Source organism: Ptychodera flava, chromosome 1 (assembly GCF_041260155.1).
Source record: "Ptychodera flava strain L36383 chromosome 1, AS_Pfla_20210202, whole genome shotgun sequence".
Classification (NCBI taxonomy): domain Eukaryota; kingdom Metazoa; phylum Hemichordata; class Enteropneusta; family Ptychoderidae; genus Ptychodera; species Ptychodera flava.
Window position 1 is genome coordinate 23,267,466 of NC_091928.1, and position 72,089 is coordinate 23,339,554.

At 38.0% G+C, this 72,089-nt stretch overlaps 1 protein-coding gene across 1 annotated transcript; it reads left to right on the forward strand.

Moving 5' to 3' along the window:
* The first annotated feature begins 41,654 nt into the window (after positions 1–41,654).
* On the forward strand, positions 41,655–42,743 carry LOC139143527 (uncharacterized). The gene has a single exon (XM_070713947.1). The coding sequence runs from the start codon at positions 41,655–41,657 to the stop codon at positions 42,741–42,743; it is 1,089 nt and encodes a 362-aa protein (XP_070570048.1).
* The last annotated feature ends 29,346 nt before the right edge of the window (positions 42,744–72,089 follow it).

Here is a 72,089-nt window from a genome sequence, read left to right on the forward strand (position 1 = left end):
TGTTGTAACTTCTGCTATAGGTAATGTTTATTTATTGATTACTGCAATCTTTAGCTTTGACGGGAGAATGCATTGTTCTATAGATAAATCTGGTACAACAGTACCACAATATCATCTGGCAACGTTCCAAAAATGCATTTTCAGTTATTTCAGATGTCACAATGCCATTTTCTGAAACATTCTCGAATGTCACAACAAACATATGTAATATTGTGTGTTAGAGTGATATATATATATATATAGAGAGAGAGAGAGAGAGAGAGAGAGAGAGAGAGAGAGAGAGAGAGAGAGAGAGAGAGAGAGAGAGAGAGAGAGAGAGAGAGAGAGAGAGAGAGAGAGAGAGAGAGAGAGAGAGGAGAGAGAGAGAGAGAGAGAGAGAGATTTGTTTTTATTTTCACTCGAGTCTCAAAACATCCCACGACCGCAACGAAAGGAGCATGAATCTTACGACTTCCCGGACACCAGTGAATTACACAAAGGACTCTACATTCGAGTTATCAAAGAACAGTAAACAAGCACTAACAGAACAAACGCCATTGCACAAATGCATTTCCATTAGTTCATGTTTGCTTTTTTTTGCATGAATTCTCCCTTGTCACTCTCCTCACAAACTGGAATGTAATGTCATAATGTCAATAGTTTGTGGACGATCATGACAAAAAAATTAATGAGGTCCAGGTATTCGTAAGATTCGGGAAGTTTCGAAACTCTGGTGATAAATAAAAACAAATCAGATACCTCTCTCTCTCTCTCTCTCTCTCTCTCTCTCTCTCTCTCTCTCTCTCTCTCTCTCTTTCTCTCTCTCTCTCTCTCTCTCTCTCTCTCTCTCTCTCTCTCTCTCTCTCTCTCCGTATTACATACGTCTCTTGCGACTTTCGAGTTTATTTCTGAAAATGGCTGTCGGACACACCTGAAATACCTAAATTACATTTTTTGAAAGATTGCCAAATGATATTGTGCTATTGTTATTACCAACTGCATAAATGGAACAATGCATCCTTCAGTCGCAGCTAAAGATTGCACAAATCAAAAATTAAACATTAACTATAGCAGAATTTAAAAGCTACAGTCAATCACTTAACTTGACAGAACACAGCAAAGTTCTGAATAGTTCCAAAGACAACCCTGATATCATTGTTATACCATCCAAAAACACACACCATCAATTGTCAAGTTGTTGCTGTCTTTAGGTGAGTTTTAAAAGTTATTTGTAATTCTTTATCATCTAGGTGTCCATTCCGCCATATTCTTTAATATTGCCGAAGAGCCCAACTTTCGAATGAGGGTAAAGGGATATTTTCAAAATTTACAATATCATTCAGGGTTAGAACTTCTTTTGGGATCTCTCGAGCAAGGACTTTGTATGGCAATCATTGTTTGTTCGAAGGCTTCCTTGTAACGATACTCTACCAACGTCTCTTACCGTTATCATATTCCGATGTACTATACTTTGCCGCCATACAACAAGCTGCGAAGAGCACACAGCATTTGTCGTGATCTTCAGTTTTCGCACCGACCTCTTTCTTTGACAAGTTTTTGACAGTAGGATACTGTTAGATTTTTACTCTTCTATCACACAACTACAGGCATGCACATAACAGCTGCAAAGGTGGTCTGTGGAAAATGCTTGTGGCTAAATATACTGAGTTACTGAGTTATGCCGCTATCGACAGGAGTAGGAAAGATCAAAGAAACACTGTATGTGGTATTGTATCAGGCTGATCAGCGCAATGATTTATGAACTTATGTTAAATTGTAAAATCTAATGTCATAAACATTTTATATTATTTTTCTGCATGCAGTCCGTCATAGAAGATCAGATTTGTTGTCTGTAAAGCTTTATCTAAGAAGTGAAAGGTTTGGAATAAGGGGGAATTGTGTTAAAATAGGATATATTTGATTAAATTAAGTGTTTGTTTGAATAGTTTCCTTCAAATTTACACTAAAGTTTTACTGTGTTTAAACCATGCCTACATAGAACCATACAAACAACGACTGTGATTATGTGCAGTTACATTTATACTGTCGTATATGTTTACTTCAGTTATAGGAAATGCAATTTCAGCCAAAAATGTAAAATTTCTTCAATTTGCTTTGAACTTGTCCTTCGATATGTTGCCGCCTAAAACCAGTCACACATTGATAGTTGCTATTGTTGACCTTTGGTTGGGGAACGAATTGCCCATATTGTAATATTACGGGTTTTACTTTTCCCTTTGGCTTCATCCATCAAGAAAAAGTTCCCAAAATCCACCAACAGACAACTATACCTCAGGCAGTAAGATTGCCTATATGGCTGCTTAAGTACGACACACATATATTATATGTAGATTCTGAGTTTACTTTGTTACACTCGTTAATCGAAAATAAACAGCCTTGTCTCGAACAGTACATTAGTTGTTACAAATGTAATGCATGATTAAGCGATTAAACACGTTGAAAAAGTATTAAACTAGCCATAATTAGAAATCGACCAAACATTAAAAAGAAAAAAAGTCACCTGTGCTTGCTTAATGGACAGGGAACATGTAACAATTTATGAAAAAGGAATATCTCGGACGACTCCCAGGTTGGAAAAAAGAAATCTTAGACTGGTCCAAGAAAATGGTAAAAGTCCGAGATCGCGACAAATAATTTTCACCAGCCTTAGATATTATTTTGGAAAATTTCGCGTTAAGTTTATGGTCCCTTGGTGTATTTTAGGTCCCTGTACTCACACACAGGCTTGTTAAATGTGAGGACAGGCAGAGAAGTCGCCAGATGACTGACATTTAAAATATTGAGAGTTTGAGAAACATAGTGAATCCTTACAAAGCAGTTTTAGATGTTCCGGATGTGAATGGTGTTTAAATTGCTAAATATCGAGAGCTTAACTCAGTGCATTTGTGAGGAATGAACTTATCAGGCAAGGCACTATGGGAAAAGCAACGGAAAATGTTTGAAAATATAGCCTTAAATATTCATGGGTCTAAAGTAGAATGCGCTTCGGGGACAGATAGTGAGACTCTGCAGTTTTAGAATGCCTTTCTGACGACTCACTTTGAAGCTCTTTATGAAAATAAAGATTTCACCGTTTATTTTTGTGAAAACGGAAAATATATTAATCCCCTAGGCAACAGTTAGGTTTGCAAATTTCGGTAAACTATTTGCATTTTCCTCTAAAAGGAACTTTGCACTTTGACCCCTTAGCTTTATCCTTGATTTTGAGAATGCATGTGGTAATTTGATTTTCATTTCAAGGCATATGCTATCTTTAATGAAATACCCCAAAACACAATACACATCGATAAATTTAATTGAAGTTGTGTCCAAAAGCATGATAGACATAAAATTGCAATTTTGACCTTATAAATAATATGTTTTACTGCCTGAAGGTACAATTTAGTTTATTTTGCGGCTATATTGCAAAATGCGGCCATTTTGGATTTTTTATGGCTAATGTGTTCTCTCATATAGCAATACGGCATACTTGCTCATGCAAAATTCGACAAGGTTGTCATCAAATTAAATTTTCCCCCAAATTATACTGATCTACTTCACAATTAGACAGTATGGTTACATTCTGTAATACCATAGTTCATAGTGTCAACATACGAGAAGTCTATCACTCATCTGTAATTGAAGTGAGATAATATGTCACAAAAACCTCTTAAGTTACCTTGAACCGCTGCATAGTAGCCTTCCTTTGCGGTTATGAATCGTTCGTTCATATGGCATAGATCTATGATTGGAATTAACACCTCTCACAGAAAGTACACATAAAAATGATTAGCTTACCAAAGATTTCGACTTATAAGAAATTGATTTGTGATACAGAAGCGTATTCGTGCCACATTTGCTGGGAAAAACATTAAACACTTCTCCTAATCACGACTTAAGGTAAAACACAGCGAATTCGGCCGCTTTCAAAATGCATGTCATTTTCATGAAAATTGGCACAGGTCATCTTTGACATGTGACTACTTGACAAAAAATAAAAAAAGGTGGTCACAGTGCTTGTTTCCATGGAAACAAGCTTTGAATAAGATTCCCTAGGAAAGTGAAAATCTCTCTACCATCAGAAAATATGTTTGGCCAGTGTGTTTTAGACTAAGAAAGTGACTTGCGAGCAATGGAATAATAAAGAATTCAACATAAACTATATAAAAACCAATGAATTTATGACATTAATGATCTATTGTGGACTTGAACCTTTAACATTTGACTAATATTGTTACTCGTGTACCTCCATGAAATCCCATGTCATTTTGATGACACTTGGTCAACTGATACTTAACTTCCAAGTGATTATTTTGCAGCTTTAACATTTGGTGGTCACCATGCTTGATTTTTAAATAAATCAACTTTTATGTACAAGTTAAACCAATGCTGTATGAAATGGATCTGAATTTTGGCTGCGCCTGCTTGAGAAAATCAGTAACTTAGGGGGTCCAAATATCGTATATAAGACGTCATAGTGGTCACTAAAATTTAAAATGAAAATGAAATTTTGAAACCTGCCTGATTTTGTAATACTGAAAGTTTCTTTTTTTTTACACTGGCAAAGCCAGTCAAACAAGGCCATTTTCAGAGCCCCTAGCCTACTGATTATTTAGTTTCAGTTGTCCATGGATCTTTCAATACTGTCCATGCAGGTTATGATAACCTTATGGTTTATGCAGCAAGGCTAATGTTTCCTACAGATAATGTACTGTTGCCGTAAGTGAATGTTCAAACATAAAGGGTATTCATTTATTCAAATTTAAAGCATTTTGTCGATAAATACTTGTCATTTCTCACAAATTCAGAAGAAAACTCACATGAGGGTACATAGTTTATATGCATTTGTCAGTCTCTCTTCATACCCCTATCATTATGCCTGTATCATTGTTTACTCTTTGAGCGTCAAAGTCAATTTTTAGCATCTTTACTAAATCTATCAAGACCTTTTTTCAGATCATTGCCCAAATTTTGATAAAAAAATGGAAAGTCTATGAAATGTGATGTCCATTTGGTCAAAAGTTATCAAAACGATTACAGAAAAATTAATAAAAATGTAAAATGTTGCACAAAAATTTTGGCGTAATAAATACAGAATTCAAAGGGTAATCATTTGACCCTAAGAGTAACTGTTCTACATGTGATTGGCTCAAGGCATTTACAGCATGAATTCTACTTGTACTAACTCCAATGTTGATTATTTGCTATAGTAACAAATTGTTAAAATACAGCCTGCCAGTCATTAAAATTTGAGGGGGTGAAATATATGCTTTAAAAGCTTATCAACATGAAACATGAAAGTCTGTACTAGTTTGTATGTTGTACGATAATCTCACATTTATTAACTACAAAAGTCATTATGTACAGGTAAGAACAGTATACATGTGCTGAAATCTAATGTAAGTGAAAATCATACAAATGTGCATATTCCACTAATAAAACTATAAAATTAAACAAATTTTGAAGGAATCACAGTCTATAGTAGCTAGAAATGATTCTGATCTCAGGTTGGATTGACTTGATCTTTTTACAGTGTTCTCCCCAGAGCTTTATAGAGTAGTTGCTTCCACTCTTTAATTTTTTCAAAATAATATAAACTCATTACCATAACAATTAGATGTATTGTTATGTAAATCATCAGTATTCTATAATTTGTCCTCGGGAGAACCCTGCTGTATAGTTTCAAAGTACAGTATATCATATCAAGAATGAACCTTATCCAAGTATATTTCCATTTATATTATCAAACATACATGCAGATGTAGTTTCAACACCAAATATAACAGGTGTGCATGTGATTTCCAGATTGTAGTAAAATCTTGGTAGGTGGGGACAGTGGTTTGGGTATTCCATCTGCGCTGCATGGTCAGAGAGACCGATTTCCATCTGGTATGTTGTTCCCTCTCTCAACTCTATGGCAGCTTTCTTTTGTGCCCCCTTCTCTTTCAACTTAAAAGAAATCAAAACAAAGATTAATAAATATGATGTAACAATAATCCCATAAACCAAGGTAATGCGATAGGTAGAGTTCCCTGTATCTTTGAAAATCCAATGTACATGATGATGACTCATGTACAGGATGTGTAAACAGTCACCGTGCATGAATACACTGTGTGTATATACACTGTCACTGTGTGTATACACTGTCTCTGTGTATATACACTGTCAATGTGTGTATAGCTCAAAGCTGTATTAACCACCATCTTGGAAATCGCAAAGGATTATGGAGTGACCGCAGTGCTGTTGGAGGGGCAAACCCGGAAACATGTCACTCGAGCTATAGAGTTCTAGCGTACACATCGTACCAGATACTGCGCTATTTCGGATCATTTCTACAGAACTACTAAAATATCTCTTTATTCGACCAGGAAAAATATTTTTATTTGAAATCGTTGAATTAATCGGAAATCAACATCGCTGAAACAATTCAATGGTCAAATAAATATAAAGGACCATAAACATGAAATTTACGCGAGACGTGCTTTTTATGTGAAGTCAGAATTTTAGCATGGACGGTAACATTTTTTTCAGATCGACAAATTTGTCATTCAAAGTATGAGTGAGTTAACATCATGAGCCAGCCCTTGGAAATATATAATTGGGGGACAAAGCCCTATGGGGCTTGTCCCTATTGTATTTACTCAGGATCACTTCTTCTTCTTTTTCCTCTTCTTCTTCAGTAAATTCTTTGCAAAGCTAGATCTCCAAAACCGTTGCGCGCAGCCTTTTCAAACTTGCAGGGCTTATTAGGCATACTGAGTACTGGTGCACCTGACCCTTCGTATTTTGATGGGATACATGACCTGGCTGTTATTAATTATTAAAAATTTTAATTTCACCTAATTTGCATAAAAATTGAAAAATCGAAAATCTGTTGGGAGCCTTTTAGACCATACTACCTTGATGCTACATACCAAATTTCAAGAATTTTCACCTTGCCGTTTAAAGAAGATTTTTAAAGTATTATTTTTCTGATTTTTCATTAACCTTAAATGACCTCCCTTATACCTCTGCAGCTAAGCTATACCAATGGCTTATTCTGGCCTATGTAAGAGTCCTGGGGGACTGGGGGCTTGTGACTCCTGAACAATGACCAACAGGGAATCAAACTGCAAATAAAATTTTGAGGATGAACTTGACCTATGACCCTAGCATGTTTCTATACCTCATTGATTATGCACATATCTCTCTTCAAACTAGAGCTAGAGTTCTGATTTTTGGTACACAGGGACATGTATCAGTGTTAAGGTTTTTTAACAAAATGTCATATGACCAGCACATCCTGTATCTCATTTATTATGCACATATCTAATTCTGGGCAAGCACATAGAGCTGGAGGTCCGATTTTTGGTATATAGGGATAAGTATTGAAAACAATTTTTTTCACAAAATCTCACATGACCTCGATGAACCTTGACGCCAAATATACATATTTGTCCATTACTCAGTAACCCACAGTGCCATACCATTAATATTTAGTATGATGGGAGACCTTATGACGCAGCATCCTTAACCTCATTAATTATGCACATATCTAATTCTGGGCCAGCTGATAGAGCTAGAGGTCTGATTTTTGGTATAAAGAATAACTACGGAAATCAATTTTTTTCACCAAATGTCACATGACCTCGATGACCTTTGACCTCAATATACATATCTGTCCATAACTCAGTAACCACAAGGGCTAAAACCCTTCATATTTGGTATGATGGGAGACCTTATGGTACCATATCCTGTACCTCATTAAATATGCACGTATCTAATTCTGGGCAAGCCAACAGAGCTAGAGGTCTGATTTTTGGTATATAGGGATACGTTTTCTAATCTTATTTGTTCAACATGATGTGAACACTGGATTGGGTACGGTGCCCATTAAAGACATATTTGGCTGATTGTCTTTGTACTTTTTCAATACTAATGACACCAATCTGTCTGTACATATCCCACACAGTGGGTGCATATTTCAACGTAGGTCTAATAAGAGCTTTGTAGAATTTTTTCTCATAGAGCGGGAGCTAATGTGGAGGTTTCTGCGAAGGAAACCTAGAGTTTTATTAGGTTTGTTACAAAGAGAGTTTATATGATCGTGCAAATCTCGTTCAGATGTCCATATGCATCCCATATATTTTCTGATCGTTTATGCTTTATCATTTTTCCATCTAGTTCCTAGTCATGCATAGGCGGTTTACGTTTTCTAGTGACCGAAAGTACTTGGCACTTGTCTGGACATTAGCCACTTATCTGCCTAGATAGCTAGACGATCAAGATCAATCTGAAGATTTTGGCAATCTCACTCTGATGTAATAGTAAAATAAGTAATTGCAAACAGACGAACTGTAGATTGAATACTTTCATGGATGTCATTGATGTAGAACAAGAACAAAGATGGGCCTAATACGGACCCTTGTGGGATACCAGACTTGATTGTTAAAGCACTGGAGAATTCACCTTCTAGAACTATAACTTAGCTATGATGTCACAGAAACACTGTATCAATTTTAGGCTTTTACCCCTAATACCATAATAATGTAACATTAACTTTTCTAGGGACTTTTTAAAAGTATTCCATAGATCGTTCACACTTCCATTATCTTTCACAATTTTCTCAATTTGAGGGTAGTGATGTCATATCCTGCTGTATACTTTCCCATTTGACTTTTTGTACAATGGTATCTTGCGAGGTTTCTGTTAATTACGGAAGGGGTTTATGTTAACTTCTATGTACACTATATCATGATCAGAGATACCAGGCATCGTTTCAATACGTTGAAAGGTATTTGTGTTTCTAGTTGGGTCTTCAACAAGACCATTATGATCAAAGATATCTTAAACTTATAATAAATACTGGCATACTGTGCACTTGGTTTTGTATTTTGTGATTTCCTATTCCCTCCCGGGAGCTTGAAGTCGCCACCGTTAATTAAGCATGCATTTTGCAAGCCATATTATTGGATATTTCAAATTGTGATAAACTCTTTTCAGTCAAGGTTATCGGGTTTTAGCAAGAGCAGACAATGAGGTTCTTATTCCTGGCAAGTTGGATCTTTGTCCATACAATTTCACAATCTGTTTGTAACTCATTTACTTCAGAACTTAGGTAGGTGTCACTGAGAGAAATCAGGACTCCTCCATCAGTACTAGTTGCTCCGCCTTTTCTCCAGAGTTTGAAGTTAGATGGAAATATTTGACTATCACTTATTGATGGATCAAGCCATGTTTCAGTACCGATGACAATATCTGGTTTGGTAATGGCCAGCATATTTTCAATATGGCAGAGTTCCTTCTTCATTGACTGGCAGTTAATGTTCAGAATACAGATTGGCTTTGAGCGTTTTGCAGACGACCTTATTTGTTTCCTTTCAAGAGTCGACGTAAGGATTGGACACATCAACTGGGAAGGTTCCATGTATCGATAAATCTAATAGAACACACTAAGGATTGGAGGTGTCAATACTTGATAAAGCAAAGCATGACAAGCTGCAATTAGCATTGACCAACCACATTTTATACAGTCTCAATGAAAACCACTGCTTTCTACTGGTTTGGCGTAGGCACCACTCTGAACTCCTCGGCAGCTTGTGTGGAACCACTGGTCAAAGGTATCACATGTTATAGCTCTTTGGTCCAACGTTATTGACAGGCTAGGTTCCAAAACATATGAAGTACTGTCAGCTGGACCTGGGTCAGTTTGTACATCATTTGCGATTGAGATTAACATGAATATAAGAAGTTTCAGGAGGGGCTTTGGTTTACATTTACCAGGCTGAACATTGTTCTTCATGACGATGACATTATGTAAGCTGTCGTGGCCTGGTTCGGTGGAATGAACTTTGTTCTATCGCTCGACAAAGCTTGAGATTGATCGGCAGATTTTTCCGATAAGCGGATTGAATATTTTCGCCGCTGTGACGAATTAAAGGCCGACTACCATCGCGCTCGCATCCAAGAGGCAGATGACAAGAAGTTGTTTAAGATCGTCTCCGATTTATCTGATACGAAAGCTATCAACGCTAAAGCTCTACTCCAAAATCAAAAAAAAGCAGCTCCAAAATCATGCGATCTGGATATCCTCCCAACAAACTATATCAAGAAATTCGCCTCTGTTCTTGCACTGTTCATTACGCATCTCTTTAATGCATCACTATCATCTGGTGTCGTTCCAAGTCATTTTAAATCTGCGATCATTCGACCATTGCTGAAAAACCCGGACCTTGATCCAAACAGTCTGAAAAACTCCGTCCTCTGTCAAATCTGCCATTCTATCGAAATTACTTGAATGGGTTGCTGCTTCACAATTGAACAATCACTTGGCTAACCATTCACTGTTAACCAAGTTAACCAAGTGCGTATCGCGCTCACCACAGCACAGAGACTGCCCTTCTGCGTGTGCATAATGACATCATGCTCGCTCTCAACGAAAAGAAAGATGTTCTCCTGGTCATGTTTGACTTGTCAGCTGCCTTCGATACGGTTCACCATGATGTACTCCTTTACAGACTTCAATTCCATTTTAGCATCACTGGCAAAGCTCTATCACGGTTCGGATCCCATCTCAACAATCGTAATCAGCGTGTAAAGATAGACTCATTTACATCACCCAGTACAAATATGACATATGGCGTCCCTAAGGTTCTGTTCTGGGACCAATTCTCTTTACACTGTATACAGCGCCACTTGAAGACATCATTATCAAGCACGACTTCAACTACATGTTGTATGCGGATGACTCGCAGATTTATGTTGTGTGCAAGAGACCTGATGAAGTGCAAGTTTCTCTTGAGATATGCATAGATGAAATTCGCAGGTGGGTGAGATCCAATATGTTGATTCTCAACGACAATAAGACAGAGGTGATTCAGTTTTCGTCACGCCTGAGATCAGATGCGGTGAAAATTTCCAGCCTTAGGATAGGCGAGTTAGATTATTTCTTACACGCACTACACATACGTCTCAGTGCGATTTACATATTTTAAAAAAGAAACAACAAATACTAAAACCAGCAACAGCAATAGGGGAAAACGATAACAAACAATGTCAAAATCTGTCAACACCTGTACCATTCTCATACAATAAACACTGAGACGTATGTGTATCTTGGTGTTAAACTCAACAACGACGGTTCTGCTTCTGATCATATTAGCCATGTCTGCAGGAAAGGTTCTACGCATTATCTAGAATTGGCAAGATCCGCCAATTATTGGACACACCTACAACGGAAAAGATGGTTCATGCATTCATTACGACCCAACTTGATTATTGTAATAGTCTCCTGTATGGTGTTAATAAGACTAAGCTGGATCGCCTACAATCACTTTAAAATGCTGCGGCTCGTCTCGTCTCACGGACTTGGAAATTCGATCACATCACACCTGCTCTTATTGATCTGCACTGGCTGCCTGTTGGTGCTTGCATCAAATTCAAAATTTTGTTAACTACCTACAAAACCATTCATCGCTTTGCACCACTTTATTTAATTGATTTGCTTAAAATTTACACCCCAGTGAGAGATCTCAGATCAGCTGATTCTTTGCGGTTGGTGCCACCTCATGGAAACTTTAATAAGGCATATGGGCAGAGAGCATTCTCTGTTTGTGCACCTGCTCTGTGGAATTCGCTGCCGCCAGTGATTCGCAACGCCAGATCTGTTGACTGTTTTAAACGTCTTTTAAAAACACACCTTTTTAATCAGTGCTATTTGTGATTGAGTTTTTAGGATCATCTTCTGTATGGTTTTTAACTGGGATGTGTACACGTCCTCTAAACTATGAAAAAACAATCTTACCGCAAACTTATTGGCGGCCTGCTTGGGAAGTGGCATCAAAGTTGAATTTTTGCATGGCTAACATTGTTTAAATAGTTAAAACAACACACACATGCCAATTTCGATGCCTGATCATTTTTTAATGAATTGCCGCTTATCTGCACTACCATTAGAGTATTTGATTATCTTTAAAAAGTAGCATTTCATTATTATCCTTCCCCACACTGCTTCAGACAATTTCCATTAATCATACAAATAAAATTATGCGCGTACCTTAGTAAACTACCCGCTGTTGATGTACGAAGAAACACATAACAGCAGAAAAAAGGCTTAATTCCAATCATTGCAAATTTAGAACAAACAATATACATGTGTAAGAATAAGCAAACATCATACAGTTGATACCGAAAACTCATTATTTCCCTGGCAATATGCAAAAGATCACATCACATAACACATCACGATATATTGGCGCCCATACATACAAAAGACTATTGTACAAGAATAATTTTTTTTACGTTATATTTCAAAATTAAACATTAGTTTATAAATCATTGCGCTGATCGGCCTGATACAATGCCATCTATAGTGTTTGTTTGATCTTTTTACCCCCGTCAAAAGCAGCATAACTCACCAATCAGACCACCTTTGGAGGTGTTACGTGCATGCCTGCACTTTTGTGATGGACGAGTAAAGTTCTAACAGTATCCTACTGTCAAAAACTTGTCAAAGAAAGACGTCGGTGCGAAAACTGTAGATCACGACAAATATTGTGTGCTCTTCACAGCTTTTATGCATGGCCGCAAAGTATCGTACATCAGATATGATGATAGTCATAGATACTGGTAGAGTATCGTTACAAGGCCGCCTTAGAACCGATTCTGACGGCCATACGAAATACTAGCTCGAAAGATTCCAAGAGGAGTTCTTACTTCATACGAGATTGTAAATTTTGAATATATCCATCACGCTATTTCGCAAAATGGGGCTCTTTGGCTACATTTCAGAATGTGTTCTGTCAAGTTTAGCGATTGATTCTATGTTGTAACTTCTGCTATAGGTAATGTTTATTTATTGATTACTGCAATCTTTAGCTTTGACGGGAGAATGCATTGTTCTATAGATAAATCTGGTACAACAGTACAACAATATCATCTGGCAACGTTCCAAAAATGCATTTTAGTTATTTCAGATGTCACAATGCCATTTTCTGAAACATTCTCGAATGTCACAACAAACATATGTAATATTGTGTGTGTCAGAGAGAGAGAGAGAGAGAGAGAGAGAGAGAGAGAGAGAGAGAGAGAGAGAGAGAGAGGAGAGAGAGAGAGAGAGAGAGAGAGAGAGAGAGATCCGGTTGGTTTGTATTTCTTATTTCTCACTGGAGTTTTAAAACCACGATCGTCGCAAGACGAGCATTAATCTTAGGAATTCCTGGATATCAAGTGCATTTGTGAGGAAAATGACAAAGGAGAATTCACGCAATTAAAGCATTAAAGCCCCCACTCAATTATCAGATTTATCTTATATAAATATTATTTCCTTGATAAAATATTCATTGGAAAACAAAAGAATGACAAACTGATAATGGGCTGTTGACACATTCGCTAATGCGAGAACCAGGGATTGAGAAGGGCGCCTTTAAGCTTAAATGAACCAAAGGGAATGCATTTGTGCAATGGCGTTTGTCCTTTTAATGCTTTGTTGCTCTTCTTTGAGAATTGAAATGTGAAGACACCAAGCACCAAGTTACCTACCGAAGACAACGCAATCAAAACTGTTCGGCCAAATCCTTACACTTAAAAAGAGTAGTTCAATAATCGAGCTAAGTTGTTACAAATGTTCTAGCTATGGCCCCTCTACACGCTGTAGATAGGGAGGACATGATAGGGGTCTATATCACGAGCAAATCACTTTTTGAGTTTGCACTATTAAAATTCTTTATGGCAGTACAAGCTTGTTCTGTGAGGTTTTGTTTTAACCGTAGTATAGAGATATTAGTGTCAATGTTTCAGAGCTTTCGCCGACACAGAAATTAGAGAAAATTTGGTCTTAAAATTTTCAATATATATATATATTATATATATATATATATATATATATATATATATGAGAGAGAGAGAGAGAGAGAGAGAGAGAGAGAGAGAGAGAGAGAGAGGAGAGAGAGAGAGAGAGAGAGAGAGAGAGAGAGAGAGAGAGAGAGAGAGAGAGAGAGAGAGAGAGAGAGAGAGAGAGATTTGTTTTTATTTTCACTCGAGTCTCAAAACATCCACGACCGCAACGAAAGGAGCATGAATCTTACGACTTCCCGGACACCAGTGAATTACACAAAGGACTCCACATTCGAGTTATCAAAGAACAGTAAACAAGCACTAACAGAACAAACGCCATTGCACAAATGCATTTCCATTAGTTCATGTTTGCTTTTTTTTGCATGAATTCTCCCTTGTCACTCTCCTCACAAACTGGAATGTAATGTCATAATGTCAATAGTTTGTGGACGATCATGATAAAAAAAATTAATTGAGGTCCAGGTATTCGTAAGATTCGGGAAGTTTCGAAACTCTGGTGATAAATAAAAACAAATCAGATCTCTCTCTCTCTCTCTCTCTCTCTCTCTCTCTCTCTCTCCTCTCTCTCTCTCTCTCTCTCTCTCTCTCTCTCTCTCTCTCTCTCTCTCTCTCCGTATTACATACGTCTCTTGCGACTTTCGAGTGTATTTCTGAAAATGGCTGTCGGACACACCTGAAATACCTAAATTACATTTTTGAAAGATTGCCAAATGATATTGTGCTATTGTTATTACCAACTGCATAAATGGAACAATGCATCCTTCAGTCGCAGCTAAAGATTGCACAAATCAAAAATTAAACATTAACTATAGCAGAATTTAAAAGCTACAGTCAATCACTTAACTTGACAGAACACAGCAAAGTTCTGAATAGTTCCAAAGACAACCCTGATATCATTGTTATACCATCCAAAACACACACCATCAATTGTCAAGTTGTTGCTGTCTTTAGGTGAGTTTTAAAAGTTATTTGTAATTCTTTATCATCTAGGTGTCCATTCCGCCATATTCTTTAATATTGCCGAAGAGCCAACTTTCGAATGAGGGTAAAGGGATATTTTCAAAATTTACAATATCATTCAGGGTTAGAACTCCTTTTGGGATCTCTCGAGCTAGGACTTTGTATGGCAATCATTGTTTGTTCGAAGGCTTCCTTGTAACGATACTCTACCAACGTCTCTTACCGTTATCATATTCCGATGTACTATACTTTGCCGCCATACAACAAGCTGCGAAGAGCACACAGCATTTGTCGTGATCTTCAGTTTTCGCACCGACCTCTTTCTTTGACAAGTTTTTGACAGTAGGATACTGTTAGAACTTTACTCGTTTATCAAAAAAGTGCAGGCATGCACGTAACACCTGCAAGGTGGTCTGTAGAAAATTATTATCGATAAACATACTGAGTTACGCCGCTATTGAAGGGAGTACGAAAGATCAAAGAAACACTGTAGATGGTATTGTATCAGGCTGATCAGCGCAATGATTTATGAACTTATGTTAAATTGTAAAATCTAATGTCATAAACATTTTATATTATTTTTCTGCATGCAGTCCGTCATAGAAGATCAGATTTGTTGTCTGTAAAGCTTTATTTAAGTCACAGGTTTTGAATAACAGGGGAATTGTGTTAAAATAGGGTTTATTTGATCAAAGGATGTGCTTGTTTGAATAGTTTCCTCCCAATATCCACTGAACTGTTAATGTGTTTAAACCATGCCTACGTAGAACCATACAAACGACTACTGTGATCGTGTGCAGGTTACATTGATACTGTCGTATATATGTACTTCAGTTATAGGATATGCAATTTCAGACCGAAAAATTACAGATTTCTTCAACTTGCTTGGAACTTGTCTTTCGATATGTTGCCGCCTGTAATGAGTCTCATAATGATGACGTTGTCTACTGTTAACCTTTGGATGATCTGCGAAGTGTCCATATTGTAAGATTACAGTTTTATACTTTTCCCTTTGGCTTCATCCATCAAGAAAAAGTTCACAAAATCCACCAACAGACAACTATACCTCAGGCAGTAAGATTGCCTATATGGCTGCTTAAGTACGACACACATATATTATATGTAGATTCTGAGTTTACTTTGTTACACTCGTTAATCGAAAATAAACAGCCTTGTCTCGAACAGTACATTAGTTGTTACAAATGTAATGCATGATTAAGCGATTAAACACGTTGAAAAAGTATTAAACTAGCCATAATTAGAAATCGACCAAACATTAAAAAGAAAAAAAGTCACCTGTGCTTGCTTAATGGACAGGGAACATGTAACAATTTATGAAAAAGGAATATCTCGGACGACTCTCAGGTTGGAAAAAAGAAATCTTAGACTGGTCAAGAAAATGGTAAAAGTCCGAGATCGCGACAAATAATTTTCACCAGCCTTAGATATTATTTTGGAAAATTTCGCGTTTAAGTTTATGGTCCCTTGGTGTATTTTAGGTCCCTGTACTCACACACAGGCTTGTTAAATGTGAGGACAGGCAGAGAAGTCGCCAGATGACTGACATTTAAAATATTGAGAGTTTGAGAAACATAGTGAATCCTTACAAAGCATGTTTTAGATGTTCCGGATGTGAATGGTGTTTAAATTGCTAAATATCGAGAGCTTAACTCAGTGCATTTGTGAGGAATGAACTTATCAGGCAAGGCACATATGGGAAAAGCAACGGAAAATGTTGAAAATATAGCCTTAAATATTCATGGGTCTAAAGTAGAATGCGCTTCGGGGACAGATAGTGAGACTCTGCAGTTTTAGAATGCCTTTCTGACGACTCACTTTGGATCTCTTTATGAAAATAAAGATTTCACCGTTTATTTTTGTGAAAACGGAAAATATATTAATCCCCTAGGCAACAGTTAGGTTTGCAAATTTCGGTAAACCATTTGCATTTTCCTCTAAAAGGAACTTTGCACTTTGACCCCTTAGTTTTATCCTTGATTTTGAGAATGCATGTGGTAAGTTTGATTTTCATTTCAAGGCATATGCTATCTTTAATGAAATACCCCCAAAACACAATACACATCGATAAATTTCATTGAAGTTGTGTCCAAAAGCATGATAGACATAAAATTGCAATTTTGACCTTATAAATAATATGTTTTACTGCCTGAAGGTACAATTTAGTTTATTTTGCGGCTATATTGCAAAATGCGGCCATTTTGGATTTTTTATGGCTAATGTTGTTCTCTCATATAGCAATACGGCATACTTGCTCATGCAAAATTCGACAAGGTTGTCATCAAATTAATTTTCCCCCAAATTATACTGATCTACTTCACAATTAGACAGTATGGTTACATTCTGTAATACCATAGTTCATAGTGTCAACATACGAGAAGTCTATCACTCATCTGTAATTGAAGTGAGATAATATGTCACAAAAACCTCTTAAGTTACCTTGAACCGCTGCATAGTAGCCTTCCTTTGCGGTTATGAATCGTTCGTTCATATGGCATAGATCTATGATTGGAATTAACACCTCTCACAGAAAGTACACATAAAAATGATTAGCTTACCAAAGATTTCGACTTATAAGAAATTGATTTGTGATACAGAAGCGTATTCGTGCCACATTTGCTGGGAAAAACATTAACACTTCTCCTAATCACGACTTAAGGTAAAACACACCGATTCGGCCGATTTCAAAATCCATGTCATTTTCATGAAAATCCGCACAGATTAACTTTGACATGTGACTACTTGTCAAAAGAGACAAAAAAGTTGGTAACCATGCTTGTTTGGAACAAGCTTTGAATGAGACTCCCTAGGCAAGTGAAAATCTGTAAACCATCAGAAAATGTGTTTGGCTAGTGTGTTTTCGACTAAGAAAGTGACTTGCGAGCAATGGAAAAATAAAGAATTCAACGTAAACCATATAAAAACCCATAAATTTATAATTTTAATGATTTTTTGTTGACTTGAACCTTGAACACGTGTGCTATGTTAAATGTTAATAATTTGACTAATATTGTTACTCATGTACCTCTGTGAAATCCCATGTCATTTTGATGAAACTCGATCAACTGATACTTAATTTCGAAGTGATTATTTTGCTGTTTTAAAATGTGGTGGTCACCGTGCTGGATTTTTAAATAAATCAACTTTTATGTACAAGTTAAACCAATGCTGTATGAAATGAATCTGCCAGAGAAAAATCAGTAACTTAGGGAGTCCAAATATCCCATATAAGACGTCATAGTGGTCACTAAAATTTAACGTGAGAAATGAAATGTTTAAAGCTGCCTGATTTCGTAACACTGAAAGTTTCTTATTTTTTTACACTGGCAAAGCCAGTCAAACAAGGCCATTTTGGAGCCCCTAGCCTACTGATTATTTGTTTCAGTTGCCCATGGATCTTTCAATACTGGCCATGCAGGTTATGCTAACCCTATGGCTTATGAAGCAAGGCTAATGTTTCTTATATATATGTACTGTTGCCATAGTGAATGTTCAAACATAAAGGGTATTCATTTATTCAAATTTAAAGCATTTTGTTGATGAATACTGGTCATTTCTCACAAATTCATGAGGAAAACTGTTACATGAGGGTACATATTTTATATGCATTTGTCAGTCTCTCTTCATACCCCTATCATTATGCCCTTATCATTGTTTACCCTTTGAGCGTCAAAGTCAATTTTTAGCACCTTTACTAAATATATCAAGACCTTTTTCCAGATTTTTGCCCAAATTTTGATAAAAAAAATGGAAAGTCTATGAAATGTGATGTCCATTTGGTCAAAAGTTATCAAAACGATTACAGAAAAATTATAAAAATGTAAAATTTTGCACAAAAATTTTGGCGTAATAAATACAGAATTCAAAGGGTAATCATTTGACCCTAAGAGTAACTTTTCAAAATGTGATTGGCTCAAGGCATTTACAGCATGAATTTTACTTGTACTAACTCCAATGTTGATTATTTGCTATAGTAACAAATTGTTGAAATACAGCCTGCCAGTCATTAAAATTTGAGGGGGTGAAATATATGCTTCAAAAGCTTATCAACATGAAACATGAAAGTCTGTACTAGTTTGTATGTTGTACGATAATCTCACATTTATTAACTACAAAAGTCATTATGTACAGGTAAGGACAATGCACATGTACTGTAAATCTAATGTAAGTGAAAATCATACAAAATGTGCATATTCCTCTAATAAAACTATAAAATTAAACAAATTTTGAAGGAATCACAGTCTATAGTAGCTAGAAATGATTCTGATCTCAGGTTGGATTGACTTGATCTTTTTACAGTGTTCTCCCCAGAGCTTTATAGAGTAGTTGCTTCCACTCTTTAATTTTTTCAAAATAATATAAACTCATTACCATAACAATTAGATGTATTGTTATGTAAATCATCAGTATTCTATAATTTGTCCTCGGGAGAACCCTGCTGTATAGTTTCAAAGTACAGTATATCATATCAAGAATGAACCTTATCCAAGTATATTTCCATTTATATTATCAAACATACATGCAGATGTAGTTTCCACACCAAATATAACAGGTGTGCATGTGATTTCCAGATTGTAGTAAAATCTTGGTAGGTGGGGACAGTGGTTTGGGTATTCCATCTGCGCTGCATGGTTCAGAGAGACCGATTTCCATCTGGTATGTTGTTCCCTCTCTCACCTCTATGGCAGCTTTCTTTTGTGCCCCCTTCTCTTTCAACTTAAAAGAAATCAAAACAAAGATTAATAAATATGATGTAACAATAATCCCATAAACCAAGGTAATGCGATAGGTAGAGTTCCCTGTATCTTTGAAAATCCAATGTACATGATGATGACTCATGTACAGGATGTGTAAACAGTCACCGTGCATGAATACACTGTGTGTATATACACTGTCACTGTGTGTATACACTGTCTCTGTGTATATACACTGTCAATGTGTGTATAGCTCAAAGCTGTATTAACCACCATCTTGGAAATCGCAAAGGATTATGGAGTGACCGCAGTGCTGTTGGAGGGGCAAACCCGGAAACATGTCACTCGAGCTATAGAGTTCTAGCGTACACATCGTACCAGATACTGCGCTATTTCGGATCATTTCTACAGAACTACTAAAATATCTCTTTATTCGACCAGGAAAAAAATTTTTTATTTGAAATCGTTGAATTAATCGGAAATTAACATCGCTGAAACAATTCAATGGTCAAATAAATATCATAAGGGGAACGCTCCATTAACTAAGACGTACCCGAGTAAGCCGAGTTGGTTATCAGAGGATTAATCTCTATGTCAACATATGCGAACAGATTATCTTTTAGTGTAAACAAAACATTAGCACTGCCAGAACTACATTTTAGCATGGCCCAAGCCGGTCGGCACTTGAACTTGATGACGGCTCTGCTCTGTCAGGCACTCATGATTTCCGACCAGCGTTAAAAGTGCCGTCCAGCACTTGCTGTTACTTTGACGTCATCATTTAGTTCATGAAATTGCATGAAGAGTTTATAAAAACAATGGTACTATAGAATCCCTTTCAATAAAATGGTGTTTAAACAATACCAGCAGTTAATTAACGTACGCTGATTTTGCATACGGAAAGCTATTTAAGCTGGTTGAGGGTACGTTCACAAAGATCATTGCCCTTTGAACTGAAGTTTTCCTATCACACAATATCTCTGTACGATCGAAAGGAGACAAACTGACGATTTTATGCTTTGTATGAATGTTTATAACCCTAAAAGAAAGTACAGTAGCGAAAATCAGCACAACATCATGCTACAACATAATCTTTCAATTTCAGTTGAGACTCTATGAGTGGCATTGCGGAAAGGTGCATGCAATGCAATGAAAGTCACGAGCAAACTTTGGTGTCAACGGATCCAGTCTTTGAATTATCAATGAACACTCACTTATTTTTCCGGTCAAAAAGTCAAAGGCTACTTGTCCATCGCAACAAGCCTCTCTGTTTGCAGCGTGTTCATTTTCAGCAGGATGCCGGCCAAATTGACAGGGTACTTTTCAGCAATGTTTCGCTCTCCAGCCCCGAAATTCTGGTTTTGATAATAATATTTTGATATTTTGTTGTCTTGCAAGCCAGAGATAACATTTCAGAAGTGCCGATGTGGCTATATGTAGTCTAGCAATTTACGCGGTGAATTTGTTGATATCTAGTATCAGCCTGTAGTACCGCGATCTGCGAACGTGTACTGTACAGGGAATCGCTCTCGAGGTCAACCTTGCTTTCCCGACTACAGCCCGAATTATTCCGACGTTCACATCGGTTGTAGCTTACCATTGGACTGACGGTACGCCCACGAATAGCCGACCATTTCCGAATAAAGCCGACGTTTGTTTCTCTCAAACGCGAAAGAGAAGAAAGTCGACGCTTGAGAGCTTTGGTTTTCTGCGTAAGAGTAGGGCCTTGTCTGATGGGATTGGTAGGTTTTTGATCAAATGTAAAGCGACCAAAAATAACTGAGTCTCATTTTTCTCATACTTTTGAAACGCCACGTCAATCCATCCATGGTCGATCATAGTGTCAATATTCAAGTCAATCAACATCGCGTTTTGTGGAGGGGCCGTGGTTAAGCTGAAGGGAAAGTCTACGCTTGAAAACTTTGATTTTATGCGTACGAGTAGGACTTTGTCTGTTGGTTGCCGGAGGTATTAGATCAAATCTAAATAAACAAACAATTACTTGGTCTCATTTTTCGTACTTTTGAAACGCTACGTCGATCACAGTGTCAAATTTCAGGTCGACCGATATTGCATTGGTGTAAGCTTACTGTGTCACAATCGACTAGTCGACTGCAGGTGCGTTGTACACATACAGTGTCGTACAGGTTGGCGTTGGGTGTCGTCAATTTGGGATTTTATCAAACATGCATGAACAATCAATTACTCGAGCTACCGTCCACCGACCGGCCTCGTCAACTGCCTCTACTATTTCTCCTTTCTCATATGTAAGAGTGGCCCTACTGTTTACAAACAGATCCGGCTTCATTGATTCATTGATTTCGCTCTATAGGAGATGTCATGTCACAGGATACGCGCAGCTCTTGGAGTCCTTACTCCAACGTTACGTTGTTTGCATGTCCATGAAAAAGCTCGACACATGGAAAGAACGTTCCATGTTGTTCTGATTACATTTGCATATATGATCAATGCGCGTTACTGAAGTGAAGTGTCCGAAAATAGGACACTGGAATGAAAATGAACGAAGAACGATATTTTGTTTCACCATATTTCTAAAACTTAGTTTAGAGCCTAAATTAAAGAAGAAACTAAATTACTTGCATTGAAAAGAGCGTAGTTCACTTTTTCCTGTCAACATAGTTCCATGTGCAAGCATATGTGTGTGCCCGTGGTATTGAGTGAGTCGTTACAGCCCTGACGTTCCTATCTTAGCAGCAGCCGGATAAGATAAATGCAACGATGGAACATTAACACCTTTGGAGATTAAAGTCTTCTGTTTGTCACCCGAGTTGACAAAGGGCAACTCGGGTTTCAGGTACCATCCAAGTTAATGGAGCCTTCCCGTAATGTAAAGGACCATAAACATGAAATTTACGCGAGACGTGCTTTTTATGTGAAGTCAGAATTTTAGCATGGACGGTAACATTTTTTTCAGATCGACAAATTTGTCATTCAAAGTATGAGTGAGTTAACATCATGAGCCAGCCTTGGAAATATATAATTAGGGGACAAAGCCCTATGGGGCTTGTCCCCTATTGTATTTACTCAGGATCACTTCTTCTTCTTTTTCCTCTTCTTCTTCCGTAAATTCTTTGCAAAGCTAGATCTCCAAAACCGTTGCGCGCAGCCTTTTCAAACTTGCAGGGCATATTAAGCATACTGAGTACTGGTGCACCTGACCCTTCATATTTTGATTGGATACATGACCTGGCTGTTATTAATTAATAAAATTTTTAATTTCACCTAATTTGCATAAAAATTGAAAAATCAAAAATCTGTTGAGAGACTATTTAGACCATACTACCTAGATGCTACATACCAAATTTCAAGAATTTTCACCTTGCCGTTTAAAGAAGATTTTTAAAGTATTATTTTTCTGATTTTTCATTAACCTTTGACCTCCCTTATACCTCTGCAGCTAAGCTATACCAATGGCTTATTCTGGCCTATGTAAGAGTCCTGGGGGACCGGGGGCTTGTGACTACTGAACAATGACCAACAGGGAATCAAACTGCAAATAAAAATTTTGAGGATGAACTTGACCTATGACCCTAGCATGTTTCTATACCTCATTGATTATGCACATATCTCTCTTCAAACTAGAGCTAGAGTTCTGATTTTTGGTACACAGGGACATGTATCAGTGTTAAGGTTTTTTAACAAAACGTCATATGACCAGCACATCCTGTATCTCATTTATTATGCACATATCTAATTCTGGGCAAGCACATAGAGCTGGAGGTCTGATTTTTGGTATATAGGGATAAGTATTGAAAACAATTTTTTTCACAAAATGTCACATGACCTCGATGAACCTTGACGCCAAATATACATATTTGTCCATTACTCAGTAACCCTCAGTGCTATTCCATTAATATTTGGTATGATGGGAGACCTTATGACGCAGCATCCTTAACCTCATTAATTATGCACATATCTAATTCTGGGCCAGCTGATAGAGCTAGAGGTCTGATTTTTGGTATATAGGGATAACTATAGGATAAATTTTTTTCACAAAATGTCACATGACCTCGATGACCTTTGACCTCAAATATACATATTTGTCCATTACTCAGTAACCACAAGGGCTAAAACCCTTCATATTTGGTATGATGGGAGACCTTATGGTACCATATCCTGTACCTCATTAAATATGCACATATCTAATTCTGGGCAAGCCAACAGAGCTAGAGGTCTGATTTTTGGTATATAGGGATACGTTTTCTAATCTTATTTGTTCAACATGATGTGAACACTGGATTGGGTACGGTGCCCATTAAAGACATATTTGGCTGATTGTCTTTGTACTTTTTCAATACTAATGACATCAATCTGTCTGTACATATCCCACACAGTGGGTGCATATTTCAACGTAGGTCAAATAAGAGCTTTGTAGAATTTTTTCTCATAGAGCGGGAGCTAATGTGGAGGTTTCTGCGAAGGAAACCTAGAGTTTTATTAGGTTTGTTACAAAGAGAGTTTATATGATCGTGCAAATCTCGTTCAGATGTCCATATGCATCCCATATATTTTTCTGATCGTTTATGCTTTATCATTTTTCCATCTAGTTCCTAGTCATGCATAGGCGGTTTACGTTTTCTAGTGACCGAAAGTACTTGGCACTTGTCTGGACATTAGCCACTTATCTGCCTAGATAGCTAGACGATCAAGATCAATCTGAAGATTTTGGCAATCTCACTCTGATGTAATAGTAAATAAGCAATTGAAACAGACGAACTGTAGATTGAATACTTTCATGGATGTCATTGATGTAGAACAAGAACAAAAATGGGCCTAATACGGACCCTTGTGGGATACCAGACTTGATTGTTAAAGCACTGGAGAATTCACCTTCTAGAACTATAACTTAGCTATGATGTCACAGAAACACCTGTATCAATTTTAGACTTTTACCCCTAATACCGTAATAATGTAACATGAACTTTTCTAGGGACTTTTTAAAAGTATTCCATAGATCGTTCACACTTCCATTATCTTTCACAATTTTCCAATTTTGAGGGTAGTGATGTTATATCTGACAGCAATAAGGACATCTCCAACCACAGTACTAGTTGTTCTGTCTTTCTTCCAGAGTTTGAAGTTAGATGGACACATTTGACTATCACTTAATGATAGATCAAGCCATGTTTCAGTACAGATGACAATATCTGGTTTGGTAATGGCCAGCATATTTTCAATATGGCAGAGTTCCTTCTTATTGACTGGCAGTTAATGTTCAGAATACAGATTGGCTTTGAGCGTTTTGCAGACGACCTTATTTGTTTCCTTTCAAGAGTCGACGTAAGGATTGGACACATCAACTGGGAAGGTTCCATGTATCGATAAATCTAATAGAACACACTAAGGATTGGAGGTGTCAATACTTGATAAAGCAAAGCATGACAAGCTGCAATTAGCATTGACCAACCACATTTTATACAGTCTCAATGAAAACCACTGCTTTCTACTGGTTTGGCGTAGGCACCACTCTGAACTCCTCGGCAGCTTGTGTGGAACCACTGGTCAAAGGTATCACATGTTATAGCTCTTTGGTCCAACGTTATTGACAGGCTAGGTTCCAAAACATATGAAGTACTGTCAGCTGGACCTGGGTCAGTTTGTACATCATTTGCGATTGAGATTAACATGAATATAAGAAGTTTCAGGAGGGGCTTTGGTTTACATTTACCAGGCTGAACATTGTTCTTCATGACGATGACATTATGTAAGCTGTCGTGGCCTGGTTCGGTGGAATGAACTTTGTTCTATCGCTCGACAAAGCTTGAGATTGATCGGCAGATTTTTCCGATAAAGCGGATTGAATATTTTCGCCGCTGTGACGAATTAAAGGCCGACTACCATCGCGCTCGCATCCAAGAGGCAGATGACAAGAAGTTGTTTAAGATCATCTCCGATTTATCTGATACGAAAGCTATCAACGCTAAAGCTCTACTCAGTGAGATTCCATTGAAGGAACTACCATCAAGATTCCTGAGCTATTTCAACTCCAAAGTCGCCAAACTTCTTGAAGGCCTCATTAGTTACAGTACCGACGCCGGCGACACCTTACCATCTCATAATTTACCAACTTTCAGTAAGGTGTCCGTGCATCAGGTTCGTACTCTTATTGAGCGGGCAGCTCCAAATCATGCGATCTGGATATCCTCCCGACAAACTATATCAAGAAATTCGCCTCTGTTCTTGCACTGTTCATTACGCATCTCTTTAATGCATCACTATCATCTGGTGTCGTTCAAGTCATTTTAAATCTGCGATCATTCGACCATTGCTGAAAAACTCGGACCTTGATCCAAACAGTCTGAAAAACTCCGTCCTCTGTCAAATCTGCCATTTCTATCGAAATTACTTGAATGGGTTGCTGCTTCACAATTGAACAATCACTTGGCTAACCATTCACTGTTAACCAAGTTAACCAAGTGCGTATCGCGCTCACCACAGCACAGAGACTGCCCTTCTGCGTGTGCATAATGACATCATGCTCGCTCTCAACGAAAAGAAAGATGTTCTCCTTATCGTGTTGGACTTGTCTGCTGCCTTCGATACGGTTGACCATGATGTACTCCTTCACAGACTTCAATTCCGTTTTGGCATCACTGGTAAAGCTCTATCACGGTTCGGATCCCATCTCAACAATCGTAATCAGCGTGTAAAGATAGACTCATTTACATCACCCAGTACAAATAGACATATGGCGTCCCTAAGGTTCTGTTCTGGGACCAATTCTCTTTACACTGTATACAGCGCCACTTGAAGACATCATTATCAAGCACGACTTCAACTACATGTTGTATGCGGATGACTCGCAGATTTATGTTGTGTGCAAGAGACCTGATGAAGTGCAAGTTTCTCTTGAGATATGCATAGATGAAATTCGCAGGTGGGTGAGATCCAATATGTTGATTCTCAACGACAATAAGACAGAGGTGATTCAGTTTTCGTCACGCCTGAGATCAGATGCGGTGAAAATTTCCAGCCTTAGGATAGGCGAGTTAGATTATTTCTTACACGCACTACACATACGTCTCAGTGCGATTTACATATTTTAAAAAAGAAACAACAAATACTAAAAACCAGCAACAGCAATAGAGGAAAACGTCAAAATCTGTCAACACCTGTACCATTCTCGTACAATAAACACTGAGACGTATGTGTATCTTGGTGTTAAACTCAACAACGACGGTTCTGCTTCTGATCATATTAGCCATGTCTGCAGGAAAGGTTCTACGCATTATCTAGAATTGGCAAGATCCGCCAATTATTGGACACACCTACAACGGAAAAGATGGTTCATGCATTCATTACGACCCAACTTGATTATTGTAATAGTCTCCTGTATGGTGTTAATAAGACTAAGCTGGATCGCCTACAATCACTTTAAAATGCTGCGGCTCGTCTCGTCTCACGGACTTGGAAATTCGATCACATCACACCTGCTCTTATTGATCTGCACTGGCTGCCTGTTGGTGCTTGCATCAAATTCAAAATTTTGTTAACTACCTACAAAACCATTCATCGCTTTGCACCACTTTATTTAATTGATTTGCTTGAAATTTACACCCCAGTGAGAGATCTCAGATCAGCTGATTCTTTGCGGTTGGTGCCACCTCATGGAAACTTTAATAAGGCATATGGGCAGAGAGCATTCTCTGTTTGTGCACCTGCTCTGTGGAATTCGCTGCCGCCAGTGATTCGCAACGCCAGATCTGTTGACTGTTTTAAACGTCTTTTAAAAACTCATCTTTTTAATCAGTGCTATTTGTGATTGAGTTTTTAGGATCATCTTCTGTATGGTTTTTAACTGGGACTTTTTAACTGGGATTTTTTAACTGGGACTTTTTAATTTATTCTGCTGCTTTCATAATGTTTTTTTTTATCACCGTCTTTTGTTTATTGTACGAGAATGGTACAGGTGTTGACAGATTTTGACATTGTTTGTTTTCGTTTTCTTCTATTGCTGTTGCTGGTTTTTGGTATTTGTTTGTTTCTTTCTTAATATGTAAATCGCACTGAGACGTATGTGTAGTGCGTGTGGAGAAATAAATATTATTATTGTTATTATTTTTAAAAGCAGCGTGGAAAGTTGAATAGTGATTGGCGCCGCCATATTGGTTGTATGATCAGTCTATTTGTTATGCCATGCAAAATCAGAATAGTTATATCAGAAGTATCCTACTGTAGTTTGCTTGTATACTTTACGTCGAAAGACTAATTCTGCATTGCTGCTTCAGCAGGGTAACGGCGATAGTTCCTGGAAGTGGCATGTGCTCGTGGCTTGGCCTAAAATAATGTCATGGGATGACCATCTCAGCATTTAAGGCTGCAAGTGACGTAGCTGAGAGATTCCATAGAACTTTAGACAGCACTAACAGTTATGCGAAGACACATAGTCTTACGAGCGCATGGCGTGGGAAATATCTTGACTATCACTCAAGTAGCTGGAGTGCCTTGATGAGGGTGCACAGCAACATATCTGCTCACATTTAGGTACCGTTCAGTTTTTTACGGCCAGGGGGGGCGGCAAAATCCAGGGGGGGTCATCAAATTTTGGAATCCGCAAAGGGGGGGGGGTCATCGCTTTTTCACTGGTAAGAAAGGGGGGGTCACCACATTTTCAAAAACATAATACCAACAATAAAGTTCACTTTATGCCATTGCCATGATCGACCCTCTTTACCGGCGGGCCGCCTTCGGCGGCCCACTACAATAAATATACATTATGTATTACCCATGACCCTCTTAACAGGCAGACGCCTTTGGTGGCCCACTCCAATTAGGTTTACTTCATGCAATGGCCATGATCGACCCTCTTTACCGGCGGGCCGCCTGTGGCGGCCCACTCCAATAAATTGACTTTATGTAATACCCCACGGCAATCTTAATGGCCGTGCGCCTTCGGCGGCCCTGTCCAGTAAAGTCTACTTTATGCAATAGCCATGATCGACCCTCTTTACCGGTGGTACCGGTGGCCCACTAGAATAAAGTTGACTTTACGTAATGGCCCATGACCCTCTCTAACGGAGGGCTGCCTTTGGCGAACCACTCCAATAAAGTTTACTTTATACAATGTCCATGGACATGAGTTGTCTATTGAAATGAAGTTAAAAATTGCCTTACAGTCGTCCTAATTAACAGACGTTTCAATGGATGTGGCTGAGAAGTTTGTGCACTGGCATCTCTGCTACACGAATAAAGTGCGCGGCGTACCGGAGTTCAAATCCAAACCATGCGGGTAAATTTGACATATGGGTTTTAGTTATTTTTAGCGGGGGGGGGGGGGGGGGCATCAATTTTTTTCGTCTGACAAAGGGGGGGTCATCTTTTTTTCACGAAAAATGCAGGGGGGTCTATATTTTTTTGAACACCGGCGACAAGATTTTGCCGGCCCCCCCAGCCGTAAAAACTGAACGCTCCCTTAAGTTGACGCAGAGCAAATTGTTTTTCCCTGTCACCAATATCTAAAACGTCAATAATTAATGAAAAAGTAGGCAGGTCAATTCATGTCGAAGAGCATTACATAAGTCACCGACTAATTTTGCTTATGTGATTAGAGAACATTTTCGTGTACGAAATTAATTGTTTAAAAAATTACCCTTCTGATAGTTGCATTACGGAAGTTTTTTCTGTTTTTTTTTTTAAATTAGGTATTCAGCTCTTGTACATCACCCATGTTTAAAAATACAAACGTCAATTCTTATCATTTTTGATATAGCATGTACATGTAGCATAAGTTGTATATCAAATTCTTCGACAAAACATTATTATTTCTAAATTTCTAAAATATCTTATTCTGCAATCAGTTTCAGACTGACTGGAGAATCATCCCGAACATGACAAAATATTGAAATGTATGGTGATAGGCGTGGCAAAATTCATCAAACACATCTGTTTAAGCATGCTGATGCCATTATCAATCAATCCGCATTATTCGGCCGTTGTTTCGTACTTGTATTGTTTGCAATTCTGAATAATTGCTGTTCAATTTAATTTTAAAAAATTGCATTTATAAGCTGCGAAATATATATCTGTTCAAATATTGCATTATGGAATAAATTTCTCGTTATAATATGTTGGATGCAAGTGACAAGATAGATTTTTAACCCTTACTGTTGATACATATAGTCCATCAGCTTTTCACGCACCAAAGAACTCAAAAGATAAATTTGTAAACGACGGGTAAAGGCTATTGTAAACATCTGTCGCAACTTTGGTATTCCCATTATTAATGGTCGCGTGGCAAATGATAAAGATGGAAATGTCACAAATGCATCCGCGACAGGTGGCAGTGATATCGATTATGTCATTGTGTCATCAGAACTTCAGTTGTGTAAATCGTTTTTAAAGTTGTTCCCTGAGTAGAATCAGATCATTTCCCCATCACATATCATATGAAGCTATCATGCATCCCCACACGTAAAACAGAGCGTCGGGACGAATCTGTTTCAACTTCTATTCGGTATCATATGACTTAGGACTGTAGGAGTCATTGTTATGGTAATCTACTCACTGCATCTGTGCAAAAAGTGTCTCAGGATGCAAATGGGTATACCGAATCCAACTCATGCTATTCAAATTTGAATGATGTCTTAAAGGCAGCTGGTGTAGAAGGGCCCATTCAGTCGGGTTTTCGGAGGAAACAAAGGTCAATTCAGCCGCCATGGTTTGATGAATTCTGTCAGCATGCGAAAAGCAGTGGCTACGAGAAATTAAAACTTTTCAGACAACTAGGTTCCTCTGACTTGCTGAAGGATTACAAAAATGCATAGAAATAATTTAAAGAGATATGCAAGAACTACAAGAGCAACCATCAAGACTCTGTTCGTAAACTTTTGAGAGGCTGCGATAAGTATTCGGGAGAATTTTGGAACATATAAATTTTGTGATGAATCGTAAAAATAGTTCAAAGAGCCATATTGACATTCAGACATGGTACGATTACTTTAGCAATTGTACAAAAATGCTAGATTTAAATTCTGTTGATTTGGAGTTCTTGCAATCTGTTGAAGAATAATTAAAAGTTCATTTCAATGGGGATGAATCAGAGGAGAGTGACCATGATATAGATAACATTCTCAGTGCACCGATAATAGAGACAGAGGCTTTTAAATTGCTTGAGAAGGTTGAAATATCGGAAACCGCCAGGTCAAGATGGTGGTGTCCCTGATGAACGTTTACCGTTTTTCAGCAGATGTAATTTTACCAGTGTTATTAGAACTGTTCAATATCATTTTCGACTCTGGAAATTTTCCTTCTGAGTGGTCAAGTGCTGTTGTTATCCCACTATTTAAAAAGGAGACTCAGGTGATGTAAACAATTACATAGGAATATTCCTTTTAAAAACCACTTGGTAAGTCTTTACTGCAATTCTAAATTAGCGTTAAACCAAATAGTCCGAAAGAGCTAGTGTGTTGTCAGATTGCGAAGCAAGTTTTAGAAAAGATCACAGCACAATCGATAATATTTCCGTTTTACATGCTATCATTCAGAAATACTTATCTCTAAGATGTGGGAAGCTATATCGTCTTTCGTAGACTTCTCCAAGGCTATCAATAGAGTCAACCACACTTTACTGTTGTATAAGCTTTTGTCACTTGGTGTTAAAAGCACACTGTCACACATTTTACACTCTATGTATAAGGGTAAGTAGTAAGACCTCATTGGGAGATCTTGCTAACAACTATGACGCAATCGCAGATAACAACAGATGCTCTGCTCGTAAACGATGCTTCTACTGATCCCTATGTGTCCATTTTGAACAGCTTTCTGCTACAATGGATGTCAATATATTTGCTTCTACTTTTTTAATGATATATCGCATGTATACCAGTATGATAAAAGAGAAATAATCGAATTTCTGCTTGGTCTTGAGTCATCTGGCCATTGTCGGAGGGACAAACTGCTATCAATTAGGCTTCAAATTTATGAACGATTCCAAGAGATGTTCCCTGAATACAGAACTATGAGATGTTTAACAGACGGAAAGTCGATCTTATAGCTGAAGACATATATCTCATAGGTTACTCGCTTGCAAACAAGAAATTTGATAAACGACTAGCGAAAGCCTTGAAACCCGTCGGTACAGTTACTGAGATGGCTAAGGATGAAACTATGATACAAAGTCTATCTGATAGACTTTGTAATCAATCAGAATCATCAGAACTAACAGAAACATGTATTTTTCTACGTGACACGGTCACACAATTATCTACTTCTGTCTCTACCATAACAAGTGAGATTACTTTACTTTGCGAGAAAGTTGCCAGTCTGGAAGTGAGACTATCGACACGGACTGTTCCTGCTGTTCAGAATAATCATCATAGCAATCTTGAAAACATTGATAAGAATGTGCAGAATTCAACAACCTCACCAGTTGATGAAGCAGTTGCAACGACAGTGCAAGTTACAGGTGATACTATGTCATCAGAAAATATACCAGATGCTTTGGACGCACACCCTAATTTGCATGTAGCGGAATCTAGCGACAGTGATGGCCAACGTAACGACTTTTCTCTACAAAGCTATCAAATACGTAAATTTCGTCGTGGAATTAAATTTAAAGGCAACGCAGCATTCAGATGTCGTTGGTACAGGTTCATGTAATTTAATTATTACTGTGCCAAATGTCATCGAGCCAAATGTCATCGAGCAGCACTGCAGTTTATATTGGTAAACTGGATATTCAAATTTCTTTTGACGACATTAGAAATCAGCTTCACAGCATTGGAGTGTCTCTGTCACTGACGTCGTTGAATTAACATGTAGAATACCAGGCCAGTCTTCCTTTTGTGTATGTATTGACTCCACAGATGACGAAGATATTGTTTTTAATGGCAACAACTGGCCCAAAGACACTCACATTCGTCCGTACAGAGAAAGATTACAAAATTTGGCTCACATTGTTCGTAACAATCGCCCTAATTCTCACGGTCGCCGTTATCAATCGTATAATCGCTTCAACACACTAGGTCACCGCTATCAATCGTATAAATTATTAATACACAAGGACATCATCATTCGACGCTCAATTTGGATAATGCTGCTCAAGGATCTTATCTACTACAGCATAACCAGCTTGAGACGTCTGGTAGAGGACGTCACCAATACCCCTGGGTCATGTAAATAATTTATTATTTTCTGACATTTGAAATTTCGATAAATATCAAATGGATTTTAGTGTTTGCTCCTATAACTGTAAGGGTTTGAAATCATTTTATGGTCTTATTGACAACATTTTAAATTACAATAATGGTGATCGTTTGTTTGTCAGCGAACACTGGCTCACGACCCAGGAATTGTCAGGTCTTTATATGCAGCTTATTGACAAAAACAGATGGTTACATATGAAATATAGTATTATCCCGGAACAACTTATGTCCGGTCGTCCTTAAGGTGGTGTTGTTTCATTACATAAAGAGTTCCAGGTATCTCTTATAAAGCAATAGCTGTTGACTCTAATAGAATATCTGGTGTTCAATTAATTGCTTGTGGGCGAATTATTCTAACAATCTTTAGAGTGTATTTACCTTATTATAATGGTCATCCAGGGCAAATTGATCTTTTGTGCGAAACGTTAGATATTTTACAATCGGCTATTGATAACATGGATTCATCGCCTATAATGGTCGTTTGTGATATGAATGCATCATTACCCAGTGGCAGTCAGCTCAAGAAATACTGGTACCAGAAACATCCATTTACAAATCTTAGCTATATATCGCATGATTTTTATGCAATAATGAATTCCAGGTCGCTAACTTTAATTTTGCACAAAATGTTACATACACATATTTTAACGAGATTTCTAAATCTTATATTGATCATGTTTTCTGTTCTGGCATGGCTATGGATATCATTAGGAACTGTATTATAATGTCTGATGGACCTTTTAATGTTAGTGATCATTTTCCGTTATGTACAACTATTAATTTTTCTTTTAATTCTGCCTCATATGGTGGTGCTGATGATAACATCGATGGAACAGCGTAAATATCCTGCTGTTAATTGTTTTGATGACAGAATATGTTCTACCTATAGTAATAATGTAACTCAGGCAGCTATGTCACTACAGATTTGTGGTATTGATGATGTTAAGAACAGAGATGCAAAGCATGTAAAGTTGTAGATACCATGTGGAATGATGTTGCTAATGTCATGCATAATTCATGTAAACAGGTTATTTCTGATAGTCATCAACGTTGCAAAGGCCGTTTCAAGAAAAATTACTTGTGGAATAATAATTGTCTTGTGACAAGTAATAGGCAACCTTTATGGTTTAGTATTTGGAAATCCTGTGGCAGACCTCGTACTGGACAAATTTATTTATGCTACAAAGCAGCAAAAAAGACATATAGGCATTAACGTAATCAAGTGATTAACAGCAAGATACATGGCGTTTCCCGTTTGCTCAACTCACTGTATACTTGCCGTAGTTTAAGGACATTTTGGAATTGCATTCGTAAGACAAAACATGATACATCTCAAAATAACGATGCCAGTATTGATATTAAGAAGTTCTATGATCACTTCACCAGTAAATTTAGTATGCCTAGTTGTACTAGTGAGGCTATGTCCACTGCTAAACTTAAAGTTCGAGAGAAATGCACCAACCTAACGGATGTTACGTTTTCTGACTTTGTTATGTCTGAATCTATGCTCGCTGCGTACATAAAGAAGCTGAGATCTGGCAGCGCGACCGGAACAGACGGTATAATGTCTGAAATTTGAAATATTCTATTAACTCTAAGGTTATTTATCATATGAGTGTAATGTATTCTATCTGTTTTAAATTTGGTATTGTTCCTTTGTCATTTACTAAAGGTTTACTTATCCTTTTGTTGAAGAAATCGACACTTGATCATTTTCGAAAATTCTTGAACTTTATATTCTCGATGTTTCCATTCAACATGAATTTAGTGATTTACAGTTTGGTTTTGTTACGGGTAGAGGAACTGCCACTGCTGCAGCCTTTGCAAATGATGTAATTTCATACTGTAACAAACGAGGATCGACAGTTTATACTTTCTCTCTAGATACAGAGGGAGCCTTTGATGCTGTACCTCAAGATGTTTTGTTTGTAAAGCAATGGATGTACTTCCTAATCATTGCTGGATGATTTTAGTGTATTGGTACAGGCATATAAGCGCACAAATTAAGTTTCCAAGACAAGAAATTGACCTTTTTAATCTAACAATTCTCTGGTGGTTAATAAGCTCAGAAACCCCGTAAATTATATATTTTCTGAAAGCCTAGATATAGGGGAACATTTTGGTAACCACAGTGTCACCATTATTTACATAACTATCACGTGACAGGTAATTTGCATAACCTTTCAAAAATCGGTTTTCCCTATGTTTTGTCTTAATGCTTCAAAATATCTGACTCAAACTTGCTGGAATGCAAGCTGTCACAACGTTCTTTAAAATTGTGTCTCAGATTTTTTATATCTTGCTTAGTTTTTTTTTTAGCACAATTTTAAGAAATTCACTAGGATTAAATTCACCGCTCTGGAAGTTTTTCTGGCATAAAAATTGTTTAAGAAGGTTTAAAAAAATTCTGAGACACACTTTGGAAGATCCTTATGACAGCTTGCACTCACACAAATTTCAGCCTTATATCTCAAAGTATTGAAACAAAACATAGGGAAAACAGATTTTTGAAAGGTTATGCAAATTACCTATCACGTAATAGTTATGTAAATAATGGTGACACTATGGTCACAAAAATGTTCCCCTATATCTAGGCTTTCCGAAAATATATAATTTACGGGGGTTCTGAGCTTATTAACCACTAGAGAATTGTTAGCTTAAAAAGGTCAATTTCTTGTCTTGGAACCTTAAGTGGGGTTCTAGTTTGAGTGATCCAGTTGTGGTGTCTGTAGGTACCCGTCAAGGAGGACTATCATCTCCTTTTCTTTTTAATTTGTTTTATCAAGATTTAGTGGATGAATTGTCATCATGTGTTTGTGGTATCAGGATCAATAATTTGTCTTTTAAGTTTTTTGTTATGCTGACGACTTAATGTCAGCAAGCCTTTCTGTTACTGGTCTTCAAAATATGATGGAGATTGCAAACAAATATATTACAAATCATGGCCTGTGTTTTCAATCCTAAAAAGACAAGCTGTGCTATTTTCGGTCAGTGTACACTTACACCGCATCCATATTGGTCACTGAGTGGTGTAAGACTGGATGAATGTGAAAGTGTGAACTTTTTAGGTGTTACACTTTCATCGTCTAATCCTAATGAACACATCATAAATAGAATAAATGCATGTAGGAAAGCTTTTTATGGACTTCAAGGCACTGCATTCAGTAATGGCCATATTGACTGTAATGTACTCGCTTACGTATGGAATACTGCCATAAGACCAGTTTTTATGTTTGGTATTAACTGTGTACATATGTCAAAATCATCCATTAGTGAGGCCTAAAAAATCCAGTCAAAATGATTAAACGCTGGGTTTGGCATTCACAAATATTGTAGAAGTACTTCTTTCCTGAAGGCAATTAATGTTATGAAAATTGATACGTCACTTGAAATCAGTTCTCTTGATTTGATGAAATCCATCTTTAGTAATAACTCTCGTTTACGTTGTGTTTTACCTGCGTCTCTTGAATATGCATTTATGTGGTAGATTGGAGGGTTACTCTCATTTAGTATCACGTGTTAAGAGAATTTGTGTCAGAAATGGTATATCACTTTTGCGTTATATTTTTGACAAGCGATATTCTCAGTCGATCCGTAAAAATATGAAGATATGTTCAAAGCCAGATGGGCTGGCTGACAGCATTCGCCAGGTTGTTGCTTGCAAAAGATTTAAACAGTCGTTATCTTCTTAATATGTTATTAAGACCATTTTAAACTTGGGTTTTCTTTTGTCTTGTACAGAGTGTTTTCATTTAATACTAGTACCTGATTTTTAAATTGTCTTTGTATCAGTTTTTGTATTTCTCTTCTTTTGAAGGCTTTATAATAAAAAAATAATAATTAATATAAGTATTAATAATAATAATAACGCGAATAATAATTGGTTCAATTTCCGTGAAAATTTCACCATACTGGTGTTTTGGGTCGAAAAGACCAATATGATATCGATTTCACTGCCCCATGTTTCCATGGTAACCATTTTAGGGGTTGAAAATTTCAGTTTGTTTAATATCAAATGAAATATTACTTTGAGTGCCATGAAAATTATCGAGCGGGGGGAGTTCGGGTCAGAAAACACAAAAACCAGACTTATTTTAATCTTTTGAGTTGCCATGGTAACTATTCTGGGATTGAAAATGTTACCTTTTCCCTAATTCTTATAAGAGAACTATTGATGATGTAAAATTGATAATAAGAGTTTTTCTGCTGAGCACATAAAAAAATCACACTCATTTAAATGTGAGATGTTTTCATGGCAACCATTCAGGAGTAAAATTACCAGTTTTTCAGAGATTTTATCTTAAATCCAGGAATCAACAGAATGTGTTATATCAAAGAGAATTTTGGGTTAGAAAGACCAAATATTCAGTGTAAAAATCCAGTAATCAACAGAAATATTATACAAAAGGGTTATTTCAGGTTAGAAAGAAAAAAATATGACATCCATTTTTACTGCCCTGTGTTTCCATAGTAACCTGTTTGCGTTTTAAAGTTTCATTTTTTTCCTAAGTCCATTAAAAGTAATCCCAGTTACTATGCAAATGCTCTCCTACGTGTATTTATAACAGCGTGAACTCCATGATCATTTTTATTTTATGTTGCCATAGTAACCATTTCGGTAACCACAGGCTTTTTATTTAAAACCATAGACCATCGAGAGGGTCCATGTTAAAATATAAATCACTGTTTTTTTATTTATTTTATTGATTTCTAATAAACAACTTTTAACATTTGTTCTATAATTATAGTAATAATAATTGTAATTTCTTTGCCTTCATTCTAGAAAGAATAATAAAGATAATGTATATTGGGGCGATTTTGGTCAAAATTATGTTTTCTGTTAATTTTAGTGTTATAATTAATTTTATATAGACCAGAAATAATTTCTCCAGCATTTTTAATTATATTTCATGCAGTCATCCCAAATGAATGTTATGTAGTATATTACTTACTCATTATGCATTTATTGAATTAAGTTTATCCCTTCAAATTAATTTTATGTGCTGAAATTAATTCTACTAGTATCCGAACCCAATCCTCCTTATCACCCAATGTACAATTATATTTATCACAAGCAGTAACAGTAGCGCACGGGTTTTTTTTGTTTCTATTTAAAATATAATTCACTGGTACTTATTTATTTTATGGATTTATAATTGACGACGTATAATAATGTTCATTTTATAAAAAATTATTTTTATTTCTTTGCCTCATTCCAGGAAGCATAATGAAGACAAATTATTTCTTATTGTTTAACTTAAGTAAAATTATGGCCATGTAGGGGTGCCTTTTTTGTGTGTGACCTGGCGTGACCCCATAAACTCTATGATTCTGATGATTAGCTAGATCTCCCTTTCCATGGTAGCAATGGCTAAAGTTGAACATGGTCCCTGTATACCTTTAAACATTTTTTTTTAACCCAGCAAGCCAAGACAAGGGGAAATATTACAAGTTTTATATTTCATGTTTAATATTGCCCAGGGCTCGAAATTAACTTTTTTATCCCTGGTAATCCACTTGGGCAACCATATTCTGAAGTTGGTAGCCCGGTGACACTGGCTGGTAACCCATGCATATTTTAGATCAGGGGTATCTTTTTTCGTTAACCAGACAAGAAAGGGGTATTTAACAAGGTTCTGCCATGAAGAGAATTTTCTAGTCCTGGTAACCCATGCATATTTTAGATCAGGGGTATCTTTTTTCGTTAACCAGACAAGAAAGGGATATTTAACAAGGTTCTGTGCATGAAGATAATTTTCTAGTCTTTTGATGTGTATACTTGCACACCTTAAATGCCTAAGGAAACAGGTGTAATGGACGACAGTGGGACTCAAAAGTTTTGTGACCTAACAACCCGTTTCACTCTCACAGTTGTATGCAAATTTTAAAAGTCGCCATGACAACATGACAACAATATGGCCTTTTCAGCACTGAAACATACAGTAGCAGGGTTAAAAATAGACCATGGCCCTTCTTGTGGGAGGAGGCATAATTTCCGTGTCATTGTGATTGATACATTATTATCAAAATGCAAAGAGAATGCGTTTTTATTGACCATCGTTTCCTGTGCCTGTCATTCAAGTACGTCAGTTCAGATATGGAAACTTTGTTGCAAAGTTCCACCGCACGGCCGGTCGTCTCCAGAACAAAGTCATACTATGGCAAATTTTCTATGCACAGCCGGGTTTGACTGCATTTATCTAGTTCGTCCCAAAGTGACTGACGCATCTTTCAACCTGGTGAAAAACAGCTTGGTGATTCGCCAAAGGCCTGTGGACTCGCTTATCATCTGCCAGGCAGAGCTCTGTACCCCGTTCGTCCACTGCATGGCCGACCCCCGACAATAATACAAGTTTTGAGCCGTGCCTCTCCCCGGGTGCCAGCGGCCATGGAAAGGCAGCTGGGCGGCGGCGCCGACGCATCTGCCGGGCAGAGCTGTGCGCCCCGCTAGTCCACAAGTGCTACATGGACATAGGAAAAAGTTGTTGAATACTCACTGTTTCAGTGAATCCGCCATGATGAGAGTTCTCAAATCAAAAATGTTGCCGAGCTCGAATATAAATGTCTTCTCATTAAATTACGTCATTGTTATACAAGAGTTAGCATTCCAAAGTCTGTCACCCTGATTTTTTCAAAGTTTGGAGAAGGCCGGCATTTCCATCTGAATGATTGAACGACGTGAAACGCAAAATTCCATCGCATATTATCTGGCAATATGTACAGTAGAAATACTGTATACCGTCGCTCCAGGTACGTATAAGCTTATACCTCACAAAATGGCCACAGGCGGCTTGAACTTTCTGAAAAGGATTTCCTGAATGTCCTACTTTTTACCTTAGGGAGTCACTTGTGATGTCCTGAAAAGTATTTTCTGCTGTGATTCCAGTTTCTCTCAACATGCAAAGCTCAACAACAAGATAATAGCAAAAGACGTAGTGTACAGACTACACATTCACGCGCAGGTAAACTCAATTCCATATCCCAAAACCTCCTTAAGATATAACAGTGCATTTCCCCAGAAATGGCAAGAGCGCCCTCAAGTGTCAGCCATTCAAAGAAAGCAAAAGGGCCTGAGTATGCACTTATCTTCCTTCTCCTAAATGGCTGCAGCCCGTGCGGCTGTGCGCAAATTGGGCTCCGCGAATTTAACGGTATTTTCCGAAAAATTATGGCGGACTCGAATGTTTCTGGTGCAAATGAGTTGAGAGAAAACTCTAGCACGTATAACGAAAGCTCTCAAGCCCGGCCTCAAACGGGTAGAGGGATCGGATCGGATGCGATCATAGAGGTATCGACTGTCGACCCGAAAACAGTACGTAACAAGCCATCTTCTGAAAAACCTCACAGAAAGGTTACAGGAAACAAGCATAAACATGATAAGACCGGTGAGTCTAACAATAAATCCGAGGATTCGGATAGTGAAGCGTCAAGTACAGACTCTAGTAGTCATGACTCTGATAGTAGCTCTACATCCAGCTCAGACAGCTCTGATGACGTCACAGATAGCCATGCTGCAAGGCAACGGCGGTTTAGCGAGCGTGAGCCCGCCAAAACTGAATCTTACGCCATGTTCGATCTGGAGAAGGACACGAGTACATGGCAGTTACCGCCAAACTTACAATCGTATGTTGATAAGAATTTCAGGAAATATGTGAAAGACAAAACCCTGAAAGAAACTGTTATGGATTTCCATCCAATTCTGAGTCTGTGTCACTCGAGGTACCTAAAGTTGATGGTTATATTGATAACTTCTTCCAAGCGAAAGGTTACAGTATTGAAAAAGGTATCGATAACTCAATGTGTAAAATCCAACAAAAGCTGTTAAACACTACATGTATGGGTCCTCTATCCCAATTGTGGAATACTATGCATTCCATTAAAAGTGGCAAGGCAAATGAATCACTGGATTTGGAAGACACTGTAAATTTAATTGATAAAAGTACAGTGATGCTCGTTGGACAAACCAACGTTGCAATCAACTATCACAGGCAAACATCAATGCTTGTCAAGCTCACCAAGGATATTAAACGAGCCAAGGACATCATGAAAAAGTATGGTGACTTGCTACAGAAACCTTGCAGTGGTTTGTTTGGTGAAAAATTTGAAAAAGTCATCACCAAACTAGCAAAATCAAAGAAAAGAGCAAGAGAACTTGCAGATGAATTGGAGACCAATCAATCCAAACGAAAACATGTAGTATTCACCAAAAGAAGCCGTGGTAAGGGCACCACAAATGGAAACCAACCCTTTCGAGGTGGGCCCCCAAAGGGTAAATGGTCCTCTGGGGGCCAGTCCAGTTACAAGAAATCACACAACTATAAGAACCAACACAACAACAGGTGGGTCACAACCACTTGTAAAACAATCACCTTCAAAAGAAAGTTGTCTGAATGCCTCGCAGTTGCCCATACAAAACAGCCAAGAGGGCACAAAAAGCATAATACAACCCAATTATCACGACAATGTTCATCCAACAGTAAGACAATTACATTTGTCAGAGGCAAACATAAGTCAAACCATGCCACCGGCAGGTCGGTTACAGGCATATGTTCAAAATTGGCAAAACTGACAAACGATCCAAACATCCTATCAATGGTAAAAGGATACCATATAGAGTTTTTCTCCATCCCATTTCAGGCAAAACCTCCACAACAGCCAAAATTCCCACAAAGAGAGTCCCTTTGATCAACGAAGAAGTGGAAAAGATGTTGAAAAAGGGGGCCATCGAGACAACTTTCTCTCAGGAAGGAGATTTCAAAGTCAGATATTCATAGTACCAAAGAAAGATGGGAGTTATCGCCCAGTGATCAACTTGAAACTGCTGAACCAGTTCATACCATACAAACACTTCAAAATGGAAGGCTTGCACATGTTAAAAGACCTCCTGAGGGAAGGAGACTCAGGTTGTGCAAAATAGACCTGAAAGATGCATATTTCAGCATACCAGTGAGTCAGAAATCTCAGAAATACCTCAAATTTCGATGGGGAAAGAATTGTATCAATTTCGATGCCTACCATTCGGGCTAGCATCAGCACCACGAATCTTCACCAAATTAATGAAACCAGTTGTAGGTATATTGAGGCGTATGGGTATCAGGTTGATCATTACCTGGACGATATTCTCCTGATGAATCAATCCAAAGATCAATTAATACGGGACAGGGACACCCTACTGTTCCTACTTCAACACCTTGGGTTTGGCATAAACTGGGAGAAATCCTACCTAGTTCCAACACAGGAAATAGAGTTTCTGGGTTTCCTTATCAACTCTGTGACAATGAGAATGTTTCTCCCGGAGTCCAAGATTTTACAAATTATCAATCAGTGTGCAAACCTAGCTCACAAAACTCTGGTATCTGTGAGAGAACTAGCACAGATAATTGGCAGAATGACTGCATCAGTTGCAGCAATAATACCAGCACCATTGCAGTGCAGATATCTCCAAATGACCAGAACACGATCACTGATTCACAACAAGTCATACGAAACCCTAGTAACTCTATCTCCAGAGTGCAAGACAGAACTGCAGTGGTGGTGCCACCACCTGAGAGACTTCAATGGCAAGGCAATCATTTGCCCTTGCCCGGATCTCATGATAACATCAGATGCGTCGAAAAAAAGGGTGGGGGGCACACTCCCAGGGAATTCAGACAGGAGGAGCGTGGACAGCAGAGGAAGCCATGATGCATATCAATGCACTGGAACTTCTAGCTGCCTTCCTCGCTCTGAAAACCTTTACAAAGGGCAAACAAAATTTGACGGTGCTTCTAAAAATAGACAATCGGACAGCAGTAGCTTACATCAACAAAATGGGAGGGACGAAATCCACAGTACTGGTGACACTAGCAAAGAAATGTGGAATTATTGCCTGACAAACACAATTACAATAATAGCAGAGCACATACCCGGAGTGCAGAACGTCCTGGCAGATTGGGAATCCAGGAATGTGGAAGACTCCAGCAGCTGGCGTCTGGACCCCATGATATTCAAACAAATTCAGAAAATGTGGGGACCATTGAATGTAGACCTATTCGCTTCGAGACTGAACTATCAGATAGACAGGTACATTTTTGGAAACCAGACCCAGAAGCAATAGCATTCGATGCAATGCAGACGTCCTGGGTGGGTATGAACGGGTATGCATTCCCTCCATTTGCATTGATAGGGAGATGTCTGGCCAAAGTGAGGAAGGAGGAAACAACCATTGTCATAGTGACACCAATATGGCAAGCACAGCCATGGTTTCCAGTGATAATGAAAATGTCCGTGGAGTTTCCGATCCTCCTTCCAACATACCAGACACTTCTGCTATCACCAGCACAACAACCACTCCCGTTGTTAACAATGGGAGACGGACTGAAATTAGCGGCATGGCAGGTTTCAGGCATTCCCTCATTACAGAAGGAATTTCAGATGAAACTGCCAGGCTTATGTCAAATGCCTGGAGAAAGGGAACATCAGCATCTTACAACTCCTCCTGGCGAAAGTGGAGTTGTTGGTGTGATAGGAGACAAATTGATCCATTTTCGGCATCTTTGGCAAATATCCTAGATTTTATTACTCACCTGTTTGATACGGGGTATCAATAGATCAATTAACACATACAGATCCACGCTTTCTGCCTTCCATCCTCCTATTGATGGACATAGGGTAGGTAAACACCCCAAGGTCATGATGTTATTGAGGGCAGTGTTTAATGAAAGACCACCACAACCGAGATACACAGATACCTGGGATGTAGATCAGGTTGTGAACTATATCAAAGGTATGGGTGATAACAAAGAAATGAAACCAAAAGACTTGTCTCTGAAACTTTGTATGTTATTGACTCTGGCTAGTGCCGGACGCCAGTCTGAGGTCCAAACTCTAAACATAAAAAGTATGTGTGATAATGGAAGTGACATTACTTTCAAATATTCATCGTTGACTAAGTCGAGTAAAGCAAAATTTGCTTCATCGCAACAATCCTCAGATCACAGTCCTTTGGGTAGTGTAACCTTCCATATGTTTTCATCCCAATCACGGCTATGTGTTGTTTCATGCTTACATGAATACCTAATATTATCAGAGCCTTGGCGTGGTAAAGTTGATGGGAAATCATCAGTAAATAAGCTGTTATTGAGCTATGTCAAGCCTCACAAACCAGTATCCACTAGTACACTTGCCAGATGGTTGAAAACAATGATGAAATTAGCAGGAATAAATATTGACATCTTTAAGGCACACTCCACCAGATCAGCATGTACATCTAAAGCAAAACAACAAGGTGTGTCAGTAAAAGACATACTGACACAAGCTAACTGGTCTAAAACATCAACATTTGCAAGGTTTTACCTACGAGATGTTCCATCTAACGATAATAATAGCCAGAGCTTGACATTCCAGACAAAAATTCTTAAGGGACAACCTCAATAACTTGAAGTTAGGCTTTGAACATGCACTGTTATATCTTAAGGAGGTTTTTGGGATATGGAATTGGAGATTTCATAAGCACACTGAAAGTGTGTGAAATGGAATCCTAATTCCATTAACCAAAAACCGAATTAAGATATAACAATCCCACCACATGGAACACCCAACCCACTCTAAGTAGTCTCCATGCTACTTTTCTGATCTTGCAGGAAGCAGCAGTAGTATTACCTGACCACTGAAAGACTACCAGAGAGGTACTGTAGCTGTCCATGGACATGTCATGTTACCTGTTATCGGACAAGCTGAGGAAATGAGGACTGTTGATTTTATCGTTTGCTATCCTGTCCCTTCGGATCAAATAAGGGTTGAAGTTATTGTGTTTTATTCATGTTGTGGCGAGACCACTGTTCAGGAGATTTGTTAAACAGTTAAAGTTGCATGTTTGTTCATTCTACTGAGTTGAAACTGTTGGCACATTATTAATTGTGATTACATATGCTGTTTGTAACAAAGAATTGACGCTTGTGTATATTTCAGATACTGAAATAAAGCTTTTGAGTTATTCGTTAATCAGTTGTGGAAAGGTGTCCTTTTTGCACATAAATGTGCAGGAATGATTGAAATTGCCTGCACCCATTTAGTCGAAGGAAGATAAGCGCATGCTCAGGCCCTTTTGCTTTCTTTGAATGGCTGACACTTGAGGGCGCTCTTGCCATTTCTGGGGAAATGCACTGTTATATCTTAATTCGGTTTTTGGTTAATGGAATTAGGATTCCATTTCACACACTTTCAGTGTGCTTATGAAATCTCCAATTGCGCATGCTCATATTGGCAGACTACACTGGCAAACGAGTGCGCTTGCGTGAAGGTATATTTGCAGCAAATGCGCTTGCATAGACTCTCCACAGTCGGTGTGCCTTGTTTTGTGCGCACCCACGACTGCCACGATGGGCCTGCATTTGAACACCTCTAGATCTTTTTCAAAATTCCCACAGCTTCAATGAGATTTCTATATAATACTTATAGCCCCTAAACTTGTAATAATAATAATAATAATAATAAAAATAATAATAATAATTAATAATAATAATAATAATAAATCGTCAAATCTGATCCTGTACCTTATTTTATGCATCTAATAAAAACTGTACCATGTTTTAGTATTTAATATTGTCTGTCATCTGTGTTGATTGGCTGTCTGTAAAGTTAATACAGCTGACGCTAATGCTTACGCATCTCCCGCACTCTTCAGACCCAGTTTCTGCAAATTTGTGTCCCAAAATAATTTTACTGGAACCCCGCTAGCTGTATATGAACAATAATTCTTCCAGAGTTTATCCACTTTCACAGTGAATTATCTGATTTCATGATTGTAGAATGAGGATTGATCTCAATGTGAATCGGTATACAGAGTAGTATGATGTATAGTTTATTAGGCTTAAGCCAAAATCGAAAATCTAGCAACTTATATTTGTTATCATTACTGTCAAAATAAATCACATTTGGAGTCCCTGACATTTCAGTAACACCACCTGCATTTACACTATCCAATATATCCAAGATGTTACGCGGTACATTATAGGGTCTAAATTTCTGACTAGACCCATTCCATGTCAGAGCAAAGGGATTAGGATCATTTGTAGCCTTTGTAAGGACTATACTTTCATCTACATCTTCCAAACTAGAAAACTCTAGAGAATGTTTATGTTTTTGAACAGAAGCAGCGGCCAAGACAAACTGTTTTTCTCTACCTTTATCTCGAAGGAAATAATCCTTATTATGGTTACCTGCGACCTTTAACATCACGCTGATCTTCGAGTTCAAGATTTAGTCCATACTTTACACCTAGACGCAGTTACTAGTGCCTGACATGATTGCCGTATTTACAGTGAAAAATTCAATAATACCTTGTAATAATATACAAAGCTTAAGGATAATCATTTGGATTAAAAGCTAAAGGGTCCAACCCGTTACTGTTAATTTTAACCCTAGCATTGACATAACACGATTTACCAAATAAGACTGCTAGAATGCACACAATTCATGGCATAACATAACGGAGTCGAATAATGTAATAAAATATCAAGAAGGCGTTCAACAGAAGATGACTAAATCAATACATCCAGGTAACTACAATATTGATACCCTCAACAAAGCGATTGGGATGCAGCAGAAAATCTATTTTGAAAAATGTCTCCCGACAAGCTGTGTTTATCTAACACTGGCTAAAGATTTTAAAGTCTATTTTAATGCTACAGGTAGCTTCGCCAACCTCGTTGGTTTTTCAGATAGGTCAGAGGACAATCCAATTATAAAAAGTACTATGAGTCTGAAGAGAGCAGATTTCATGACAGTCACTGAATATATAGTTCATTCAGATGCCGTCGATGTGACCGGAAATTACGTTACGAACACAAGCAAATCAGATGGGAGCTCGTACATACATGGGAAAAACCACTGACTGTCTACAAATACTTCCCGTCCGGGATACAAAAGAAATAAGTTAAAAGGTTATCTATGACTTAAAAGTGGCTACTCTGCCTCACTATGCCATTAAGAAAGGGCACAGGATACATGAAAGTCAATTTCAATGGGTTGGTAGCTCTGCTGGTGGACAGAATTGTCCCCGAGGTTATCGTTCGCCCGGTTAAAGCGATGTATTCGTTGCTTCGCTTTGATAAAGTTTGTATGTGCGATGTGTGATAGTGAGCATGCGTGCCTGAGTGCTTCACGAACTCTACAACGTGTGGAGCGGTCTCAGTCAGAAAAAATGTAACAACTTAGCCGGCTATTGAACCACTCTTTTTGGGAGTGGAGATTTAGCCGAGCGGTTCTCTCTGTGGCCTCTCCGCTAGGCGACTGATGCCGTATGTTGTGGGTTCGAACCCGATTGAATCTAGCTGTACATTCAATAACTGGCCTACCCGATTTTGTATCAAATTGCTGTAGCTAGCAAGCTAGCTCATTCCGAAGTACCTAGTGCACCATCACAAACTATCCTATGACCAATCCCCCGGCAATATAGATCATTACATATCTTTTTTTGCTAGGCTAGGCTGATAATAATCTGAGAATTGCGCAGTTGCTGACCCTTCGGAACTGTTCCAAAAGGGCACAGTCGCCACCGCTTCTTCCATACAGCCCTGCGCCCACACTGAACTTGACGGGGCTCAGAGTGTCGTTTGGGCCTGAAACGATGTTCTGGGCCCCGTCTATTTGTTATGCATAGTTTACTTTACTACTTTAATCGGAGGCGCACTTGACACCTTTTGATCGTCTCAGCAAACGATCGGCTGTTCCAGTGATATAGACTATAGACCACAGACTATAGACTTATCAAGTGCAGCGCCACTGCCAGTCGCGATGCGTCGACGGCCACTTTCACCTAATTACATATTCATGACATCATCAGCAGATTTCATCAGTCGCTAGATACTCACGCTTGTCTGTATAAAGTGTGAAAGAGGCTCCCCACCTAACTATCCAAAATGTTTTTGTGTCGAGTTTGGTTCGTTTCAAAAATGTGTTCCTACATTCTTATCTGATTGTTTGTGTTAAAAAATGTTTGTGTCGCCTCGGATATTTGTAGGGAAGTTTGGATTAGTGTGTACGGTAATGTATTGTTTGTGTGGGGAAAGCTTATGGCGAGACGCAGCCGGACCTATGGTGTTACAAAGTTGACAGAGTGGCCCTTTGACGCTTGCGTTTCGAAACCTGAGTGTGGTTTCTCATCAGTCGCAATGTAGATTCTTTCCTTAGTTTGTGTTTGTGAATATTTATTTTAAGTGTTTTACTGATCTTGCTCTTCGAATAGCGAGGCAAGAATATCAATGTTTGGGTCTCGTTGTGAGTCCATTTGGTGGTCCGGTTTGTTTGTTTTTTGTTTCTTTACTTCTGTAAATTTTGTTTTGACTAGTGTGTCTTTTAGAGGGTTTTGTTTCTCTTGTAAGCAATGATTGGTGATTCTGGAAATAGATTCCTTAGAGTTGAGTCCTTCTCCAGTTCAGCCCAATGTTTCAAAATAATTGCCTTAAGATCTTTTGTTTTTATGTAGGGGCTGTATGTTGTACTGAAGATGAGTTTGTTTGCTGTTTCCTTACGTGTAATTGTACGGTTTGTTAAAGTGTTATGAATACTGTGGTTTATTTTATCTGTTATATTCATGATTTTGTTGTTTTTGTATTCTCTGTCGAGTAGTTTGTTTCTAAAGAAAGCGACTTTTTCAGTAAAGTCGTCATTGTTGTTACAAGTGCGGGCGTATCAAAGGATTTCACCTTTGATAAAGCCATTAAATGTTGCTGTCGGGTGACACGATTCTCTATGTAGAAATTGGAATGTGTCTGTTGGTTTAGTATGTGTTTTGATGTCGAGGATATTTTCTTTGTGGTATCTTGCACCTTTAAAAACTACTACATCTAGGAATGTAATTTCTTGTGTTGAGTTTTCGTATGAAAACTTAAACGTGGGTGCATTGTGTGGATTTTTTGAATGAAGTTAATGAGTTCGGTTTGTGTTCCCAGAAAGATTGCAAATCTTTTCCAGAAATGAATGTTGTTGCTGTTGTTACAATCATTCTCTTTTCAAGTTCATGAAAAGCAATGTCAGCAATTTCTGGAGACGCATTCGATCCCATGCTGCAACCACGGGTTTGACGGAAGTATTGCTTGTTAAATTCAAAACTGTTGTGTTTTAGAATTAGTGAAAGCATTTCTATTAAGTCTTCCATTAGTGGTTTTTTGATACCGTAATTTGTTTGAAGCGAGGTTTGTGAGTTTAATGTTTCACTGACTAGCTGAATCGCTTCGTCGTGAATGTGTTTGTGTACATAGATACTACGTCGAGTGTTACAAGAAATGCATGTTGGGGGACATTTGTTTTTTCAATTTCTTGTATGAAGTTTGTTGTGTCTTTTAAATACGTTGTTTGTTGCTGGACCGATGGTTTTATGAAGTAATCCAAGAATTCAGAGATTCTGTTAGTGGGACTAGAGCAGCCGCTAATTATTGGTCTCCCTGCAAACGTTGAGTTGTCGGGCGGTGGTTTGTGAATTTTAGGTAGTAAGTACCACTGCAGGGTATGGATTTTATGTTTTTTGGATCGAGATACTTATAAGTATCATGGTCGATGTGTTTTTTCTCATACATTTGTTTAATAGTTCGTGTACTTTGTTTACTGTTTGTTCTGTGTCGTCATTGTCTAGTTGTGTATAATACTGAGTGTTGCGTAATTGTCTTTCGCATTCGTGTACGTAATCTTTTGTGTTTACAATGACGATGCCTCGACCCTTGTCGAAGGATTTTATTGTAATTAGCCTATTGTTTGCAAGCTTGTTTATCGCGATTCTTTGAGCACGCGACATGTTCTGTTTCCTTGTTTGAAAGGGTATCTCTAGAATTGCGAGTTTTGTCGCTTCTAATAGCTTTCGAGTTTTGTGTTTTCTGTTGTAATACTGATCACTTGTGTATAGCTGAGACTATACTATTGTTAAAAAGAAGTTTAAGAGCCCTTTAGACCAACCAGGTACACGTTTCCCGAAAGGTGTCAAGTACATAGGACTAACCAAACATTTAAGGAAAAACAGCAGGAACAATGAAATTGTTTGATAAGCCATAATCCCAAATAGGTCAATTTTGTGTGGGGCGCGGGGCTGGAATGTCCACTACTTCTTTGTTCTTTGTTCACACTTTATCTTAATTGTCTCTATATACATTACAAAGTATAAGGTTCTGTAGGAATAATATTTTCTGTTCAAGGGGGTCTTTAGTCGCAACCGCAGCAGCAGTCGCCCCCCCTAATTTTGCTAATCGAGTGAGATTTGACTGGCTTGGATCACCCAAGTGTTTACAACTGTTTTAGTATACATGATTGCTGTGCAACTGCATCAAAATGCAATAATACAGGTAAATTCACACTAATGAGTTGCCTGTATTATAGAATTATACACATGAGTTCTCATGAATCACATGAATACAGGCTTGCTGAATAGAAGCAATGGATTCTTGACTGTATTCATCTGTATATGCACTCTTCAGCTAAAATACAGGCAATAATCCATGCTAATACAGTAAATATTATTGGGTTTTCATGCAGTTGTTTATATAAATAGGAAAAATCAAAATAATTCTAATCCATCTCATACAATGTAGAGGGACTGGGACCCGGTTTGGCACTCCATTCCGTAGGGGTCCGCTAGGGACTCTGTAGGAGCAGGACGCATAGGTGCGTTCTGAAGGGGGCAAATTTGTCTAGCACACCCCAATATAGTCCTAGTGCAGTCTATGAAACTCCTATAATCCCTAAAACAAGATAACAATTATTATACCATCTGTCACACTCTTGAGGCGTCGTAGGTGGCAGGCCCCCTTCAGATGGTGGTAGGCTGGGTTCTGCTACAGTCCCTATCGCGAAGCCATCATTTGTCACTGCTATCCCTTAGGAACTAGTTTAATGCTTCTTCATTTCCTTGTTCTGTCTGTTCCATTCTGCAAATCTCTTCCCTGCAGCATGTCTCCCTGGATGCCTCATCGGGAGGGTAATTTTCTCTGTATTGTGCTGCTGTGGGGCTGGTGGATAGGTGGTACTTGCAAAGTTGAATCCATTTATTTCGGGTATTATATTAAGCCCGACTTTTTAAATATCTACATGTTTACCCGTTTTTAAACCGGTAGAAACTAGAGCAAGTAGGGCCCCCATGTGTAGGCTATGCATCCTGATATTCACTTTATTTCACTATTTAGAATAAAATCCTGTTTAAAGGCATGTGTTGGCGTCAGATTTTCTCATCAGAAAATTTACCCATCTGATTGCAATTTGAATGGAAAAAAACAGGCTATCACATCTCCATAATCCTCTTACAGACTAGAACAAAGGCGATCCCAGGGATCACGAGGAATGCTTTTAAGATCGGAGGCTTAGTTTTCTCGGTCATCGATTGGAACTACGTGACTGATTGTGCGGGCTCCTAGGTCTATGAAACTTTGGGTGACGGTATCACTTATAAGGGAACTGTATTTCGCTTCATAGACTTTAAAGGCTTTATTTACCGTATCATCATTCCACTTTTCCACACTTTCAATTGAAAGCTCCTTGCCAAAAATAACTTGCTTTGACCACTTGCAACGATATAGAGTATTTTTTCACGCTTTGTCTCTATTGTGGATCGGGCGTCAGAGGCCCCTGACAGTAGTGATGCCACTGCATTAGCCGCTGCCGCCAATTTTATGTAATTCTCCATTGTTTGCAATATGTTATCTATGTTTAGTAAAAAATAAAATGTACGTTTAAACCTATACCCTAAATCAGTATCAGCAAAGTCTGGAATGAGAGAAGAACAAGCTTTCCAAATGGCCCAATCGGAAGGGTTCCAAAGGGAATATTCTCTTCCATTAAAAATCTATCTGTATATAGAGACACATATTACAGTCATGAGTACAGGACAGAGTGCATTCCTGATTGCCTTTCAGCTGCATGAAAAAAACTGACAGCACAACATGTGGATATTCCTCCAAAACAGAATGACATAAAACCTATTCTCATGGACTTAGAAATATATGTAATGCTGACAGATAAGTTTACTTTCCACCCACTACGGGAAAAAGACCTTCTAATTGTTCAGTGCAGCGCCGCCATCGTTTGAGCTCTGTCATTGCTATTGTCAATAGCAACAGAATTTCAAGATGGCGGCGCCCAGAAAGAGAAGCTGCAATTATCGAGTTATAGTACTTACATATCTAAAAACAGCTGTAAATACAGGAGCCGAAAAGTAGAAAATGATATTGCTGTATTTCGTTTTGCTAGATATACTTCCCAAGATATGTTGGATTATTGAAATACACCTGCAGACTGATTATACAGTCAATGTTTACAATATCGCGCAATGTATGTTGATGTCGCCGAACACAGGCAATACAAATGCAAAAAAATGAACAAATTATGTATGCATTCAAAAATCGAAAACCACACAATGGAAGCATATTATCTCCAGATAATATGTGTAATTTTTTATTTACATAGTGGCAGCAATAAGCATAAAGAGGCGAGAGATGTAAATGGGGTCGGTAAAGCATTGCAGCCGGTGAAAACGCCGTTGTTATCTTTAAGGTACTCTGCATACAAGTTGCTGAAGTACTTGCGTCTGTAACAATGTAAACTTTAAAACATTAAAGCAAACTTCAAAAATCTAAAACCATACAATTGAAGTAAACAACATCAAATTATTTGTGTATTTTTTAAAGTCAATAGCTGAAGGAATAATGATCTCCAAGCGAGCGATTGACTCGGGACCGGTGAATATGCCATTGTATTTGTATGGGCTTGGGAGTAATAAATTACGTCGCCAAATCACGACAGTAAAATGCAAATTTAATGAAAGCAACGAAACAGCAAAACATCGAAAATAATACCCTTATAGGACAGTATCTCAAGATTATAGATTTAGATTTTCACATACATAGCTGAAGTAATAAGCATCTTGAGACAAGCGATCGGCACAGTAGCGGCGAAGAATTTATAGCCGTTAAAAATGCCATCGCATTGTACTGCGTGCGGGAGAGAGTAACGTACGCGTACGTCGCAAAATCACGAGAGTAAAATGTAAATTTACACGAAACAAACGGAACATCCAAACATCGAAAATAACGCCCTTGTCTCAAGATTATCGATTTAGATTTTTACATTCAAAGCGGGTGAAATAAATATTTTGAAACAAGCGATCGGCACGATAGCGGCGAAGAATTTAGCCTACAGCTGGGGGATCATCAGCGCCCATTGTTTTCTATGGGGCGCGAGTATGTGTGTTGCCGAACAACAGAAGGCGGTAAAAATGTAAAAATACAATAATTTAAGCCAATATTTAAAAATCGAAAACGATACGATTGTAGAACGACATCTAAAGATTACGGATTTAGATTTTTACATTCGTAGCTGATGAAATAAATAAATTGAAGCAAGTGATCGGCACGATAGTGGCCATGAATTTGCAGATAGTAGATGCCATTGTTTTCCTATGGGGCGCGGGCAATGTGTTTTTTGTCGAACTACAGACGGCGGTTCAAGTGTAAAATCACAAGAATTTAAGCATATATTTAAAAATCGAAAACAATACGATTGTAGTACGGCATCTCAAGGTCTCAGGTGTGAATTTTTGTATTTATGAATGAAACATTAAAAAAATTGAAGCAAGCGATCCACAAGGTACCGACGACGGCGCAAAAACCATTGTTTACTATGGGAATTTTTCGCATCATTCATTCGCACTTGCAATACCTATTAAACTTGCCGGTTCAATTTTTTCATTTTTCGCACGAAATGGAAGAAAAGACACAGTCGTTTGGATGTCCATCGTAACAAAAATCGTATCGTTTTCGAATTTAAAATTACGCTCTACTTTTCTGGTACGAATTGGTTTCAGGGCTTAATTAGCAGTGGTGCTGTACGCGATTCGGACATAACCGCTTGTCTGTGTCAGCATAATTTTGGCAGAATTTTCGTAATTCATTTCATGTGTAAGTAAAATACTTACATATACTTTTTTATGTATATGTATACTATATATTTAGAGAATCGTTAATACAATGCTAGCGTGAAACGGCGGCAATAGCGTTATATATTTCTGTCGGGCGTCAATGTCCATGAGACAGCGTGTCGCTGCCGTAGTGGACTCATGAATAATTCATTAGGACGACTACGCGTGGAACAAATGGGCTGGCAAAAAACCCGTAGTGACCCGCTGGATATATTCAAAGATAACTCAATCTCTCATCAATCAGCGATAGAAAGTAATATCTGGTTGGGTGGCCCGCACATGAAATACTGGACCAGCAACTGAATTTCACTGTATGGTGCAGCACAACTGGTTGTGGTATTTCATTCGCCCATCTGCTTGACAGAAAATTTTCGCCACAAATACGTTCATTCTGTCGTTTTCATGTGTCGGATCCTTCATAAAATGGAGTTTGCACTCCAGGACGATTCCACTATCTTCAAAGTCGGCGATAATCCATATAATCTCATGAAATATGAACTTCTCTGTACCCTATTTTGGAATATAAGCCCAACAAAGTCTGACTTTCGATATCGCTGCCGCTTGCGCGATAGCAAGTCTCAAAACTCAGGTCTGGGCTATGGCTATGAATATTACATTAATTGCGACCTGTCCGGGCCAGGGTCAGGCCAATATGGTCAAAAAAAGCTGATGATATTCTGGAGGCACTGAAAGATGTAATAAAGAAAACTGGCCGCAACCCGACAGACTTTAGACAGATGAGGGGCGGGAATTTACTAATGAGAAAATACAGAAATGGCTTGAGGAGTCTTCCATTAACTGGTATCACATATATAGTGATAAAAATGCCAGTGTTGTGGAACGATTCAATCTTAGTTTGAAGACCCTGATGTACTTTAAAGACCCTGATGTGGAAATACTTCACATACAGACAGACACGCCAATGGCTCTCTATTCTACCAGAACTTCTCGAGAACTACAACAACACTATACATGGAAGTATCAAAATGAAACCCATTGACGTAACAAAGGAGAATGATTGGCAGGCATTTTATACATTATATGGTCCCAAGATGGCGTCACTCCTCATTTCAAACCGGGAGAACGTGTCCCAATTACCAAAACACAAGAGGAGATCTTCATAGTTACAAATGTGGGGCACACCACTGGACTGGGAACGTCGCCCGTCTATAAGATAAAGGATCTGAATGGAGGAGGAAATACTTGGTACTTTCTATTCTGATGAACTGTAGAGCGCCCCTGGCAGAGCTGGAGGAGCCGAGCTGTAAAGAGTCAAACGAATTCTGGAGACGAAAAAAGTGCGAGGAAAGAAATACTATCTGATAAAAACGAAAAAAGTAAGAGGAAAGAAATACTATCTAAGAAAATGGCTCGGTTATCCAGAAAGTTTCAATAGTTGGAAGCCAAAGGATAATGTTATTAGAACTACATAGAACTTACGTAAGTACTTACGTAAGTGCTTACGCTAGTACTTACATGTACTTACGAAGTACTTACATAAGTGCTTACGAAAGTTATTCAATAAGTACCACAGAGCAGGCCCTAATTTCAAGAAAGTAGGAGGTGCATTACTATCCCACCCCCCTGGCCAAGTATTTATCATGTATTGACGTAAGTAGTGTTCACTTATTGCATCCTTGCGGGCTGTATGTGGATGAGGTGGCGGCAGTGCACAGCTTTCTCCATCACATATTAAGTTTGCAAGATCTTCAAAACGACTTCTCATGTTGCCCTCATTCATTCTTTCGAGCCCTTATTCAGCTTTCTGGAGAAGTACAATGTAGTTAACTGACATGAGCCATAGACAAATAACTGAGTCTTGGTCCTTCCTCAGGCCGAGTGCATGTAGGTCAAATGGAGCATCATAAATACTTCTAGTTTCACAAGCATTAAATAGTTTGTGTAGGTTCTTGAGTGAGAATCGAGGTTGTTCTGAGTGTTCTTGGCCTGGTGGATAATAAGCTTTTTCAAGTTCCTCCTCCCTAACATCATCTATTAAAAATCCATGACTGCCTATACCGCAGCCGCCCCAGGCCATTCAGAAGTCAAAAGCTCGTGGAGAATCTACTGGGCCGACTGTCTCTGTATCAATCGTTGGATTAAGTATATTCTTGAGAATGGAAGACGAGAGTGGCTCACTAATTATCAAACATTAAGTCTGTTGTCATCACAAATTTCTAAGAAAGTGTCTTTGAACCGCTTATGTACATTTTCCAGTTCTTTTAAGGCGGACTCGGTTATTTCATATGGTCTGGCCCTAGTCAGAATATTCCGCCTGCAATAATCCCAAGGCATATCTTTGAATATGATAATGAAACTGTCTAAATCGTCAAATGCTGATGAAACGATCTTTTTTCTTGCGACCGCATGGAAACACCTTTAATTCAAGAGAAAGTTAGGTGTTGAATTATATTTGAGTGACAAATGATGCCCTTCTGTTCTGCTAGGGGCTCCGCTAGGGGAACACTCTGTCTTGCTACAGCCCTCCAGTTTCCGTCGAATTGTTAATTAAGAGTATGTTCTATAAACTGGTTCTGAAAATCAGCGCTTGTCACCCTTCCATCATAAAATCAGCAAAGGTGCTAGAAAAATGACATCAAATTCTGATACATGTAAGAGTAGAGTCGCCTCTGGGTCCCTTCAGAACGTGTCGCCTGCGACCAAATTTACTGCATCATAACTCTTACCACTTCCAGTTGGACCATTTATGAATATGAATGTCATTTGTGATAATATATAGAAAATTTTCTTTAAAAAAATATTTTTTAAAGATGTATTACGGTAAGACAATGAATATCCTTTCTATTTCAGATACCATAGACATATTGGCAAGAGGCGATGACATTAGATTTAGTAAAAAAGGTGGTAAGGCCAAAAAAAAAAAAATTTGTGTTTCCTGTAACATGCTCTTCAGAAATAGGTAGGTAGGTAGGAAAAAAAAAATTTTGGTAATTTTTTTTTCACTGCAAAAAAGAAAATGTAAAAATTTTAATACCCTTCGACAAGGGTCAAGGCATCGTCATTGTCAACACAAAAGATTACATACACGAATGCAAAGACAATTACGCACACTCAGTATTATACACAACTAGACAGTGACGACACAGAACAAACAGTAAACAAAGTACACGAACTATTAAACAAAATGTACGAGAACAAACACATCGACCATGATACTTATAAGTATCTCGATCCAAAAAACATAAAAATCTGTACCCCGCATTGGTACTTATTGCCTAAAATTCACAAACCGCCGCCTGAAAACTCAACGTTTGCAGGGAGACCAATATTTAGTGGCTGCTCCAGTCCCACTAACAGAATTTTAGAATTCCTGGATTACTTCATAAAACCACTGGTCAAGCAACAACGCTCAAATATAAAAGACAAAACAAACTTCATACAAGAAATAGAAAAAACAAATTTCCCCTAACATGCATTTCTTGTAACACTCGACATGGTGTCGATGGACACAAACACAATTCACGACGAAGCAATTCGGCTAGTCAGTGAATCATTAAACTCACAAACCTCGCTTTAAACAAATTATGGTATCAAAAAACACTAACGGAAGACTTAATAGAAATGCTTTCACTAATTCTAAAACACAACAGTTTTGAATTTAACAAGCAATATTTCCGCCAAACCCGCGGCTGCAGCATGGGATCGAATGCCTCGCCAGAGATAGCAGACATTGCTTTTCATGAACTTGAAAAGAAAATAATTGTAAACAACCACAACAATATTCACTTCTGGAAAAGATTCAGAGATGATGTCTTTCTTGGAACACAAACCGAACTCACTAAGTTCATTCAAAAAATCCACACAATGCACCCAACGTTTAAGTTTTCATACGAAAACTAAACACAAGAAATTACATTCCTAGATGTAGTAGTTTTTAAAGGTGCAAGATACCATAAAGAAAATATCCTCGACATCAAAACACATAGTAAACCAACAGACACATTCAAATTTCTACATAGAGAATCGTGTCACCCAACAGCAACATTTGATGGCTTTACCAAAGGTGAAATCCTTAGATATGCTCGCACTTGAAACAACAATGACGACTTTACTAAAAAGTCACTTTCTGTAGAACAAACTACTCGACAGAGAATACAAAAACAATGAAATCACGAATATAACAGAAAAAATAAACCACAGTATTCGTAATTCACTAACAAACTGTACAAGTACACGTAACGAAGCAACAAACAAACTCATCTTCAGACAACATACAGCGGGCATACAGCCCTTACATAAAAACAAAAGATCTTAAGGGAAGTCTTTTGAAACATTTGGGTGAACTGGAGAAGGACTCAACACTAAGGAATCTATTCCCAGAATCACCAATCATTGCTTGCAAGAGAAACAAAAACCTAAAAGACACACTAGTCAAAACAAAATTTACAGAAGTAAAGAAACAAAAAACAAACAAACCAGACCACCAAACGGACTCACAACGAGACCCAAACATTGATATTCTTGCCTCGCTATTCGAAGAGCAAGACCACTAAAATACATTAAAATAAATTTTCACAAACACAAACTAACGAAAGAATCTACATTGCGACTGATGAGAAACCACACTCGGGTTTCGAAACGCAAGCGTCAAAGGGCCACTCATCAAATTCGTCAAAGGGCCACTCATCAAATTTGTAACACCCTAGGTCCGGCTGCGTCACGCCACAATCTTTCCCCACACAAACAAAACATTACCGTACACACTAATCCAAACTTCCCTACAAATATCCGAGGCGAAACAAACATTTTCATTAATACAAAAATCGGATAAAAATGTAGGAACACATTCTTGAAACGAATTAAACACAAACTCGACACAAAAACATTTGGATAGTTAGGTGGGGAGCCTCTCACACTTTTTACATTTTTTCTTGAACGTGATTGCATTTCTCACATGTTACTTGCACAAGCAGTCGCTATTGTTGTTTAATGACGTCAGCCAATCTTGCGGGATTTGTTTTCAAGGTCCAAAAAACAAGTCATTGTCAATGACATAGTCCCCACTTGTAATAGGAGTATTAGTCTTGATGGGGCAGGGAAATGAGGTCATTAAGAAGTATCACTGGAGTGTATATGTTCAGATCTATGGACACATAGGTCTATGTCATTGTTCCCAATTTGAAACAAGAGGCATGTATAAGTTATGGTTCTAAATCAGGAAAAAAGATCAAACCTCTAGCTGTATTGGCCAGCCAAGAAATACATATGTGCATAATAAATGAGGTACAAGATGTGACATCTTATGGTCTATTATGCTATCAAATCAAAGCGTAAAGAACTTGTGGTTACTGAGATATGCATATATGCATATTGAAGGTCAAAGGTCATCAAGGACACGTGACATTTTGAAAAAAAACCAAAACATTGTATTGCTAATTAATCCATATATGCCAAAATTCAGACCTCCAGCTCTATTGGCTTGGCCACAATTATATATGGGCATAATTAACGAGGTTAAGCATGTGTTGTCATAAGGTCTTCCATCCTACTCAATATAAAGGACATAGCACTTGTGGTTACTTATTTGTTGACATTATCGTGTATTGTAGGTAAAAGGTTATAGAGGTCACATGACATTTTGTCAAAAAATGTCTATCCTATAGTCTATCCCTATATACTAAAAATCGTACATTTACCTCTATTGGCTTGCTCAAAATTAGATATGCACATAATTAATGAGGTACAATATGTGGCGTCATAAGGTGTCCCATCATACCAAATATGAAGGGTGTAGCATTAATGGTTCCTGAGTTATGGACAAATATGTATATTTGAGGTCAAAGGTCACCGAGGTCACGACATTTTGTCAAAAAAATTGTATTGCTAAGTTATCCCTACATACCAAAAATCATACCTCTAGCTCTATTGGCTCGCTCAAAGTTAGATATGCGCATAATTAATGAGGAACAATATGTGGCGTCATAAGGTGTCCCATCATACCAAATATGAAGGGTCTAGCACTTGTGGTTACTGAGTTATGGACAAATATGTATATTTGAGGTCAAAGGTCACAAAGGTCACGTGACATTTTGTCAAAAAAATTGTATTGCTAAGTTATCCATATATACCAAAAATCAGACCTCTAGCTCTATCGGCTCGCTCAAAATTAGATATGCGCATAATTAATGAGGTACAATATGTGGCGTCATAAGGTGTCCCTTCATACCAAATATGAAGAGTGTAGCACTTGTGGTTACTGAGTTATGCACAAATATGTATATTTGAGGTCAAAGGTCACCAAGGTCACGTGACATTTTGTCAAAAAATTGTATTGCTAAGTTATCCCTACAAACCAAAAATCAGACCTCTGGCTCTATTGGCTCGCTCAAAATTAGATATGCACATAATTAATGAGGAACAATATGTGGCGTCTTAAGCTGTCCCATCATACCAAATATGAAGGGTGTAGCATTAGTGATTACTGAGTTATGGACAAATATGTATATTTGAGGTCAAAGGTCACCAAGGTCACGTGACATTTTGTCAAAGTGTCTGAGATATCTGCGTGAACGGATGGACTCACATGGATGGACTCACGGACTGACATGACCCAATCTATGAGCCCCCTGGACTTTATCTGTGGGGACTAAAAACTGTGTCACTGCATCCTTTTTGCAATATGAATACTATGAGAAACTAAATTTTTATTTTTCTTGGCCTTATACATGGGAGTCTATGGACTGCCTTATACATGGGAGTCTATGGACTTCCTTATACATGGGAGTCTATGGACTGCCTTATACATGGGAGTCTATAGACCGCCTTATACATGGGAGTCTATGGACTGCCTTATACATGGGAGTCTATGGACTGCCTTATACATGGGAGTCTATGGACTTCCTTATACATGGGAGTCTATGGACTGCCTTATACATGGGAGTCTATGGACCGCCTTATACATGGGAGTCTATGGACCGCCTTATACATGGGAGTCTATGGACGGCCTTATACATGGGAGTCTATGGACGGCCTTATACATGGGAGTCTATGGATTGACTGCCTTATACATGGGAGTCTATGGAGGTGAAAACTAAAAAGTCCTCTAACACCGCCAAATTTGATCGCATTGTGAAACAAATCGACGTGCATCTGTATGAGGTATGGTACTATCCTTGTACCAAGTTTGAACGAAATCGCTCCAGGCGTCTCTGAGATATCTGCGTGAACGGACGGACGGACGGACGGACGGACGCACGGACGCACGGACGGACGGACGCACGGACATGACCAAACCTATAAGTCCCCCCGGACGGTGTCCGTGGGGACTAAAAAGGTTAGGGTCGGGGGGTTTGAACTAGGGTAGGTCGGGTTACCGGAAACACACAATTTATTTAGGCCTAAATATGAATATCCTGTTATACATGTAGAGAATCTAGAATTATTTTTCCAATCAAACCTAAATGTGGTTTCAATGATGCCGCCGTATGTGATGAAATATATGATCTTGGAATGAAACTGTTCAAAAGTTTACCAATGTCTTATTATCCTGAACATTTGGTAAAGGTTGCAGTGTAAAAACTGCTGAAAGCTTCGCTGCAAGCCTGGCCACCCCGTCCAAACACAATTCTTAAACATCATTTTACCATCCTTCTAACGTGTATCGGAAGCGGGGAAACGACAAACAAGCAAAATATTTTAAATTTAAGTTTCAAAGATTAAAGTATGGCGTTTTTGCTACACGCATTAATATAGCTCAGCAAAACGACCATTGGTTAAAAATAGTACCCCATTGCCAGCCAGAGAAAACTGCTATTGTATCTCATAATGTTAAAAAGAGTAGTAATATAGAATTCTTAGCATTTAAACCGCGCTTTTTTATAAGTAAGAGTATGATTAGTTTTACTTTCACCATAGAGATTCTTATTGTTGAGTCTCCTATAATTTGTGACGAGGAAGAAGAAGGAGTCAACCTAGACAGATTATATCATATATATCGATTAATAAATGATGCAAAAAATACTGAGGTGGAATTTGAGGATGACCTATCATAGAATATTTCTTTTTAAAAAAAAATAGGAGAGTATATAATGCAGTTTATGATGCAGGAGAATATTGTCATCAATGAATATAAGATAAGTTGGCTAGCCGATATATTAGAACTTGATTTTATTAGGGACCTAGACACTCAGAACTACGTATACACCATGACTCACTCAGATATAACAGATTCTTCAGGGGAAGAATCGGTTCTAGAAAACCCCTTCGGTAGAAAACAGTGGTCCGATTTCAATGGTTTTAGAGTCATGTTATTAAGAAATATGAAGAGGCGGGCGCCGATGCACCTGAGCTTGAGTTTATTCCAAGAAAACTTACTACCTATTTCCATAAAAGTGGCGTCGCTTAATACAATACTTCGAAGAGGCAGTTTTTTAAAAAGAATTTCCTGAAGTCAAGCGAGTCGAGGACATAGCAGGGATCGACATCGAAGGCATGGCAAAAGAAAAAAAGAGGCACAACGTTTATACAGAAATGGAAGTCAAATTAATAGATCCGAAAGATGAACGAAGTTTGCCGCAAATTCGTACATTGCATGTTAAGTTAAAAGATATATACACAAAAGAGGTTGTAAGATAGGATATACAATGTCAATTAGAAGAACGTTACCACCATATGCTTAAAACAGTTGAAAATGTTGAGGGTTCTGATCTCATTCTCTAGGAGATACTTAATTTTGAGATACTTAATTTTAAAGTAATTCTGTCAGAAATTACACTGGCGGCTGGTGCGATTCAACTACCATATGATGGTTAACAAATAAGCATTGTGTAGCAACAGCTGCTTCCAGTATGCAGTCGTGACAAGCCTTAAGTTAGCCACAGTTGAATTTTGCAAGAGGAAATGTGGTCAGACCAGAAGGAACTGGAAGACGTATGAACCGTTTGTGGCCGATTACTGTTGGAATGGAATACCATTTCCTACACCCGACAAGTCTGTCATCTTCAAGCGCTTCGAGCGGCAAAATCCAGGGGTGAAACTCCAAGTATTTCAGATTTATGAAAGTGATCCTGACCCGTCCGGCATAACTGTCTTGTATAGTGGTGGCTGTGCCCCTTCTGAACGCGGTGGCGGCGCGACAGCCAATATCTTACTGATAGTTGGAGAGGGTGACCCTTCGAAATGCAGCAGCCACTTCGTACCAATTATTGCATTAAATTGTCTTCTTAATTCTAATAATGATCGTAGGAATAAGCACAGACAGACAGAAATGTAATTGTATGGGTTGTGGGCGAGGTTATGCGTCAACGGGAAAGTTGGAAATACATCAGGTGTACTGTGGGACAGTACACCGAAGATGGTGTGCCAATGCGAAGGGCATCAGAAGAAGGCAACTTGCCCCTACATCATCTATGCAGATACTGGCCGAGTTTGTTGTGAGCTTGGAAGTGAGCATGACAACAATGTATCAATTTCCGATAAAAGAATATCGATCGATAACGTTCACTGCACGATTACAGTGGAGAGTCTGCACCCGTTCGCCTCCGTTCTGTGTTATTTTTTCAAATTTACTGGAATTTTCATCGTTGATATTCGCCCAATTTGGTATAAATTACAACAACATGACACGCATTTGGTCTGTACAACTTACGAGACGCATACTGATTAAAATGCGTCAATTTAAGGCCCGTGTTCTGCATATGTGCACGCCGTCAGATCGCCAAATTACTGACGGCAACAGTATATTTCAGTGATCGGAATAAATAAAATGCAAATAAAATAATTTTCGTGAAGAAATTCAAAAATCTAAAACGATAGGAATTTTGTATATTAATCAAAGGATCACCACAGGCGGCACCGAGAAGTGTGCAATCTGTTCGGTGTATTACACGCCATTGTTTTCTACGGGAAATCGAGCTTATTCGCCGCGTGGTAAAATGAAAAATATATCTGAAAAACCTGTTGGTTTAACTTTTTCATTTTGCTGTAATTTCTTACGATATTTGAATTTCCCTCTTATTTTTATGAAATGACGAGTTGACGATCATTTGGCTGTTGACTCTGTTTTCACCCATATTTGCATATGAATAATTATCACATATGTATACCCGTACGAAAGATCAAAACTTGCTACATATTAGTACATATATGTTACAAATTTGATACACACTTTAATTGAACATGTGAAATATGCACCAAGTTTGTACTAGTTTGGTACACACTATGGGATTTTCACCATGGTAGTTGTGACATTTGTACCAAGCTTGTAGATATATGTGAAATACAAATCAAGTTTGGTACAAACTTCAGATTTTTTTAGCTGTCCCACGTGGCACTGTTTTGTCACAGAATTGAAACAATGATCGAACTACGTACCCTGTGTTCATTGTACAAAATGACAAATTAATTCTTTTTTATTCAAAAAATTTTTAAATACTCTCGGTTGTTAAACACATATGAATTAGGTTACGCGTGGAATGCACAAATTTATAAAAACCATTGAGGTAGCTACCTCCATATCAAACCATTGCAACATCATGAATGAAAAACATCAAAGTCAACTATAAAGCTGCCATTTTCAAACAATTTCCTTGGACATATTTTAAATGATAAGGATCCAAAAATGGTACTCGAATTCCATTTAAAGACTTTTTTGTTCCGTTCACTAGTCGTAACCACTGAAAGTACCTGTCATGTGTCCGTCAAAACACATTCACACTGTCATACCAGTACGCTCAGAGCAGGGAAAAGTCATTGCCACGGCTATAAATGATACTTGCATTATGACACATGTCCAAAGACCATGGATCCCAGCTGACGCCAAATGTCTTCAAATGATTGATTTCAAGTGCATAAAAGTTGGTAAAAAAGTAATATACTCTCCCATTTCTCGAGAAACTGACGTTTCAGATAAATGAGAGCATCGAGGTCATAGGTCACACAGCCTATTATGTATTTGAACTTCGACCTTACAAGATCACATGTCGTGAAGAGAGACACTTGATTGGCTAATTTGGCCAACACCAGCATTTGAATCCACTGCACCATAGCAAGTCATGGATCATGCACTGCTTCTGCTGTTTTGGGGAGAAATTGTAGACTATTTCTGACATCGGACGATTAAGGATTTGGGAGTACAATTGTTGTTTGATGAAGGACACATTGCCTCCGTTCGACACCGAGAGTTTATGTAAGTTAAACACATTCAGTGGATCATGGATGTCCGTTATACACTCAAATGACCTTGGACAATTCCGCGGGATTTCAGTTAAGTTTCAAGCTAGAGTTTGCTGCTTTGACACTTTCAATGCCACAGAGGACCATTTCAAACCGACCACTGTTCATTGAGAACATCATGATGACAAGAAGTGAGATTGTCCCTATCGATCATTGCATTGGTTCTCATGATAGAAACTCCACTGCATGCTGTGCTTGGACAAATCGGACATGGCAGAGTTATTTTCGTCACAGTTGTCAGTATCTTACGGTGGAAGCAATATTTTGGACTCGGCGGAACTAATCTATCATCCAAGTGATGTGGAATGTGGTTGTGTTTAGTTGTTTGCTTTTTGAAGTTGGACTGAACACTAAGTGTCTGTTCAAATATCGCTGTTAAGTCAAGGTCATCCCATGAAGTTTTTTTTTGTAGCTCTGGACAATGTTTTTCGATGATTTTGCGTTTTGATTTGAACATGTAATAATACAACATTAAGTTAAAACTCTTATGTTTTCCATGTACATTCAATCGGAAAGGTATTTTGAAATGTTTAAAGTGAATTTTATTCGTCAACAAAAGTATATATGTCACAAAAATTACAAATTTTTGAATAAGTTTTTCATAGTTAACTATCTATGAGACTTTAATATTTTTTCACCACTCAGTTTCTATTTGGTACACATTAAAAAAAATTGTGATCTGTATGATCTTCTTTAAAGAGACAGAATTTACCATTTTTCAATCTAAATTCCATTGTCAGGGAATGTTTTGAATTAGAGTGTACTGTACATATATTTTACAGCTCATTTTATGTATAAAGTACAAAGATTGTATGTTTATTATAGTAGAGATACTATTTTATTCTGCAGTAATATATTGTTTTTTAGTTAACAAAATTTATTGTGTGAGAAGTTTTTTCTTTTTACAGTGTAGTATAGTTGAATGTGTCGTAGGGTGAGTGCGTGTTGGATGTAGTAATATCCTCTCAACTTTTTCATAGATGTTCAACCTAACATCTGGATACATGACTCTAAGGTGAATTTTAGAATCTGCTGCTCACAAGGTAAACATATCTAAAGAGTGTACATTTATAAGCCAGTTTAGAAATTATCATTTGTATACAATACAATGGGGAGTATCAGCACGATGATGTCATGTACCACATGTTGTGTGAGCATTACTTTGAAAAAGACGCTGTCAGGAATTACAATCATCGAAATCCCCTGAAATGTTACCAGGGCAACAGTATGTCTGCTGTTGCTAAGGCAACAGATACCATGCCCCAGATATTGAATTCCCCCCATCTCCAAGCTTGGTGCACACTCAATACAAACAAAAACAAAATGACCTCTACATTCTCTGTACAAACTTGGTGCAATGTTCATCACACTCTCCACACATACTTGCTGCAAACTTAGCCTATGTTTGAATCAAAGTGTATATAACTGACTAGCAAGATTGGTGCTTGTTTGGATGTCAGAATTTGTATCAAGTTTGTAACAAATAAGGAATGCAAACTTGTGGCAAATTTTGATCTTTCGTAAGGGTATTCATAATTCCTTCATGAAATTATTGCCAAAATATCATAATGGAAAGATCAATATATGAGGAAAGTGAATCTGCAACTCTTCCATCAATATTAAGCCTTGCAGCGTGGAAATTCGGCGGAATTTAATTCATAGTGTCAAAGGCGGATTTGACTCACTGTACGCGTACACGACGTATGTGTGGCGAAAAAGTGACACTCTAATATGAAACAAAATGGAGGGCCTTTGGCCCCGCAGTGGTTATCCGAAATAAAATAGCTTGATGCCTATAACCTCTATGGATGGGCAATGAGCCAGCCATGCCAGTGGGCGGACTTCATTGGATGATGAGGGAAGAGTGGCTCTAGTGGTCTGCTCGGGAAGGTGGGGCAGACTTGGATTGGAGCCCTTCAGAAGGCAACATCAGATTTCCACCCTGTTTTCTAGAAGTAGACCTACAATATCCTAGCAAATTACATGTAGAATATAATGATCTACCTCTCGCGCCGCTCAACTATGAGTTTCCACGCCAGGGCACTCGACTAATCATGAGTCTCATGGACAGAGAGAGATATGTCTTACATTACAGGTTACTTGAATTCCATCTTAGAATGGGGATGTGGCTGAAAAAATTCATCAAGCGCTTGCTTTCGAAGAAGCGCCGTGTCTCATGGAATATATCGACTTTAACACTAAAATGAGGGCAAAGGGGAGAACCGACTTTGAAAAGAATTTCTATAAACTGATGAATAATGCGATGTTCGGTAAGACAATAGAAGATGTTCTTAAGTACAGAGACTTAAATTTGTGGCAGGTAGTCGTAAAAAAATTCAGAAGTATAATCCAAAGATGAAACATATAACTCTCATAACTAGTGAAGAGGATGGTGATTCCTGCGACAGTGCCCTACTGGAACTGAAAACGGATGAACATCGGTATGTGAAGCCAGTTTTCATTGGCGCGGCAGTACTCGAACTTTCTAAGCTGCTTATGTATGACACGCATTACAATTACTTTCAAAAGCGGTTCCCTGGAATACGATTAGCCTACATAGATACTGATAGTTTTATTTATAGTGTCTCTCCCCTCTCCTGATATAACTTTCAATGACATAGTTCGGGAAGATGTAGAACAGAATGGTAAGGAATCGATATATGATACTAGTGGGATGGTAGCCCCCGATTTTCCCAAGATTAATAAAAAAGTGATAGGTAAATTTAAAGATGAATTGAATGGAGAACCTATTCTTGATTTTGTCGGCATTCGTTCGAAATTGTATGCTTTTCATGCCCCAACTTCAGTCACGAAAAAATAAGGGATAAAAGATGTTTGTATTCCTCAACATTTAAACTTTGTAGACTATAAGGATCAGTTTGAATCTGGGAAGGAGCCCGAGCCGGCTACTTTGTACAGTTTGTATGGAAAGCCGGTGAAATTCGGAGTGAAAAGCGTAGTAAAATCGTGATGGCAGCCAATGATATCAAACTTGTGCAGTTATATGATCCAGACACTGGGGAATGGCTGGCAGAAACTAGGCCAGTAAAGGAGGGGGGATAGATCAACTTTCATAACCACTTAGACCTTAAAGCCTCATGTAACGCTCAAGTGGGGGACTAATCCTGTTTTTGAATTTGTAGTGCCTGATGAAATATGTTCTGAATAAAGTCTGAGGCGTTGTCTTTCTTTACAGATTCGGCTTTTTTTGTAAGCAACTGCTTATATTGAATATAATAACATTTATACTTCTTCCGCCTCTTTGATACACCTGTTCTTCCTTGAATTATAACAATAACAGCACCTGGTATGGGAGTTAAGACTAACAGTACCGGATCTGCTGGAATGGCTGCTATGACAGCAGAACTTACAAGAATTCCCTTCAATTTATAACTGCGACGATAGGCAGCACTAGTGAAGTGTTGTAGGGTGTGAAGGACTGTAGAACAGAACTGTCGGATGCTCTGCTGCCGTATGTGTAGAACTACTTTATTTCAAAGAAGTTTCAAGTGGAAAGGCTGTCTTGTGTTTATCATTAACGTTTGACTTGCCAATTTGATAACAGACACTAATCAGTTAGAACAGAACACTGGTTATTTACACTTGCTGATAGGACGGTGAAGCTTTATCGGCATTGATCATTACATGAAGTACCATCTGTTAACTGTTTAGCTTTCCTAGTTTGGGTTGTTATGCATAAATTTTCGAGTATTATTTGCAATGTCCATGGGCAAATTTCATGATTGTTGTTATATTTCAATGCAAGATCTTAACAGATTATCCCAGTGTGTGCAGTGCGTGATTTCCATCCATGCTTACTCAAGTGACCTCTACTCTCAAATTAATCTGATTGGCATGATGTATGATCTACTAGGTAACTTATTGAATGTTGATAATTGTAGCCGTATAACAATCCGAAGTTCATTCATACGTTTATTCAGTATGAGTCCAACGTATTTTTTATGTACACTTTTAAGGATGGATGGATGGGTGGGTGGACAGGTGGGTGCATACGTGCGTGTATGCGAGCACGTGTGTTTGTGTAGGTAGATTGATGGATGGGCGGATTGATTGGTGGATGGATGTGTGTGTGTGCATGTTTGCATAGATGCGTGTATGCATAGATGCATGTATATATATATATATATATATATATATATATATATATATATATATATATATATAATATATATATATATATATATATATATATATATATATGGATGAGTCGATGGATTGATTAATGGACGGATTTATGGATTGATGAATGGATACATTGTGGATTGATGGATGGATGGACGGATATGTATCAACTGAAATATCTTGAGAACTTAAGTATTTAGAAATTCGACACTTGGAGTGTAAATATGTCATTGATATACAGCCAGACGTCTGTCTTTTTCTTTTAATTGTATTTTCAAAAATTTGCAAATGACCTAAAAATCTTCATCTTCATAACCGCTTGTCAGACTGTAATTGCATCATATGCCAGATTACCATGTCATGGCCCTAACAAATTTTTGTCAACACAACATCTAGTTGGTTTCCTTGAGACTCCTTCTGGACCATCTACATATTTACTGCTCTTGAAATTATGAACACCTAAGTGCAACTTATTTTAATTTTGTTTTTATTGTTTCTTCAGAGAAAGTCTTCACTTCCAGCCAGCAAATGATGACGATGATATACACATTGGGCGTGCTTACCATCTGGTTGTAATATACCAAGGTGGAATGTCGGACCAAAACACAGTCAATTCCAAGAATTCACAATTCAAGTAAGACCAAAGGCAATTATTGTTTTCAATAAAAATATATCAAATGTAACTACACCCCTAGTTTAATGTGTTGCAATTTGGAAACATCGCTGAATACAACAAGCTGCTTCTAACTGTTGTTTAGAGACTCCATCAAATCAGTGAACCAAGTATCCAAGTTAAGAGTAGACAAAACTGACCCTCCTGTTGTCAACACACATAGTCTGCAATCAGTGGATTGAATATTTAGTGACCAAGTCTATAAGGTTGAAAAAGTTAGATAAACGAAATGATATTCTTGAATTGGCTAATAAATCGTAAATTGATGTATCATACCAACATGAACATCTGATTCATTTGTTCCGTGTCAGACAGGAGTCTGACAACACATACACAAACAAGCTTCATTTGTACACTGTAAACAAACAGATGACTACTACTGTAACAGTGATGAAATAAAACAATCTGCATCGGTAGGCGACGAAGAATGAAAAGCAATGCCACCTTCAGTGTCGTTTTTGTTTTGTTTTTATATACAAGCTGAATCGAATTGTAAAACTGTGCAACAAATATCGCTGTTAGCCTTAGATATATACAAAACAAAACCTATCATATCTGCTTCTTACTGGTGTAAATCATATATAAAGGGTCGGGAGTTCTGGCACAGTTCAACCATTTCAGACCTAACGGCCGAGATAGCTCTGCTGTGTTTATATAGAGAATAACTATTCTGACACATGTTGATAAAGAAGGTTGAAATCGTTGATAGCTCATTTCAGTGGCAAGATAAAAGTGGCTAAAATATCTGCAAAAAATTTAAATATACAATTTAAATATTTCACAGTGGATCAACTCTAAGAACATGTTAACCAAAGGTATGTGACAAGTAGTTTTTTGAGAATTAAAGTTTCGGACTAAAATTGCAAAAATTGTCCCAAAATAAAAATGGCGGATTCACCATAATTTCAATATATCATATTTTAAGATAATCCGTTGGAACTTGTATACCAAATATCAAAGCTATCAGACTTGCAGTTTTTGAGAAACAAATTGTTTGACCAAAAATGGCAAAAGTTGTCGCCAAAATACAAAATTGTAAATTTCATCATATATTGTATTTAGTTCATCTGTAGAAATGTGCATCTCGAATTTGAAATTTCAAAATGGCAAAAATGGCCCCAAAAATTAAATTTGCAGATTTTATCACAACATCAATACATATTGAGTTAGAATCTGCATATTGAATTTCAAAGCTACCAGACAAGTTGTTTTGGATTAATATATTTTTTGACCAAAAACGGGAAAAATTGCCCTAAAATACAAAATTGCAGATTTCATAATAGTTTCAATATATCACATGTAATTCATCTGTGGCAAACAGCATATCGAATTTCAAAGCTATTAGACAAGTAGTTTTGGAGAAATACATTTTTTGACCAAAAATGGAAAAAAATTGTCCCCAGAAATACAAAATTGCAGATTTCATCACAATTTCAATAAATATCATTTAGTCTATATGAAGAAACCTGTATACTAAATTTCAAAGCTTTCAGACCAGTACTTTTTGAGAAACACATTTTTTGACGAAAATTGGCAAAAATTGCCTTAAAAATACAAATTTCCATATTTCTGCACAATTTGAACAAGTCAGAAATAGATCACCCCTGGGGAACCATGTACCAAATATCAAAGATATCTGACCAGTATTTTGTAGGAAGAAGATTTTTAAAGATATTTTGACCAAAAATGACAAAATTGCCTTAAAATTACAAATATGCAATTTTCACCACGATTTGAACAAATCTAACTGAAGTCACCCTAAGTAAACTGCATATCAAATTTCAAAGCAATCGGACAAGTAGTTTCAGGGAAGAGGATTATTTTACCAAAAACAGCAAAAATGCCCCAAAGATACAAGTATGCAAATTTCACCACAATTTGAACAAACTTAAGTAAGGTCACCCTAAGTGAGCTGCATATGAAATTTCAAAGCAATGGGAGTTGCGGTTTCAGAGGAGAAGGCAATTGTTGACGGACGACGGACAACTGAGGGATGACGACGATGGACAACGATGGAAAATCAACCTATTTGATAAGTTCTTCGTCGCTGACAGCAGAGCTAAAAAATTAGACTTTATTACCATTTCAAATCTCACCTAACCTGTAAATTCTGGACCACCCCCCTAGTGGCATTACAGTTCTGTTTTAAATCCCTTGATACCATTTCAGGATCCCCTCCCCCTTTACACCCAAGGAGAGGGTCGAGGCTGGAGGAGGCCTAGGGTCAGGGAGGGATTGGACCACCCTTGGGGTTCCTGATAAGGGCATATCAAACGTACTGCAATGAGGAAAGGAAAAACACCTGCCGGTATATGCGCTTGTGACAGTTTGTCACCTTTTAAAGTCAAGAGTTCATTACAGTGAGCTACCCCCCCCCCCCCCCCCGTCCTCCGACGAAGATCTCCCAAAATGTTCAGCGCACAGTTTTTGGTTCATGTCGCCAAATCAACACCCCATACACCCCACCTTCCTTTTCGCATACTTAATTTAACATAAAA

Excerpts from the sequence above, each read along its gene's own strand:
- LOC139143527 (XM_070713947.1), top strand. The coding sequence starts at position 41,655 with ATGCCTACCATTCGGGCTAGCATCAGCACCACGAATCTTCACCAAATT.